The 72,089-nt window shown below is 36.4% G+C and overlaps 4 protein-coding genes across 8 annotated transcripts; 1 reads left to right on the forward strand and 3 right to left on the reverse strand.

Annotated features, from left to right (window-relative positions):
* Positions 1–20,508: 20,508 nt before the first annotated feature.
* Positions 20,509–24,188, reverse strand: LOC132630383 (uncharacterized). Of its 4 annotated transcripts, none has more exons than XR_009578577.1 (2): positions 24,067–24,188; positions 20,509–21,037 (listed from the first exon to the last, which is right to left on the reverse strand). XR_009578577.1 is itself a non-coding variant. In XM_060345963.1 (2 exons), exons 1-2 carry the CDS (start codon positions 21,909–21,911, stop codon positions 20,736–20,738), a joined length of 381 nt encoding a protein of 126 aa, XP_060201946.1. In that variant the 5' UTR covers positions 21,912–22,015; the 3' UTR covers positions 20,509–20,735. The 4 variants fall into 4 exon arrangements, 1 of the variants encoding a protein (XP_060201946.1); XR_009578576.1 differs by lacking the exon at positions 24,067–24,188 and adding an exon at positions 23,653–24,052; XR_009578578.1 differs by lacking the exon at positions 24,067–24,188 and adding an exon at positions 22,481–23,646.
* A 1,452-nt stretch (positions 24,189–25,640) lies between these two features.
* LOC132630310 (pathogenesis-related protein PR-1-like) lies at positions 25,641–26,932 on the forward strand (the record flags this gene model as incomplete). Its single annotated transcript, XM_060345900.1, has 2 exons — positions 25,641–25,807; positions 26,443–26,932. Coding segments are annotated over 2 exons (507 nt in total), but the record flags the coding sequence as incomplete, so codon positions are not given.
* Positions 26,933–32,889: 5,957 nt separating this feature from the next.
* On the reverse strand, positions 32,890–39,538 carry LOC132630384 (uncharacterized protein At5g02240). Of its 2 annotated transcripts, XM_060345964.1 has the most exons (7): positions 39,203–39,513; positions 37,121–37,392; positions 36,784–36,820; positions 36,604–36,701; positions 35,723–35,784; positions 33,500–33,623; positions 32,890–33,335 (listed from the first exon to the last, which is right to left on the reverse strand). In XM_060345964.1, exons 1-7 carry the CDS (start codon positions 39,414–39,416, stop codon positions 33,216–33,218), a joined length of 927 nt encoding a protein of 308 aa, XP_060201947.1. In that variant the 5' UTR covers positions 39,417–39,513; the 3' UTR covers positions 32,890–33,215. The 2 variants fall into 2 exon arrangements, with proteins under 2 accessions (XP_060201947.1, XP_060201948.1); XM_060345965.1 differs by lacking the exon at positions 36,784–36,820 and having other exon boundaries at positions 37,237–37,392; positions 39,203–39,538.
* Positions 39,539–53,907: 14,369 nt separating this feature from the next.
* LOC132630311 (uncharacterized) lies at positions 53,908–55,139 on the reverse strand. The gene is made up of 2 exons (XM_060345901.1): positions 54,763–55,139; positions 53,908–54,712 (listed from the first exon to the last, which is right to left on the reverse strand). The coding sequence occupies exons 1-2, from the start codon at positions 55,137–55,139 to the stop codon at positions 53,908–53,910; spliced, it is 1,182 nt and encodes a 393-aa protein (XP_060201884.1).
* Positions 55,140–72,089: the final 16,950 nt, after the last annotated feature.

The following is a 72,089-nucleotide window of genomic DNA, read 5'->3' on the forward strand; positions in this document are numbered from 1 at the left end:
TTGAGAGAAAAGTAAGATTTTTGGAGGAAAAGTGAAGGAAATGGGTTTTGAGCCGTTTTGCCTTCTTTTATCTGTTTAGTTACCTGGAATCGCGATGAATCGCGATCGCGTGGCCCTACGTCGCGATCGCGATGTGTAAGGTTCTTCTTTTTTTTGTTTTTTTTTTTTTTTTTACCGCGATCGCGTGACTTTGTGGCGCGATCGCCTAGAGTAAAATTCGGCAAACAACCAGCAGTTCAGAAAATAAGCAGAAACCAGCAACTACTGATTTGTGGCTATTCTGAAAACTCAACCTATTCAAAACAACTCCAAAAATTGTGAAATTTTGCAGATTAGTCACAAATCATAAACTAAACAATTTTAAAAAATCAAATTTCAAAAATGATAAAAAAAAAAAAAAAATTTAAAAACGATGGGTTGCCTCCCACCAAGCGCTTAAGTTAACGTCGCGGCACGACGGATACCAACTTTACCGCTTTTCTCGCCATTTGGAGCTTATGAATTGGGCACCTAACTTGGAATCAAGTTTGTGACCACGAGCAGCGGGGGGTGGTAAATTTCTGATCACGCCAAGTAAAATTTTGTTCATTCTATACTTCTTGGCCTTCAAGCGAGGAGTGTCATTTTGCCTTGTTGAATTTTCAAATTGCAGAATATAAGGCTCTTGAACTTTTTGAACTATGACATCCTCTTGTTCCCCCGGATTGGGGTCAACACCAACCATATTGTTTAGAACCATGGTTGACTCCCATTCATTTTTTTCTTTGGCATTCCCAATAAACTCATCTTCATGATTTACCCTTTTATCTTGAGCATTGGGTAGTTCATAATGATTTGCCCGCGGAGGATTTTCTTCGTCTTTCATCAAACCAAGTTGGAGACTAGTTTCCAAGTACTCTTCGAAGGCTTTTTGATTTTCATTACCCTCACCTAGCAAGCATTCCATCATGCGTTTGAACTCACCAATTTGGCCATGCTCACAATAAAAGTCATTACTAAACAAGTTTTCATGAAAAAATGCCATTTTTTTTTTAAAAAAATTTTTTTTTTTTTATATAAAAATAAAATCAAGCAAAGAAAACAACTACACTAATATTTACGAGTTTGGACCAAAGCAAGCAAGCTTAAATCCCAAACTAACCTCAATACGCCAAATTGTTCCCCGGCAGCGGCGCCATTTTTGATAACGTCCAAATACACTCCTCAAAGAGAAAGTGTACACGGTCGTATGCAATATATTTACCCAACTATGAGTCGGGGTCGATCCCACAGGGAACAATATGCTAGGCGATTAAGAAAGTAAGGAACTTTCACCAACTACGCTAAAGCCAAACGATGGATAATATTTAGGTTTTTGAGAAATATTATAACTAATGCGGAAATGTAAACTAACCTAGAAAGCGAGTAAAATGATCAATGGCCACAAGTTTGGGTACAAAGGAAATTACACTCAAGTAACGATCCAATGTATTTCACGATTTTACAACTAAGAACGGGTTTGTGTCAATAGATAATGATATCTAAAATCTCATTGAAAGTCTTCCAACCAAATCAATGAATTTCACTCTAAGCTTTTCCAAGCCTTAGAGTGTGATATTAGGCACAATCAATCTAACCTCAAGTAACTATCCTCTTCCGAGCTCAAGTTATTAGATGAGTTTAATGACCCAAATTCTTGTTAATTAATCTTTCCCAACCTAGATTTCCTTTTCCAAGCTCAATCTAAGTAAATGGGTGAGTCCTAGGGTTAGCTAATCCCTTTGGAAACATTCAAGAACGAGATTAATTAAATCAACAAAGACCCACTTCAATAGCAATAAGAACCATTCAATACATAAGCACAACAAGAGTTTCAAACCAAACTTTAATCAAGAATACTTACATAAACGAGATTCAAGTTATGGAATAGAAAGCTACACACTTAGATATACAATACAAAGCAAGGAATTGAAGAAATGAATTAAAGGCTTAAGAAATACTCAACCAAATCTTCAAATCTTCAACCCCAAAGTGTGGTGTAAATACTAGTCTCCAAACTTGATGAAAAACTGCCAAAGATGAACTGAAAATTTGCCCTAGTTTTCTATTTATATGAACTGGAATGGAAGAAATCGGCGAATCCCAGGTTCTGGTCGAAAACGCTCATAATTCCTTCAGTGCGATCGCGCCACGAGACAGCGCGATCGCGTTCATGACGTCAGCGTCCCCTGTCCCTCAATAGCGATCGCGGTTTGAGTCGACGCGATCGCGTGTCATTTAAATAGCGCGTGGGCGCGGTCGCGTGAAGTCTCGGCGCGGTCGCGTGGAATTAATTTCGTGCTATGGCGCGATCGCGTGAGTACACGGCGCGATCGCGCAGAGTAATTTTCCGCGAACTTTTCCAGAACTTCCAGTTATCCCTAGTTTTGCAACTTTTTTGCTTGTTTTCCACACTTAGGCTCTAGGGACCTCATATAACCTGAAACATGACAAAAACCACGTAAAATAACACAGACTTGCTCAAAAACAAGTAAAACTTATAGTTAAAAAGCATCGATTATGGTGTAAATTCACGCCACATCAGGACTCCTTCTTTTGGTAACAAGCTCTTTCATGAACTTCGCATAACCGGGCATTTGTTCAGGTGCCTCAACCAATGGGATATTTATTGAGAACCCCTTTAATCGATCGATAAACTTGAGGAATTTTCCATCTTCCGCTTGCTTTGCCAATCGTTGGGGAAAAGGAGGGGGAGGCCTCATAACGGGCGGTGAAGCCCTTGGTACCTCCTCCGCCGCTTCCTTGCTTTCCGAGGCATCATTTATTTCTAGAAGGTCCTCGTTAACGATGGGCTTTTCAATACCATCCCGCATATTCTTTGGGTTTGCTTCTTCTTCAATAATCATGGGTTCTTCAACCATTTTCTCTTCATCACCCAACACATTCTCTTTCATCAACGCCTTTTCCCCAATTGTTTTGCCACTCCTAGTAGTAATTGCATTGCATTTATGATCACCATCGTTCCTTGGATTTGCAACTGTGTCACTAGGGAGTGAGCCTTTCTGCCTTTAGTTTAGGATTGCCGAGATTTGGCCAAGTTGAGACTCCAATTGTTTAATGGAGGTGGAGTGTGAACTTACAACCCCATGGATTTGACCTCATCTCTAGTCTCCTTGCAAAAGGTGTCGGTGGACTCTACTTTCCTCAATACCCTTGACAACATATCTTCAATTTTTGAACTAGCGGGGTCGCTATTGGGTGGTTGACCAGAGCTTGGTTGATTTTCCTTTGGAGGGACATACGGATTTGTGCTCCGATGATTGTTGTAATTGCTATTGTAACCCCCTTGATTGTTGTCACGATTATCTCTCCAATTAGAGTGACCTTGTTCTTTGTTCCAACCTTGATTCCCTTGACCTTGCCGCCAAGATCCCTGACCCGGACCTTGGTAGTTCGGACGGGAACCCTCCCTTAGATTGTTGACACAACTCGCTTTCTCATCATACATTTGGAAACATTGCTCATCCGGAGGACCACCTTCACAGGATTCTACCGCATTCACCTTTTTGCTTCCGCCACCCATGACATGTTTTGTCAGAAGATCCATTTGGGTGACAAGTTTGGCATCATCTCTCTCTTGCTCCTTCTTGATCATCTCACGAGTGAGCACATATTTGGAGGAACTTCCTCCACCCACTTCCGAATCCCTAGTGTGCCATGCTTCATTAGTCTCGGTCAATATATCCAATAATTCACAAACGGTGGCATAAGAGTTATCCATAATAGACCCCTCTGCAATATTGTTCGCCACTGAATTGTTGACCGAATCTAGAGATCTATAAAATGTTTGTAGAAGCACACCATCAGGCAACCCATGCTTGGGATAGCTTCTGACTTTCTTTTTAAAACGAATCCAAGTTTCATGGAGAGCCTCATCAGGAAGTTGACGAAAGTTGTTGATTTCGTCACGGAGTTGTAACATCCGCGATGGAGGGAAGAACTTCTTGAGGAATGCTTCGGTCAATTCCTCCCAAGTAGTGATGGACCCGAAAGGAAGATCATCTAACCAAGCCGTGGCTTCCCCCGTTAGGGAGTACGGGAAGAGTCGTAGCCTGATTGCTTCAATTGAGATGCCCGGGTGCACATTGGTAGAACAGACCCCAAGAAAGTTCCTAAGGTGCCTATTCGGGTCATCTTTGGGTAGACCACCGAACAGGCCCTTAGTGTTGAGCAGGTGCAGCATTGTGTTGGTTATATGGAAACTCGAATTTCCAATTAAAGGCGGGGGCTGAATTGCAGCTGCATAGCCTGCCCCCACAGCTTCTTCACCAACCACTACTGGTGGATTTTGGACATGGATACCTTCCTCATCCATATTTCCTGCACAACACACAACAACAAAAAGGAAATAAGAGATGAAATAAAGACTAAAAGTAAAGTTTTACACTAGTTAGTAAATTTCTAGACCGTATTCCCCGGCAACGGCGCCAAAATTTGATACGCCCAAATTACACCTTTGATATCACGAGTAAGCGGTCGTTGTCAAATATAGAACCCAACAAGGTTGGGGTCGAATCCCACAGAGAATACATGAAGAAGTATACTTGACAAGTGTAACACCCGACTATTAGTCTATATTTCCAGGGAAGGGAAATATAATAAGAGTTTGATTGTTGTTTGTTCATTAAAAACTGAGAATGGTTATAAGATGTAAACAATTGGTAAATGGGACTAAGGTTGTGGTTCCAATGGAAAGTAATGCAATTGGGTATCAATTTAACTTATTTATATGCCTAAGTGCATTAAGCCAAGGGTCACGCGATTCTTGCCAAAAGTTTTCCAACCAAATCAGCAAATTTCATCCTAGGCTTTTCCAAGCCCTAGGATGTTTTATAAGAGAACACCCATGTAGCCTCAACTAGCTTTCCTATTCCTAGCTCAAGCTATTAGATGGATTTAATGACCCACATTTTTGCTATTAACTCTTTTCCTAACCTCTACTTTCTTTTCCAAGCAAAGTAATGGTATTAAGGCACAAGTAATGTTGTACACCATCACAAGACATTGATGCTTGAAGAGTTAATAGAAAACACCATTAGCATATAAATGTAGTATGAATATGAAACTCAATCACATAACTAACACATTGGATCCCACAACCTTAGCTGAAAGATTAGCTACTAATATTCATTAAAGGTAAATCAATCAAGTAAAATGTATTCATAAATCTTACAAAAGTGTTGGATGGAGAAGATGACAAAGCCAAAAGGAATCTCTTAAATGCTTCACCAACCAACAATAAATGAACTCCACAAAAGTCTATGCTAAAAAATGCAGAATAAATGAATCCAAAACCCTAGCAAATCTATTTATAGCATGTCCAAAATGGGAACAATTTCCAGACAAAAATGCCCCTGCGCATTGGGTGCGAATCGCACATAGTGTCGCATGTTCAACCTGCGAGTCGCAGGTTTCACCGTATCATCGCAGGTGTCGCATCTTCAATTATCTGTTGAGCAGCATCTGCGACACCAGCTGCGATTCGCATGTTCCACCTGCGACTCGCATGTGGTGTCGCATGTGGTATCACATGTGGTGTCTTCTTTGGCCATCTCTGTCAACAGATGTTGCATCACCTGTGACTCGCATGTAGTACCTGCGATTCGCAGGTGATGCCCTGGTTCAGTTCTGTTGGGTTTTTGCTTCATTTTGCTTCAAGCTGCTTCCGGCACATGTTATTCTACAAATTGACACAAAAACATGAGAAACAACATCAAAAGTACTTGGGGATTTACAAAAGACTAAGTAGTTGGCGTCGAACAAGCCGTAATTTCACGACTCATCAGTACATATAGAATGAATAATAACAAGAATCATGCCAAAGGAAGAAAGGTTTGCCTTAAATAACTTAAATTTACGCTTCAAGCTAATCCTCGAGTCCCCACCCGAGCTTAGTCAACTAGAACAAAATCAACAATATAGGGATTAAGACTATGCCAACAATATTATTCTAACTAATCATTTATTCTTTCGCCTAACGGGATTTGGACAGCATCTCCTCTATAATCCTACCAACCCAACAATTCCAAATTCAGTTAATATACCAATAATAACATCAGCAACAATAAACCCGACGTTATTCCATCAATAATATATCTAAATCCATCATAATATTCCATCCAAAACAAATCCTAAACCCCAACACCTTAATACAATTTATACGGGAATTAAAAAAATATTTTCAGCACTTTAATCCGTCAGATCAATCGAGAATCAAGTTAATAATGTGATAAACAACTGAAACATACCTTTAATGGTCAACAACCACGAAATCAACAACTTACAAGTACACCTTTTGGCTTAAAACGACGGCAACAACTCGTTATATACTTTACCCTTTACAAGCCTCGGGATTCGGGACCTCGAGTTGCTCGATTCTCCATTTTCTCTCTCTAACTCTCCTCTCTCTCTCTCTCTCTTCTCTCTCTCTCTCTCTCTCTCTCTCTCTCTCTCTCTCTATCTATAAAAGGATGTGGACTACTTGATGTGAAAATTAATGAATTTGTATGATTTTAGCCCTTATATATGGGTCTTAGGTCGGTTGCGACCTTGAGTCGGGTTGGGCTGATCCCACTACCCAGTTTGACCTTTTTGCCTTAAAATGCTTATATCTTTTTATCCCTATGTCGTATGAAGTCCCACAACCTATGGTGAGAAAGGTATTTCAATTATCTACAACTTTAATTTTTTGTGTTTTCCCAAATTCTAAACTTATAATGGCTTGTTGGCCTCATGAAGCTAGATCACCCGAAAACGTATCCTTAAATCATCCTTTTGGAGTGCTTATGCTCATATTTGGCTTAAGTGTCCTTCTTAAGACTTGATCAACTTCCCATGTACTATTCATATCATTTGTCATATGCACCTTTATAAAATCCTGACATGTGGGCCCCACCTTAACTTACGGTTACAAGGGCTATTTATCAAGTAACGTATTAACCAACTTACACCATATAGCCTCTAATGTCATCTATATGTTATTCTTATACATATATAACAGAATCTTCATCCCTAATCCTTATATATCTTTACTTTCCCCTGAGCTCATACAAAGTCGTCTGCAATCTTGATAACGTGAAATTTTCTGGGGTGTAATAGTTTTCACATTTATTTGATGAGTTTCAAGACCGTACACAACGGCTAATACTCCTAACACCCGAATAGATGTAGTCCTCATTACCAGTGACTATGTATCAAAGTATTCAAGACCTTCTCGTTGTCTAAACCTTTTAATAACAAGTCTTGCCTTATATTTATCAATAGTGCCATCAACTTTCATTTTCCTTTTGAAAATCCATTTGGAACCTAAAGGCTTGTTCCATGGAGGAAGATCAACCAATTCCCAAGTATGGTTGGTCAACACGGATTCTGTCTCACAATTAATTGCCTCTTTTCAAAATTGAGCTTCCGATGAAGACCTAACTTCGTTGAAAGTTCGAGACTCATTGTCAAAAAAAAAATGTTAAGAAAATCTATTCCAAAGGAAATAGATATCCTTTGACGTTTTCTACGACTTAAATTTTCCTCATCAGGAACATTTTTCTTGTTTCTACCCGAGGTCGTTTAGATCCTTCACTAGACGACTCACATTCCCTTTTACATGGATACATATTTTCAAAGAAGTCGACATTATTTGATTCAATTACCGTATTCACATGAATGTCAGGAAATTTGATTTGGGAATCAGAAATCGATATGTTTTACTATTTGTGGCATATCCTATGAGAATACAATCAATGGTTTTAGGTCCTACATTTATCCTTTTGGGATTAGCAGCTCACACTTTAGCTAATCGCCCCCATACTTTAAAATAATTCAAATAGAGTTTTCTTCTTTTCCATTCAAATATGGAATAGATTGTGCTTTTCTATAGGGTACTCGATTGAGTGTTCGGCTAGCCGAAAGGATAGTGTCCCCCCACAAATTCTAGGTAAATCAGAACTTATTTTAAAAATTTGATGTCTTATTTTTAGCAAACTAACGAGTGTATATCTTTATTGACCAAAGATAAAATATACATATTTGATGTTCTCAAAAATATTTCAAGTATCACAATAATTCAAATTCATATCTTACAACCTACCTTGAAATAATTTTTCCACATGCCACCATATTACATAATGACTAGTCGATTTCATGGTATGCAAATAAAATATATTTTGAGATCATCATGTAATGAACATCTACCCTATAACAATCATAGAAGTTATACTTCATAAGTCACAAAGGGTAGAAAAATATATATTAAATAATTATTACTACTATATATAAGGGAGAATTCCTATTTTTGGTAGTCCTCACATGAATTTTTTAAGAACTTTAGTAAATTTCTTATGACTTTATACATTGTCACATATTTTAGTAAATTTTAAGAACTTTTAAGGGCTTTTTTATGCCATTAAAAAAAACGATGTCATGGAAAATGTTATAGTGATCCCCACAAAGCATACCCATACATATTTGAGTTTTTTATGTAAAAATATTATTAAGCTTTTTTCAATATATCATTGTTAAATACTTTTAAAATTTATCAAAAATGTAACTAATAGCCTTTCTGTTTCAATTGAAAAATGAAATCCTAAGTATGGTAGTTGATTAATCAAATTTTACGTGCATGCACTTTTAACTTAAAATTATCTAATAAATTACTATAGTAAAAGAGGAACTATATTATTTTTATACATATTCTAAAAATGTTTGAAAAACATTGTATTTAAAGAAATATAATTTCAATACAGTAATAATACTAGACAATTGTAAAAAGTATATTTTTAAATTTTTTAATATTAAAATATTTTGTAAAAAACCGGATAATATATTTTCTATAATTTAGGAATAAGAATTTTTTTCATGTTAAAATTAACTATTTTGTCCTACATTATATAACATATTAATTATCCGGTATTTTGCAAAATATTTTTGGTAAAAAATAAGTTAGTCAATATGAGTTCAATTCAAAGAATTCAAATGAAATTAATTTAACATATGAAAAGCTCAATTTGGATCATCGGGGACTTAATCTCAAAAAATTAAATTAGAAGAGCTTTCAATTATTGATTTTTTTTTTTGTTAACATGAGTTTTTATACTTTAATATTTTAGAAGTGTTTCGAAAACGTCAAACTGATTTTACAAGAATAAAGAATCAAGAGCAGATTTTTTTTTAAAAATATCTACAAATTGAATTTTTAATGTCAGTTTGGGCCCAGACTTAGCACGGGCCAAGTGACACTAGTAAATAGAGAGAGAGTAAAACCCGTTTTGTTGTCTTTTAATCTCTCCAAATAATGGCGTGACACAGCAGAATTCCATAGTGAATATTCACCACTGATAATGCTTCGTACAACACCAATCGATTCCATCACACAATGTTAAACTTGCTTCACACATGTGATTAAACAGACCAGCGTAATGATAAAGAAAAGACGTGTCTATTTCAAGCAGTCAAAGCCTTTACTTAAACGGTGTCAATGACTACCGCTCTAACGGTTCATACAGTGACAGTTATTCTTCTTATTACTATCCACAAATTGTATGAAGACTCTCCATTCAAAGATAATTCATAAAAAGGAACTCAATACATAAAGAAAATAAATTCAATATGCGAACCTTCATTTACTCAAGACAAAACCGTCACTTATGGTGGCGAAACAGCCACTAAAAATAATCCAAGGTATCAACATATTTTAACGAATATTCCAACTTTATCAATAGGTAAGAAATATTCTCTTGACGGAAATGAAACAAGCACCAAGGAAGGTCCTTGATCAAACTGATCTGTTATGCATACAAATCCCTTCAAAAATTTCCTCTCTATCAGACATCGTTAGAAAATCTGTATTGTTTCAAAATTCATAAATCAGTGAAGTTTTTTTAATATCTTCAATCCAAATACATTTACTCTAGGAAGTTTTAATATCTTCAACCCGAATACATTTACTCGGTGAAATTTTTATATCTTCAAACCGGATAATTTCTGACAAAAACAGATTCGATAAATCAGTGAAGTTTTTATCTCTTCTAACCGAATTCAAACCAACGAACGTTACTAAATCGGTAAAAAAAAATTATATTCTTTAAATCGAATAGTAACTTGGAGTAGAAAATCATACAGATTCTAATCTTCAAACAACGGAGTATAAAACCACAGAGGTTTTAGTCTCCCAAAAAGAGTACTTTTTATTTTTCTGGAAAAAAGTTTTTATCTCCTTTATAAACAATTCTCTTCGTAAGAGAAAAGGAATAAAAATTACATGTGCAATCATCTTCTCAAACCCAACCAGCCCTACTTAATTATTGTTGCCAACCAAGCGTCTCCCACTCATAGTTTAAAATGAAAGCCTCAAACAGAACGATATATACATAAAACTGACTGCGCCAAAACCGTTCGGAAATAAATCGAACAGATTCCTTGTGATCAAATTAATTCTCTTTCCTTGATCACGTTTTAGAGAAATAAAGTAATTTTTTTTTCTTTTTGCAAAAAATACGCAGAAACTATTCACTAAAATAATTTATACATCTCTTGAGTATATCAATGCTTATAAGATTCATTCCTTACTGTAATGGTAGGGATTACTTAGTAATCTTGATCCCAATGTCAAAGGCGTCTTTTGAGATTTGGGTTCTTCTGCACGTAATCAAGTTTTCCCCATGATTTCTTACCAAGTCTTAACAGAGAATTAGCAGGAAATGAACAAAAACCTCCTTGGTTCAAGCTGAATCGTCTTTCCAGTTTTCAATTAGTCAAACTTAGTATTTTAAGAGGGGAAAAGCTGAAATTTTGTTTGTTAGAAGTGATAATCCCATTTTCTTGACCCATTTGACCATAAATAAGCATAACATATAGAATTACGCAAGAATTCTAGTATGTTCCTAAACATTTGAAGAGATCAAAAGTTGTACCAGTAAAATGCTTTTACTTTGCTACTGCACTACATTGTTGAACGCCTAGCGCAAACTTGCTTACATCTATTATTGTATAGAAGAATTTGTCATCAGTCAGGGTGTGAAAAGGACGAATGCACCTAGTCCTTGATCTCCCAGGCTGCGCTACTTCAAAAGCCCGCAAATTGCTTCATCGACGTTGGACAGTAAGAGCGCAACAAATCTCGCACAACACATACACAGATAGTTAAATTCCATAAGCCTGTTAGCATACTGTGTTCAGAAAAACCAGAAAATTAGAGAAAAACCAGGAACTGGAAAAACTCATAAAAAAAATACAGAAACTAGAAAATATCCGAGACCACTGAATTCACTGTGTGTCCTTAAGGAATTTAATCCCCTCACTATACTTGAGGTTATGGATTACTTCCTCCCAGGATAAAACAGATATATCTGTGCAGGAGTAGCGATACCTCAAACGCCTACGACTTCAACGAACTCAAATCAGGCAACAAACCACACAAGGACTCGATATTTTAATTGTAAGAAAATATTTTGAAGAAGTGTAGAATTTTCTATGTAGAAAACTGAGGCGAGTCCTCTAAATTTATAGCCAACAAAGGGTATAGTGTGAACGGGTGCAATTGTGCGTTATTGGAAAAGTCACAACCTATTAATGTGAAAGGGTGCTAGTCAAATTACATCCTTTCTCCTGGTGTCTTTTCAGAAAAGCACCTCTTCATTTTCCATTCACACACAAAAACCCAACAACTAATACATGTATAAGTTATATATATAATTAATTCCTCAATCACTAATATCTGCATAACTCTAACCAACAATCACACAGACCCCTTGTGGTACTTGATGCAACATTCGTCAAACTAACTCTATGTAAAGAGCATTTTAAGGGTAAATAATATTCATCTGATTTGGATCGGATATTTTTATCAAATTATGTAAATCTATTATAATTAAGTGATTTAACTGAGTTGAAAATGCATGTTAATCAATTACGTACGTTTAAGTGTTAAATATCAATATAAGTGTCAGGCATCTACTGATTTAGTGTAAACATGCATCGGATACGTGTAAGTTCTTACCAGTTACAGACCACTGGAGAAAAAAAAAAAAAAAAAAAAAAGGGAAATTCGGTGCAAAGGCTAAACTGCAAGTACTGGTATTAAAAAGTGAGGACATGTGACATGTCAATCAAATAGATGCCCCTTCATATATGTTTGGAACAAAATCGAACATGTTTCAATGTGTTTTTGGCCTATGTGCGACTTTCCTATAACTTAACATAACGCCTAAAACCCCAACCCAATTAAAAAAAAAAAAACTATTGAGAATGTTGTAGTCAAAAGAAATAACTATTGGATTCTCTAAATAGCAATAGCGTCATATCAGATTGGCTAGTGCCAATGTTTAAATGTTGTTTAACCACATTCTCTGATAATGCTACATATCTCTCCTAGAGAAATTACCCTCAAAATCTGCGTATATTTCAAATACAATGGCTTTTGTTTTTCAATTAAAAGGTAATGCAAACACAATTTGGAAGAAGGAAGGCCAGAATCATCCCAGTCGATAAAAGTACAAAGAAAAATACAGGAGATGTAATTTGGAGAAGCAGCAGCTTTCAGAAAAGAAGAATGTCCTTCAAAAAGTTCAATAGATGAGTTGGCATAATCCTGACAATGTGAGAAGCTCACACAATTGATTATGTTCTTCTAAACAAAACTGACACAATTTATTACTTAATCACCCACTTCAATGGACACTTGTAAAAAAAGTCGCCCACCTTAACAAATTTTGAAAAAGCACAATTTTTAGTGTTATGCTACTACTTACGTTTCAATATATGTCACGCAGTTTGAACGGACACGGTGTTTAAGAAATAAAGTAAAGACTTTTTTGGACTTAAAAAGATCAAGTTAGGCACACAAACAAGTTTGTGCTCTGTAACTAATACGTTATTGCCGATAAGTTGATTAAAATACCACCTAGACCTTCACATCAACATTTTAAAGATCACAAACTGGAAAAGCAATTCATTTTGGGCATTGCACAACCTCAAAGTATAAAACAAGTCAGGAAAGTGAAACTCAGGGGAATGGGATTTGACTTGTGTTGCATAGAAAAGTTGTACTGTTACTTGGCCCGCAGATGTTTCAATAAACTGAGAGTAAATACTGATAATGGTAAATTCTCTATGCTCACCTAGTCAATCTCCTTAAGAACTAAAAGTTTCTGAATCACAAATCCTTTGTTTTACGGTAGTCACAGTAAAGTAGAGAAAATTTACCCTAAAAGAAAAGCTAGTACTATGGAAGATCAAAAGACACAAACTTTGGCCTAGACATAACCCAAGAATTATGTCAATTCAGAAAGCGAATATAGCATCTTATGTTTTCCTGTTCTGTGGAAGGGCTTCTAAATCAATACAAACATTAGTTCTAACTATTGGGTGGAAACAGAAAACAAAAGTTAATCAGTTTCAGACCTGGTAGATTGTATTTAATGCAGTGCGTCGCATTATCGACTCTTGTAAAGCAATCATTACCCTGTGTGGTAGAGATGTAAGTAGGCAGTCTGTATAAGCTGCAACAGTTAGAAGAAGATTGCACTCAAGTTAGACTGTGACAGCATGTTTAATCACAATTACTATATCCGCCAAACATGTAATGAATGGTATTAGCAGCATAACTATGAGATACTGACCTAAATTACATTCCATCAGAATGGAAGGAGTTAAAGGCGAGTCCTCTTTCCTGCTATAAACCTTGTGACGGGAAACATGCAAGTCCTCGAGTTTTGGTTGGACAGAAGTTCTCTCCCAAGTGATTAACTCCTTAAGCTTTGGATCTGTCCAGTCATGCTTCAAAATTTCACCAATTAAATCTTCATCAGTTCCTAAAGCACCAATAGACAAACTGTACACACTGCATGGAAGTTCTTCCCAGAAGTCTGTTTTGGCTAGTTCGCCTCCATCCACAAATTCTGCAAGATCAAAGCCTAACATGCATTAAAAGATTGCACTCATTCACAGAGGAATAAGAGGAGGTATACACTATACTACCAACTGTTGCCATATGTCGCCTTCTTTTCTTTCTTTTTTTTTTTCATATCGGTAGGACACAATTCAAATAATTTTCACATTGACGTTTCTAATTTTAAACTATTGAACTATGAACAAACAAGCAATATTGACATTTATTTTAAGCTCCAACTGATTTGAATAGAATGGTACTTCATAAGGCTCAGGCTGAATTCAAGAGATACTTACACTTTGAAGAAGAATTCTGGAGACAGAAAGCTGGTTATAATTGGTTTGAGGAGGGGGAAAGAAATACTAGATTCTTTCATAATCTGGTAAATGGAAGAAGAAGGAGATTACATCTTAAAAAAATTCAAAATGAGCAAGGACATGTTTTTGAGGAGGAGGAAATAATTGCCAATGAAGCTATCAGGTGTTTCCAGAACCAATTTACTCAAGAAGGTGATAACACTGATTTCTCTTTGCTTCAACATATTCCTGAGTTGATTTTTGCAGAAGACAATTCTACCCTGTGTATATTTCCCAACCTTGAAGAGGTTAAGAAGGCAGTGTTTGAGTTGAATGGTGATAGTGCTAGTGGTCCTGATGGATTCACTGGATGTTTCTTTCAAACATGTTGGGAGATAGTGGGTTCTGATGTGCTGAATATTACACAGGCTTTCTTTTCTGGTCATACACTGCCAAAATCAATAACTCACACTAATCTAATCTTGCTACCAAAGAAGAATGAAGTGATCACTTTTTCTGACATGAGGCCCATAAGTTTGAGTAATTTCATTAACAAGGTGTTGTCAAGGGTAGTGCATGATAGATTGGAGAAAGTCCTGCCTTCTCTTATATCTGCTAATCAATCTGGTTTTGTTAAGGGGAGGAACATCATAGAGAATGTACTATTGACACAGGAGATAGTTACTGATATAAGAAAAAGGGGCAAGCCAGCAAATGTTATCATCAAACTTGACATGACAAAAGCCTATGATAGAGTATCATGGCTATTTCTTACAAGAGTCTTGGTGAAAATGGGATTTGCCAATGGTTTTGTGGATATGGTATGGAGTTTATTGGCTAACAACTGGTATTCTATTTTAATTAATGGGCAGGCCCATGGTTTTTTTCATTCTACCAGGGGTGTGAAGCAAGGAGATCCACTTTCTCCAGCTCTCTTTATATTATCAGCAGAGGTTTTAACAAGAGCCTTAAATGCTTTGTTTGATAATGATCTGTACAAAGGATTTGGGATGCCAAAATGGAGTGCAAACTTGAATCATCTTGCTTTTGCAGATGATACCATCATGTTTGCTTCTGCAGATAAAACATCTCTGGATATGATAATGCAGATTTTGCATGAATATGAGAATCAATCTGGCCAAAAGATCAATAAACAGAAGAGTGCATTTTATATGCATAGAAATGTGCCAGATGCTTTGGTGGATCAAGTACAACAGTGCACAGGCATGACTAGAGGACAATTCCCTTTTATATACCTAGGTTTCCCAATTACTCATGCTAGGAAGAGAAGGTTGTATTATGTTGATGTTATCAAAAAAGTGAAAGATAGACTACAAGCTTAGAAGGGCAGAATACTATCATATGGTGGGAAAGCAGTGTTAATAGCTAGTGTTCTTCAGAGCATCCCTATACATTTGTTGTCTGTAATTGTTCCTCCCAAATGTGTCATTCTTGAGATTCATAAGATGTTTGCAAAGTTCTTCTGGAGCAATAAGGAAGAAGGTAAAAGTAGACACTGGTCATCCTGGCCTAATGTTTGCTTACCAAAGGATGAAGGTGGTTTGGGCTTCAGGTCTATTTTTGATGTTTCAAAAGCTATGTTCGCTAAATTATGGTGGAAATTTAGGACAGGTAAATCTCTGTGGGTCAACTTCATGTGGAACAAATACTGTAAAAAACATATTCCCTCATTGGTTCAAGGGAAAGGAGGTTCCCAACTCTGGAAGATGATGTTGGAGAATAGAGAAGTGATTGAGAAACAGATGTGGTGGGAACCTAGAAATGGAGCAGCAAGTTTGTGGTATGATAATTGGAGTAGGTTAGTGCCACTGCACATGCAAGATGGTGTTCACATCAATAATCCTGATGCTGAAGTAAAAGACATATTAGAAAGAGGAAGATGGAATATTAACTTGATGCACTCTATGATACCTGGTTATGCAGTGGAACATGTAAAACAATACTTCTCCAATTATACAATCACTGATGAATGTGATCATCCATGGTGGTTGATGACAACTTCTGGAAAATTTTCAGTAAGTAGTGCATGGGAATTGTTGAGAAATAGACGAAATGCTGCATATCAGTTTAGAAATATATGGGGGAAAGGACTACCTTTTAAGATATCCTTTTTCCTATGGAGATTATGAAAAGCAAAACTGCCTATTGATGAAGTTCTAGCTAAAACTGGCATTTCTGTGGTCTCTAGATGTCTATGTTGCCCTTCTCCACAGCTAGAATCAATGGATCATCTATTTCTTACAGGTATATTTGCTACAAGGGTGTGGAAATACTATACTGATGCTGCAGGAATTCAAGGACCTTTCATTCAAGTTAAACAAGTTGTTCATAAATGGTGGGAGGTTCAGGGAAATGAGAAGATTAAAGCTATTTTTCAAGTTGTTCCTGCTGTCATTCTTTGGTATATTTGGAAAAGAAGGAATATTGTGCTCTATGGAGGCTCTTACTCATATAATAGGGTGTTACATGATATTGATAATACTCTACATATGTTGACTAGATATAGATACCCATGGTTACAGAATCTACCTGTATCATGGCCTTATTTGGTGCAGTGCCTAGAAGAATGCAGGCCATCTATAGGATTGAAACTGGTTCAGTGGAACAGGCCTAATTTTGGATGGTATAAATGTAATACAGATGGTGCATCTAGAGGAAATCCAGGTCCTAGTTCAGCTGCTTTTTGTGTCAGAAACCATGAAGGAGATTTGATATGTGCTAAAGGGAGAAGATTACCTGATTCTACAAATATAGTTGCTGAGGCTGTGGCCATTAAAGAGGGGCTAGAGTTTTGCATTAGCAGGCAGTTAACACCAGTAATTCTGGAGACTGATTCATTGACAATGAAGAATATGTTGGATGGTGGTTGGGAGGTGCCTTGGAGTGTGGCAATGGAGATCAAAGCAATCAATAGGATGAGACAAGGAGTGGAAGTGCAAATTACACATGTGCTCAGAGAAGGGAACACACTGGCAGACTTTTTTACTAACTTAGTTTTTGATGTTGCAGGTACTTTTCAGTTCAATACTTTTCAAGATATTCCATCTACCGGGAAAAGATTACTTAACCTGGATAAATATCATACTCCTAGAGTCAGAACAATGTCTATAACAAGAAAGAATCCCAGCTAGTGTTGCTTGCAGGTTATAGCAGTGATGTAGTGGAGTCAATTTGGCTTAGTGTTCATTGTTGGGGCAAATTGTACTATCTACAGAACTGACCTGAATGGTGGTATTAACATCTGTGATGTTCATTCCATTAGGTTGGAATTGTTGATGTACAAGTTGGCAATGCAGCGAACCAGTCTACTGATTCTTTTTTCTCTACTGCTCAAATATCAAAAGCTGAAGTTGAAACAGTGTAGAACAGTCTTGATAGCTTGAAGAGTATTCGTTTGGTTTTGATTCCATTGCACCTGGTGAGAGCTTTGAGGTGTTCAAGCATGGCATCAACCCAAGGCATCAAGTCTACTACGCAATTTTCTGCTACCGCTTCCATGTCTGTTGTTTTACTTCCTGTTATTTTTATCAGTTGACTATGTTAACTGTTGTTTTTGTTTTCTTCTTATGTTGGTTTTTTGATCAGCAAACTTTCTAGTTCCTTTATTCCTCCCCACTTGTAAAACTATTCTGTTGTTTTGTTCTAAGAAATAAGCCACTACTTTAGTGGCACTTTGGATAAAAAAAAAAAAAAAAAAAGCAATATTGACATTCTTCCAACGCCAACTATTCTATCCAACTAACAGACAGGTTGAAATCTCAAAAGGAACAAGTTTGGATTGAAAGAGCTGATTTTCATAATGTTTCTATGAAACAACAAACTTCACAAACAGAGGATGGCTAAATCGCCAAAATGCTTAGCTCAAAACAATATATTTGATCGTTAGATGTTCTTGGTTGTACATGCTCAATTATCGCTATGGATAATTTAATATAGTTACCATAAAAGATAATGACAACTAATTCACTTATGTTTTGCTTTAAAATAAGTTCATGTATCATTCCTCATTAAGCTACAAAGACAGCTCCTTGTCATTGCTGATTCTTTACTTAATTTAGGTGTTGTAGCAAAAGGGATTCATCTAATGATATTGAAAGGAGTTATAAAAAAGATAACAACTTTAGAAGCTTCACATTAGTTTCACCTCATTAAGGTGCAAAGGTAGCTTCTTCTTTTTTTTTTTTTAAAAAAAAAAAAATCTTTTATGAAAGCCTAACTTATTTTTTTTTGGCTTATAAACTGTTTTTTTTAAGCCCATCCAAACAGGCTCTAATTTACCTTCTTGTCCACATATCTAATCCCTAGTACATAGTTGCGCCTCAGCATTTGTGGGAAGAATAGAACTTCAAAACTTTCTCATGACACGACCTCCAAAAACACCTTTTTTGAAAAACACCCACCCAAGCCCCACCATTCTCACCACCACCCCCACCACCCACCACAAGCACCCCCTGTCCACCACCCACCCCACCCACTCCCCAACCAAATCTCACCTCCCACCCAACCACCACCCTCGAACGCACTTCATCTTCACCACCTTTACCCACACCACTGTTCCACCCACTCTCCTCACACATTTTATATTTCATATATTTTATTTTTACTTTTCCAAAAAATTATAAAAAATGAAAAAAAAAATTGTTAACCCCACCCCGCCCCATTGTCCCCTTCGCCCAACCACAACCCACCACCCCTCCCACGCCAAATTTAACCACGCAAATTCCCCTTTTTTTTTAATAAATTTTTTATAAAAGCAAAATAAAATATATAAAGTAGAAAATATTATTGGGGTGGGGGGGGGGGGGGGGGGGGGGACAGAAAACCAAAATATTTTTAAAGAAATTTAAATATTTGGAGGGGGTAGGGGGTCGCAAGGAGGTGAGAGGTGTAAAAAAAACGTTTAAAACTTTTTTTGGAGGGTGAAAATAAAAAAGAAAATATTAAAAACTTTAAACTTTTTTAGGAGGGGTTTGGCAGGGGGGGGGGATAAGTGGGGTGGTGGTGGAGATGGTGGGGTGGGTGGTGAAATGCCAAATGTGAAACTTATTTTCCCTAATTTCATTAGGCAAGTCATTTTCCTGATGTTTAGGGAACTTGTTTTTCTAAATAAAATATTTTTCAAAATTTTTTACCAAACGAACATGAGAAAATCGGCATACCGAACACACCCTATATGTTGTGGGTTTTATCTATTTACCCATATTTTAAGTGCATAATATGGGTTAACTCATATTGAACCCATTTTAAATGAGTTGGATATCCAACCAATTTTAAATGCGTTGGATTGAACAGATAACCATATTTTTTACCCATTTTACCACCCCATGCACCACTAACTTTTAAAGTACAAAGAGTGCTAGCAAATCTGAAGGATTTTCTACATGTTATTCAAATTTATTTTGCTTGAGAATATGTCATCTATGAATAGATACAAGGGAATATTAAATTAACTTATCAAATATAAAGGAGGCAACAAAATATAGATGTGTATGTGTAGGTATATCTGATTTACCATGCTTACCTTTGAGTTGGTGTTTCATATTGGGGTTTCTAGACTTGAACCATATCTTGAGACTCATCTTGCATATAAAAGGCACATTTCAGAGGAGTGGGATGTGTCCTAGTCGTGAACTCGTGATCTGAGATCTGCTCCGGAGCTAGTGGTACATGGACATCATGAATCCCCCGCAGGTCGTGACTATTGTACAAACAAGGTCTTTTGCATGTGTGTATGGTGGAGTTATTCATCACTTGTTTGCATTGCATATGATATCATCTTATTCCTATGATTTGATCTGTTTGGGTGTTGTTGTGCCTATCTGCCTATTTTGTTGATCTTATGAATGTATGCAGAACTAATCTTAATCGACATATGATATCTACCGGTACATATTGTTTGTACTGATACTATAGAATGAAAAGCTTTTCAACTGCTTATTGATTGTGGCAGTAGTAGTTTGAGTATGCTGACGCACATCTACTGATGTAAAATATTAGATCAACCTCAATTCAAAGTGTTTGATTAGACATGAAGTTTACCGAAAATAAATATTGTCTAAACACAAAACATGACCAAGTAGAAATGCATGCCTGCGGCCAACTGGCCATGACGTTCATGTCACCATGCTGCTTGGAGCAGCTAGATACAGCAACTCAGCAGAACAGCAGAAGCATACACCATACACATACAACAGCCATAATAACCTGCAGCGGCCGTTTAAGACAGATACATCATAGAGACACAAATGAGGCAGTAACGGCAGTGGCAAAGAATTCAGCAGCTGTGAACGCTTAAAACAACACTAATATGTCTTAAAATTGTCCAAATAGAAAACATTAGCAATCACAAACTAAGTCTTAAATCCATCATCAAACACAACACATCACAAATTAAGTCTAAAATTCATAACATAAGCTTAAAAACCATGGCGACACATATTTCAATATGCTTCTCCAAGGATGTGTATTTGTGCCAATATACGCAAAGTTCCTACCACATGTCATGCACTTTGCTCTACGCGGTTTTTCAAACACCTCTGACACTTCCTCTCTTTCTTTAGATGAAGCGCATGACATATCTTATTATGCTTCTCTAAAGCAAATGTATGCGTGCCAATATACGCAAAGTTCCTACCACATCTCATGCACTGCACTCTAAGCGGTTTTTCATACAGTTCTTCACACACTTCTTCATCATCTTCATCGTCTTTTTTTTCCTGATAACCCACTTCTTCATCTTCATTAACCATTTCAAAATGTTCCCAAATATATGACCGATCTTTAGGCATGGTTGAACTTGAACCTAATGAAAAGCAAGATAAAACCAAAAGTTAGAATATAACTTTCTAGATAAGAACAAAACCACAAAAGGATATCACCAAACAAATAGTTTCATTGTTAAGTAGATATACTTTGCACCTACAAAGAAAAATTATAATACAAAATATTTGTATTTATAGATCTATGATATTCTTCCATAAGCCATGTGGTGGGGGAACTCCCACACTGCTTGATGAAGTTGATCTGGTAGTGACGTTTGGCCAACTCTTTTAATGGATGTTTAATGCTTTTGGGCAACTCTTTTAAGGTATGTTTTTGGCCAAGAACTCTTTTGATTTCTTTCTAGATATTTGAAATTCTTCAACTACTTAATTATCAACTACCTATTGGGTTTGTACTTGTGCAGTTGAAATTGGCAAAACCCCGCCATAATAGGAGTTTGGTAAAACCAGCTAAGACAATCACAACGCCAGAAGACAAGATCAATGGATACGATTGCGGCCATTATGGAGGGAATCTGTAACTGGACATATCAAAGGTTCAGTGATGAATGGAAGTACACCAAGATTTTCCATCAGAAGTTGATTTTTGGAGACCTATGTTGCTCGGACTCTTCAAAAATGACGTAGGGTGCATGTTGGATTCATCAAAAAAGTAGTGCATTTTTGGAGGATCCGACACGGGTGCTGCAGTATTTTGGAGAGTTCGAGCAACATAGTTGGAGACGACTTCTGTGTGCAGTTGCTATTGCACAGTCCCTGGCAGAGGATTCTTGCTTGAAATGGGAACTTTGAATTGCACCAGAAAAATTGTGTACCTGATAGGGGGAACAATCTCTGCAACCCACTGTAGTGTAACTCTGTAGGTGGGTCAATACTTGTCTGCTTCAATTTCATAGCAAAAATCTCAAAAGCTAATTCATCTCTATATCCATTACAACATTTTGTGATCCAAACAAACAAAATTGACTACATTTTCCTAGAATAAAAGCTGTCTTACAAAAAGAATATGCTAGGTATGTCACACGTCTGTAAGAAGCTATTGACAGTTTGCTCTTGAGTTCCAAGAAATCCATCGTAATAATGGAGAAGAGCTACGAGTGTTTTATAATATGAAGCAGTGAGAAGGCATGCTCTTAAGAAAGATAAGTTTAAATAAGAAAACAGAAGGAAGCTTTCTGTAGCATGTAGATTTGGCATATATACAGGCAAGATTAATAAGTTTTCGCTATAATACTATGCCAAAAGGCTGAGGAAGATATTAGGAGAATGGTGTACTCCATGTGGAACCTATTAGAGCAGTTATTATGTTCTTGTTAAATGTAGAAATGCCTGTACATCGTGCAGTGTTGTAAGCAACTTGATGGTAGTCTCTCCATTTCGCATATTCTGGTTTTAATTGGATTATAATCATGGGAGACTAAATTTCTCTGTCAGTTAATTTAACAGGTTCTAAAATTGATTACCAGGTCATATGCCTTGCTTTACATGCTTAGAGAAACTGAATACTTTCTGAGAGATGAAACTTTTCAGCGTATCTTCAGATAAGTGTCATCTTAGCCACATGCTTATGTTAACATGAGAAATTTCACCATTTTCCTAAGAAGAGTGAATTGAGGATAGGTGAGTCTTCCACCTTCTTCACCTATGTCAAGTCAAGCTTGCCTAAAAGCAATGGCCAAAGCGCAAGAGTACTTCATTGGGTGGCCACGTACATATTGATACTAAAATACAAGTCACTGTAGATGTAGTAGAAAGTCATTTGCAAGGTGATGGCTATCCAAGCAGTAACAATATTCCAAAGTCATTTTCTATTTGAGGGGTCATGTACTCGTACTGTATCAAAGGAATTTCCACATTACAGGAACTCATTCTGTCAGATGCATATGCATCTCCAGCCAAAATGCATGATGTTTCCAGTTTTCATGCACAAACTCCTTATCCCTATTATATTCCAGGAGTAATGAATCATCAATCATGTCATGATTCCATCAACTCAAACTCATCAAAAGAGCATGCAACATCTCTATAATTATGCTAATTGAGATGTGTTATGCGAGAGGAAGGAAAAAGTAAAAGCCAAGGCCACTGAAAAGGAGGCCGAGGCTGCTTCCTAAATCAGTATTGTTTTAGCCAAAACCAATCCCAACTTTCACCCAACTAACAGAATAGGGTTCAACAGCTGCAACAAAGTATCCACCTCAATTGTCTGTCACCAAATTACATGCTTTTACTATTTGCTCTTCAGTTACAATGGAATTCACTGTGATTTCTGGGTGTTAGTGAAGTAATGGAGGATGAGGTTATACTTGGATATTTTTGGCCAAAAACTCATAAATATATTATGTCCAAGTGAGAAAAAGATCCACAATATAGCCCTCTTCTAAGAATTCTAGTAAAGTTGAAACAACATTGATACACTCGTAAAAGTTTCATTACTATTATTGTTTCTCTTCCACCTTCTATTTTCTAACTCAATCAAAGGACGAACATTCCCTAAACTGACAAAAACGGTACAACGCTTCATACCCTGATCCGTAATTGAAGAGTCAAATTGCCCCCAGCGAAATTAAATTTTACCAGAATCACCAAAAAAATTGAAAACCAAAAAATTAAAAGTAAGGATGAAATAACCGACCTGAATCTGCTCCTTTTTTTTTTTTTTTCTTCTTTTCCTAGAGGAATTGATATTGATATTAGATCTAGAGGAGGATGTGGGATACCCATGGAGAGAAGTACATATATATATATAGGGTTAGGGTATTATTACCCTTCTTGGCCCCAAATTAAAAAGAACATTGCAAATAACCCCCCACGAGTTCCAACCAACGCATGAAACGGACCCATAAAAACAGAAAAACAAAAGTAATATATACGTGTTGAATTAAGTAATTCACTTTGAAAATCTTGTTTTTTTTTTTTCTTCATTTGTTTAACAGGTTAATTATATGGAGCAATCTTGATACTACAGATAAGAACCACAGTTTTCAAGACAATGCACATGATCGCGACACAACATAGAATGATATAACATATTCAAAAGCAGGTATACCTCCTCGACCGCCTCAAAAATAAAAAAGAATCAACCAAAAGGCAAGAAAAATATTAATAGAAGGTCAGAAGCTTAGTATCATTCTGTTAGAATTGAACAAAGTGGTCCACCTAGAGCTATGTGCAATCTATATATATATATAGATTATGTGGCATGCTTAAAAAACCAGTAATCCTATTTATCTTTTTCCTCGTTTTTTTCATTTTTTGTCATTACTTACAAAAAAAAAAAATAGATTTAGAAAACCAAACAATCATTATTAATTGAGAAACACCGGTTCTAAAGAGTCCAAAAGTACCGTTATTAAAGAGTCCGCAAGTCTTGTCAGACCCCCAAAAGTATCTTATTCGTTTTACATTCCACGGTATCTTCCGTTTTTTTTTTTTTTTTTCCATCACCTTCTTCTGAGAGTTATATGAATGAATTTATTGGAAACACAAAAAATTTCAAGCCAAAGCCAAGCTCGGATAATATGCAGAGTGGTGTAGATATCCATAAAGGAATCGCCATCAGCGCACAATAACCTACCATTCTCCTTCTTCTTGCCAGGTTTGTATTGTATTTTTCCTTCTTTTTTTTTTTTTTTTTTTTTTTGCCTTCTTTAAGAGAATTGCGTTGAGAGTTGAGACAAATTTAACATTTAAATTTCAGAATACCCTGCCTGCAGCATCCATTTTTTACTTTATGATAGTAAAATAGTTATTGTTTTCCTCTAATACTCTGTTCTTCCTCTGATAAAAAGATATATGCGCACCTTCGTTTGACTCAAATCTTTTCACTCATTTATAATTCTAGGAGAAACACATATCTTTTTCTGGATACCGATTTCTTTCACTTGACGAGTCTCCATTTATTTGATTAGACGATAATGTGTTGGTTGTATTTTGACAAACACCAATATCAAATACTACCACAGCAGTTCTACTCTTACCGGGGATCAATTACAACATTTTACAAGACAGGACAAAAGATAAGAAAAAAGAATGACAAAATGAAAGCATATTCTACAAGATTCGAGAAAGGATAAGGAAAAAATAATGACGAAACAAAAGCTATCGTGACTTTTGAAACTCCCATGTCGTTTCTATTCCAACTGATCTCTTCCCCCCTTCTACACATGGACATGTGAGTTTGTTTTTTGATTTGAAATCTGGAAAATTTGACAATTCATAACTATAAAACGGTAACTAATCCTTAAACTCGATGTTGAACATATACATACTTATGCATCTTTTCCCTTACTATTCTAATTAGTAGCATAATGCATTATACTTTTTCTTCCATCATCGATTTTCAGTTTATATTATGTTTGGTTTGTGTTCGTTGTGTCAATACCCTTTACTTGACAAGTTACTTTTTTTTTTTTTTACTAATAAGTTGCTTGTGATTGGTTGATTAGGAACAGCGATGCATCTTTCAAAGGAAATAATAAATTCAGTTAAAAGATCTGAAGACTATTCTTTGATTGGTTTTCAGTATTCATATAAAATAATTTATGCTTGATTTGTTTAAAGTGGTGACTTGGTGATACTAGACCAATTCTGGTGTTCTTCATCTTATCAATCTTCATTATTTCCTCAGAAGCAACTCCACCAATCTTTGATTGGGTAGAAGAAGAATTCCTAAAGGCTCACAATAATCCAACAAAGAGTGTTGGTGTTCTTCCTTTGGAATGGAATGCAAAATTAGCCGCTTATGCATATGATTGGGCTACTCAGCGCAAGGAGGATTGTGATCACATGTAAGGATTGATGCCATGAAAATATGATCTGACCAACTTGTTAAGTTTACTGAACATATATTTGCATCATTGACAGCTCAGTTAAAGGCGTAATAATCCTAGTTAGCCTATCGAAAGACTTGGATCAATTTGGACATCATATGTAGCTAACCAAATAGGATCAATCTTCGGGTGCCGCCGTTTAAAGTTTTCCCTCGTTGGAAAATGGTGCAAGAATAAACATTTCGCCTGAATATGGTGCAAAATCCTGACGGGCCGCCAAAAATGATCAACTTCTAAATACAAAAGAGAAAGTTCTATGTTGGTTAATTAGATATAGTGATAAACATCAGAACAAAAAGCTTTTGTTAGTCCAATTTGGTAATCAAAAAATTATAAAAGAACAAATAAACAATTGCAAAATGATATTGAACTGAACGGATTGAATTATGACACATTGTTCAAATCATTGATCTAATTTTTTCTTAAAATGGTCAACTTCTAAACACAAGCCTAAAATTGGTTATTTTGTACAAATCAGCTCGTCTTGACCGAAACAAATTTTAGACTGACTATGACTCGACCTTTTATTGACTCAATCAAAATTTAGTCTAACTCGACCATTTGACACCCGTAAATTTTATTTATATTTACAGGCATCATTCTTCTGGCCCATATGGAGAGAACATCTTCAGGCAACAATACAAAGATTCAACTCCAGCTGCTGTTGTACAGAAATGGTATGATGAGAAGAAGAATTTCGATGAGCTGAACAATTTTTGCAAATGCCAGCCAAAAACAGCAGGATGTCAATATGGCCATTATTTAAATGTACTATGGAAGACTACAACAAAAGTTGGATGCAGTGGCACCAATTATTGCGATGACCAAAAGGGTGTTTATTATGTTTGCTCATATGATCCTATTGGTAATTATAAAGGTGTTCATCCTTTGAATCCTGGTGATAATTTAACAACTAATTCCATTAGCTCTTGAAGTAATTAGCGGACACTAGGTGCGCGTTAATCCTTCAATTTTATGTTTTAATTATTTTTTGTGTATGCTTGATAAATAAATAATGATGTTTGATTCTGTAATCACATTATTGTAAGGATTGTTTTTCTTCCCGTCTCACCTGATATTTTGTACTTGAATTCATTTAAATGGGAATAAATGCCATGATATGCATGTGAGGAAATTATAACAACAATATTGTTGATTAATTTTCTTACTATATAATCTCATATTGCGAGTTATCCGTGTCTTAAATGCTTCATCTGTGTATAAAATTGTTGGAAGTAGGTAAACAAGAATACAACTCTCACATGATGAAAAAAAAGCAAAAGGTCCCGCGACAAAAATGATCCAATTTGAAATCCTTGAAAATAGAGAATGGATAGAATATAATTGCTACATCAAACTTGGTGCAAAGAATAAATTAGAATACCCAGTGGATAAACTAGTAATATGTAAACATAAATAACAATTGAACTAGAAAATGCAAGGTCTCAATTGAACAGATCATCGAGCAAGCTCGAATTGAACAGCTGCATGCATATTATCTTTAGTTCATCCTCATGGTACTTACAAATCCTGTAAGCCGTCCACCTATATATATGAGTGAAACCATACGTTGTGTAAGCCGTAATGCACAAACTTAGTTACTTAGTCCTTTACCCAGACTTAGCTCCCGTTTGGACGTAAATTGTTTTTACTTTTTTTTCCAAAAAAAAATATATTGGTTGTTCATTAAATTTGATCAATTTTTAAAACATTTTTGAAGAAAATATTTCAAGTTTAAAAAATTAGTTTGGGCCTGTTTTTGGGTTAAAATCTTTTCTTCCACTCACAAAACTTTAACGTTTTTTCAAGTAAAAAGCATGACCAAACACAAATTCAGTTTCCAAAAAATACTTTTCAACACAACTTCAAAAACTCATTGTTTCACATTTTGACCAAATCTATGTCCAAACGCTAGCTTAATTTCACCGTTTTCCAACTCCTAATGTTAATCATGACAAAATTACTTCTAGCCACTACAAAAAAAAAAAAAAAAAAAAAAAAAATTGAAATTAGCTATAAATTTAGTCGTTAATCTATTACTAAATTGCTCGTAGCTAACAGAATTTTTTAAAATAATTTGTGGCTTATAATTTATCTGTTACTAAATAGAAATAGCAAAGAATTTTGCTCTTTAGCTACAAAATTTATATGTCGCTATTTCCCCTTTTTTAGCAATGAGTTAGCCAGGTTCCAAGATATGATCTTGAAATAAATACCAGTACTAGTGTTTAGGTCCATCATTAATGGAGTGATGAAGATACTACATGACAACTCTTGATATTTAGGAGTTTTGCTGCTTAGGTAACTTCCTTGCTCAGTAATGTAAATATGGCTATTAGAAATGATAATGGAAAGTTCCAGATTCATTTCAACTGTGTTTTAACTGTTGAAACTTGATTCTTTTGTTAAAAGCATATAAACACGACCTGTTGTGTGTATTTCTGATTCCTGAATTTGTAATAGAGTAGCTTTAAACTTGTTTTCTCAAAATTCTGAATGCAAGTGTATGCTGAAATGATTTTGACTGTTAAAAGGCTGGTTTTGCAAATCTGACTATTTTAGATCAGATTTGCAATTGCAGTTAACGGGACGAATGGTTATATTTACAGAAGTAACCAATTTTCGATATCTCTGCAAATATGGTTTAGTTGATGGCAAAAATGGCTACATTTACAGAAGTAACCTTTTTGGCTATTGCTACAAATGAGGTTTAGCTGGTAACAGTGGCTACAAACAAAAGGGCAGGATTTTTAAAAAAGTAAAATAAAGTATATGAAATAGAAAATGTGGGTGGTAGTGTGGTGAGTGGTGGGTGGGGTGGGGTTGGAGGCAGGGGCGGACCTAGCGTATTAGAAGAGGAGGCACCTGCCCCCCGTAATTTCGAAAAAAACTTTGTATATATATATATGTGTATATACCTTGAATATCCATCATATATTTAACAAGACCCCTCAAGCATATCTGCAGGAGTGGCTTATGTGGTCTGTGTGTCCTAAGGCCCTTGGTCTTGGCCGCGCAACCTGAGTCCGAACCTGGGTTGCAACATACATTTTTTTGCATTAATGTTTTTAGTTGCTGAAGGGGAGCCTTGGCGTAACTGGTAAAGTTGCTGCCATGTGACCAGGAGGCCACGGGTTCGAGCAGTGGAAACAGCCTCTTGCAGAAATGCAAGGTAAGGCTGCGTACAATAGACCCTTGTGGTCCGGCCCTTCTCCGGACCCCGCGCATAGCGGGAGCTTAGTGCACCGGGCTGCCCTTTAATGTTTTTAGTTGATAATTGAAAAAATGCATAAAAACAAGGCGTTGCTAGCAGGTTTCGAACAGGCAACCTATTGCATGTAAAAGGGTGCCCAAACAACCAGTCCGCGAAACAAATTTCATGCAAATAAACCATTTAATTTGTATTTATAAGCTAGGACATTGGTTCTATGGTATTTTAGTAAAATTTTAAGGCAGTGTTGTGTGACATCTCTTCGACTAACATACATCTGCCTTTGGTGGTGCCCCCATCGTCTTCAAATCTAGGGTCCGCCTCTGGTTCAAGGTGAGTTGGTGTGTTTAAGGATAGGGAAAATGTTTTCCCTCAAATTTTATGAAAAACATTTCGTCTATTTTGAGGAAAATGAATTGTTACTGGGTCTAGTGAATTCATATGTGAGTTTTCATATTTTTATGGGTTAAAAAGAGGGGAACTTACACAATTACTAGCAAATAAGTATTAAATTATGTAATCTACAACTATTTTCTAATACAGAATCTACCATATATACCCTATAGGTGAGTAAAGGAGAAAATCTTTAGATGTGATAATTTTCCTATAAATAAGGTAATTAAATTTGATAGGTTATATTTTTTTTTCCTAAATTTAAGTAATCTGTCCCTACAACTACCTATCAATATGGAAACATTATCGTCAAACCCTAGAAAAACTCCATTAATAGACGGTACAATTTGCTCATACGCTTCATCTTTTATAAGGAATTGTAATACTATGTACCACATGTATACTATATAGAAGGTATTACTATGTTATATATTGTATATAATATACAAACTTAAATATATTAATTCCTACTATTATACCCACAAATATTTTATTATTATCTTTTCAACTACACTTACCAATTTGAATAACCATATACATGGTATTATTATATTTTATACTATATATAACATAAAACTTCAATATACTGATTCTCATCTTTTCAACTACGCTTACCAATTTGAATATACCATATACATGGTATTATTATATTATACATTATATATAATATAAAACTTAAATATACTAATTCTTACTATTATACTACAAATATTTTATTATCATCTTTTCAATTATACTTACCAATTTGAATACACCATATACATTTTTAGTGTTTGCCCTTAGAAACAAAAATTGTGTGAAAAAGTGATAACACATGCTTAGAAATTAAAAAAATAATCTAAAAAGCTTAAGTAAAAAACTACAAATAGTGAAGATCAGAAGACTTTGAATATGTATATATAAACAAAGCTTGAAAATTTGTATTTCTAGGAGCTTGAGGAAATGAATATGAAAGGGAGAGGACATGAAATTGAAAACTAGAGCACCTTTTGATTGATAAGGTAAGTTTTTATCTTAGAGAATTACATTTTATTGTGTATTTAATTGGGAGAGATATTTTAGGGATATGAAAGATTGTATATAATATAATGAAAAGTTAAAAGATTAGAATAAATTGTATTAATGTAATTTTTTTAAAGTAGTTGTAACTTTTGAAAATTTCTTTTTTAACTCTTGTATTTGTGTGACTTTTCCAAGAAACTTGAAGCCCATATTTATCCATTTGAAATATGAGTGACCCAACTCATTAAAATAAGGGTGAAATGTGCTAATTTTCAAAATATGGACTGAAATTGCCACCTCTAAGTCAAGACGTGTCCTTTAATTTGCTCTCTAATAAGTTGTGCCAATTCTTGCATGATCTAGGAGAGCATCATTTTTTTGTCTAAAAAGTCATTAGCATTTAAGGATATGGTCTAGTGGTCAATAAAGTGAACATGACCCTTGGAGTTTAAGGTTCAAATTAATAGATTATTGATTAATAGAATTATCCAACGCCTATCTTAGTGGGAGGTAGCAAGTATATAGTCGAGGTACGGGAACTGGCCCGAGCCCCATTATAGTAACAATTAAGAAGGAGAAAAAAAAAAGTGCGCATTAGTCCTTGGTCTTCACTTTAAGCCTTCCACCAAGGCATGGTTTTGCTTTCCTAATATGGATTAGGTAGGTTATGTGATGATAGTCGATCCACATGTGGCAATATAATTTCATTCTTCCATATTTCCAAGATCTCTAGTCTATCTAATAGAGTTGAATATTTCAAGGTGTACTTGCTAGATCAATTATACTCAAGCACAGTTTAAGGAGCTAGCTCGTAGCTACCGCTATATTTGGCTAACATGAGATGAAAATATCACTATCTCATGCTTCTAGATTTTGGTGTGTTAATTATCTGCCATATATTTGACTTTTAGGGTGTGTTTGGTACAACGGAAAATATTTGCAAGAAAATATTTTTGAAAAAATAAGTGATTTTCCTACTCAATTTCTTGTGATTGGTAAGCAAGAATTGAAAAATATTTTTTAAGAGCATTAATTGTATATACACAAACCAAAACATTATGAGATTTTTGAATTTTGAGAAGGGGGGGGGGGGGGGGGGGTAGTAGGCGCACGGAGGTAGTGGGTAGGGGTGGGGTAGGTAGGAGGTGGATAGCCAGTGGGGGGTTGAGTTGGGGATGCCTTGGTGTGTTTTTATTAATTCGAAAATATTTTTCTTTAAATATTTAAGAAAAACATTAATTTTCTCTTATTTTGAAAAAAACATGATTTTCTAAGATATTTAGAGCCTATTTGGAAAGCCACCCATATAATTGGAATTGAATGTAATTGGGTGTAATTACACAGTTTAGCATCTTTGCAGACCAAGTAATTACATGTTCAGTATGTAATTGATTAGTTTGGAAAATGAATTTGTAGTTTCAATTATGCTATGCTTTTTCTATTGTAAGTTATTGTTAAAAAATTAGAACCGTGTCAATGATATTGTTCGAACAATTTTCACAAATCAAAACCAGATGGGGCGTTAGAAGTGAATTGTATTTTGTTGAATTCTTTGTCTTGAGCTTCAAGTTTTGTTTTTGTCACTTTCTATGGATGGTTAATTAGTCAGATTCTTGAAATAGTTGTGAAGTAGTAATATAGGAGTATAAGGTTTGTGTATTAACTACATTTGTGCTCTTCAATTGGTAACGTTAATATTGGCTATTCAGTAACCTGCGTCAATGAGAGAAATCTTAAAAAAGAAAGTCAATAACTCAAGGATTCAAGTTGCACAAAAATATAAATAAAAAAACATATGGTACATGGCTTCGTCAAACTTGAAGTCATCTTGTTTATTTTAGAAGTTAGTCAAGTTAGATGAGGAAAATTCATAACCACTAGTAAAAAAAGAACATAGTAGGGAAATGGGGGTCCGGGAAATGGTGAAGTTTGATTCTCATGGGAATTTACTCCCCAGAATGTTTTCCTTGAAAACCATTTACACATGAAGGTGGGTACGACGGAAAATATTTTTCAAGAAAATATTTTTTCGGAAAATAAGTTAATATCCTACTCATTTTCTTATGTTTGATGGCAAGTTGAAAAACGTTAAACACTATGAGATATTTAAGTTTGGAGTGCAACTTCTGGTGGTGGTAGTACGCGGGGTGGGAGGTGGGGTAGAAAGGGTGTGCGTAGGCTGGGGTGGTGTGGGAGTGGGAGTGGGTGGGACGGATTGGAGATGCATTGGTGTGTTTTTATTTGATTCGGAAATATTTTTCCTCAAAAAAATATTTTCTCCTATTTTGAGGAAAACATTTTCCGAGGTATTTAGTGTGCAACCAAACAAGGGAAAATAGAAAAACTATTTTCCATCATACCAAACATATCCGAACTTTAAAACCATGGCCCTGATCCATCACCTAAGGTTGATGATCATCAAGGAGGCATAAAATGAAAATCACAAAGTAGGAACATTATTTGATGAGCATTCAATGCAAGCGAAGTCATAATAACATAATTGTTGCCTCTTGCAGTACTTCAAAAATTCTTATTCTGTCTACTGCCTTTCAAGTGTCAAAGCCCATAAACTTCAAATCATGTATCATCGAAATGATAAAAATATGATGTTCCACAAGAACCTATTGGCAAGTCATCTCCAAGTGTGCCATGGGGTCGATCTTTTCAAAGATCTACTTCAAGTTTTTAGCCTCCATTTTGAACAAATGTCGGCAGACTAGACCGATGAAAATCTTGGACATAGTCCTAATGAGCAGTGCATCAGAAACGAGTAGTGATTTGTGCAAATAGAGCCTTGAAATCCTTAGTTGGAGTGCCAGTTCCCTCAGGTTTCGAGGCTAGATCAAATGCCTTAGATTTTGCTTCCTCATACTGCAGTGCCTATCAAAACCGAAATGCCTCAAAGACTTTAGTCTTAGAAGACGAGCCAAACAGAGAGCAAAGCTCCAAAAAACTATGTGATTAAAGCACGAAACTTGAAGCTGACCAAAGGAACAGTAAAGCATCTAGGTAGAATTCAGAAGGAGTCGAGGCCGTTAATATACCTGAATGCAGACTTCTGCAACATCAGCCCTAGCAATAGTTTTAGTTTCTGTCTCGAGAAGTTCATCGTCCTTTCCAACAAGTAGTTCCCTTATACCACCTTCTTTATCTTGTAATCCTCCAGCCCTGATCAAAGACAAGACATAACAATGATGATGAAACAGTAAATCTTGAGCAACAAAGTTTGGGATGATTGTAACATGGAGGTCATTTCACTGGAATAATTAAATAGTCAATGGAATAAGAATAAAAATGAGGGCATGAGTTTTAGTAAGATTAGTGTTGTTTAAGGATGTACATTTTTCTAATTTCACCTATTTGAGACATTATGAGGTATATAAAACTGTGCTCTCTCTAACAGCTTAAGCTTTTATATTAGTTGGTCACACAGTTCAACATGGTATCAAAACAGGCAAAGATCCTGAGTTTAAGTCTCACTTATATCAATTATCACAAAAATCTCCACTTGCGTAAACCATGAAAAAGAACCGGGTTCGCACATGAAGTGTGTTCTTTCTGACTGTCTAAGCTTTTAGATGAGTTCATCACAACGTTGTCAATTCAAATTACCAGTTATTTCCAGGTATAAATATTCTCCTTTTCTGTTTGAGCTCCATCACAAAGAGGAAATTACCTTTATCTACCAGTGACACAGGATACCTGGAAGCATGATTTAAATATCTTTCTCACTGGTGATTCTAGTGAAAGCTTTTTTATGGCTTTCTCCAATTCTTGGTGAGGTCTGCAGTTGTTCTATCTAATTAACTTCAACTTTCCAGTATTCTATACTACACATGATCATACTTTAGATTAGGTAAGACTTCAGTGAAGCATAGTAGATCGATTGACAATTTGTTTCCCTAATAATTGATACCCTAACAATGGTAATGTTTTTTTTTTTTTTTTTTCTGATAAAAAAATTAGAATTATTATTTGAAGAATTCCCTATCTTGTGCTTCAGTCAGTGTTTAGGATTGCGAAAGGCGAGGCGTGGTGACAAGGGCTCGCCTCACACCTCATGGCGAGGCGTGGCGTGGCGAGCGCCTTTTAGAAGCGAGGCAAGAAATAACACAAAAAATTAAAGTATTAAATATGCATATATAAATACCCAAAAACTCAAATACTCACAATATACTAGCAAATATTTCAATTGAAAAACTAAAAGTAGATAGTTGATAGTTGATGCTAAGGGCTAAAAGTCTCCAACTAGATAGTTAATAAGTCATAAGGTCCCTGAGTGTTAGCATTAACCAAATTATAACGAAGCAACATCTATTCTTCTTCAAGATCTCCAAATTCTTCAACCACAAGAGTGTTAGCATTATATTGTCTCTTTATTCTGTTCTGTTTTAAAAAAGTCAGACAACTTTTAAAAAAAAAAAAAAAATCAAAAGGCAACGCCTTAGTCGCCATGTCGCCATAGCCTCGCCTTTTAGGAAATGTCAGCCTTGGCTGTCCATGGCAAGGCAGGCTCGCCTTGCCACGCCTCACGCCAAAAGGCGTAAGGTGAGCGCCTTTCACAACACTGGCTTCAGTTATCGCATTATTTCGTTGTTGTTACTATTCATTTTTTCAACTGCTATGTACTGCTTTCTTCACATAATTGCGTTATTGTTACCGGCTTTCCACTTTCATTTCCGTATTCCCTTTTTCAAACTGGTGCAAAATGCTTTACTTGAGCCGAGGGTCTATCAGGAACAACCTCTCTATCTCTACGAGGTAAGATAAGGTCTGTGTACACTCTACCCTCTCCAGACTCCACTTGTGAGGAGGGTCTATCAGGAACAACCTCTCTATCTCTACGAGGTAAAATAAGGTCTGTGTACACTCTACCCTCTCCAGACTCCACTTGTGGGATTACATTGGGTATGTTGTTGTTGTTGTTGTATTATTGGAAGAATTGAATTACGTGCTCCATAGAGATCGAAGGATGACAACACTGGGAAATACAAACAAATTACTGCATAACAATCCATCTCTTCGGCCTGCCTTAAATATTTTGATCAGCATACCTAGAAATATTATTGTTGTTGCTGTATACCTTGAAATATTATTGGGTTCCTTCAGTAGGTTAGATACTCTGATCTTCCTAGTAAATGCTCAGGAATTTCATCCCGTATGCATTAGGATAGTGCTCGAAACTAAGGAGTGCGAAACACACTTTCTTGTTTATTTCACACATAATATGGCTTAATATCTATAACAGGTATGAGCATTGAACAAACCTTATAATCGTATAAGGAATTCCAGAGTCAGCCAAATATTGTTCAGCCTTTCTCTTCCAAACCTGCAACCTTCATAAAAGTTAGTCTACCAGAATTTATGGATGACAATAATTCCCAAAAAAGAAGAAATTAATCAAGCATCATTCAACTAAAAGACTTGTCACTAGTAATTCCCTTGAAGGTACATCCTTTTCCAAATACACATAACTGGAAAATAGTCATCCTCTCATAAGATGCAAGCATAGGACAACGCAACATCTATATAAGTTATAACATCTAATGTGTTCATGCGATGGCAGGATCATTGAGGAATGCACTTATCGCTATCGGAAAAAAAAAAATACATCTAAAATGACTTCGAGTAGCTTCTGATAGTCCACTATCAGAAAAAAAAACTTGTACAAAAAAGATGGAATAGCTAATAGTATGCACACAGCCTTAGGGGTCGTTTGGTTGTTGGTTAGAGTTATGCATGTATTAGTAATGAAGGGATTCGTTATGGAGGGATCAATTATTCAGCGTTTAGTTATTCATGTATTATTACTAATTCATATACTGTTATTCCATCTTCTACCCTGCACAAAATAAGACCTAAATTGACTCATAACTTATACTACATGTTTTAGTTAGCGGGATTGTGATGTACTTGGTGTGCTGAATTTTATACATAGCAACTAAATACTACCAAACATGGTATTAATTATGCTGATTTTAATACATAAATAATTCACTCCCTACTCAGCAACCAAACTACCCCTTAGTGTTGTTGCAGCTGGGGAAAGCAATGGTCGGGCTATGTGGCCGTCAAATTGGAAGAAGAAATAGAGGAATGAGAGTACTTTTGCAAGAAAAAGATAAAGGAAAAGAATCAAATTACTAACCAATATATTCCCATTCCCCAAACTGTTCAAGGGGTGGTTAGGATTTGTCCCTCCCATTGACCCAACTAGCACGATCTGCTTCACACCAGCTGCTTTAGCTGTAAAATGCATATTATATATCTTAGATAAGCAGATAGAAGTACATTTTAAATACCAAAATTGTCCAAGATTATTCCATACCAGCATCTATTTGGTTCTTTTGGCCAATCCAATCTACCTAAAAAACGAAGTCAATAAATTGTGTCAGATAACAACAACTAAAAAGAGATAAGGCACAGAAACCCACCTAAACTATGGTCAAATTGTCAATTACACACCTAAACCATATGGTCCTACGACGCCCTGAAGGCTTTTCATATTATACTAATTTCCTGATAACAAAATAAGTTAAAACACTGCATGTGCAAACACGCGCTTATTCAAGACTAAGAAAAAGGGGTCTTCATAGTTTAGGCATGTTTCTATGCTTTATCCCAACTAAAACCCTGAGGAAATGAGTGCCCTAAGCATGATGTACCTGTTCAGGATTTGCCCCATCCTCAAAATAGAATTCAGGTCTTCCACCTTTTGTTGGGTCAAACCCGGGTTTCATTTTTGGGACAGCACTTGTAAGAATAACGAGAGCATCGATACCTTGTATAGCAGGAACAAGACTCTCAGTATTCCTGATATCACCAATATAAACATCATCCGCACCACCGATTTTTTGTTTGCTTTCCTCAGTTCTAACCAATCCTCTAGCTGTATATTTCTCTGACCTCTCCTTCAACTTCTTGTAGACAATGGACCCTACAATTTAAAAAACTTGTCAATGGAAGATCGGCGGAATTGTAGATCGTCTTAGGAACAGGAATAGCTCAATTTACATCATAATCTAAGGGGTAGTTTGGTAGGGTGTATTAGGTAGAATAATGCTGGTACTAAACTTTAGTACAATGTTTGATCGCAAATTTAAGTCTGGTACAACTAATACCAGTATTACTTATGCACCCTATTCAGTACTATCCTTATACATAGTAAATCATGACATTAACAATACCAGTACTATTCCTATTCTAATGCTATCACAACTAATCCCGACATTACTAATACACCTCATTCAGTACTATTCTTATACATCCAACCAAGTGACACCTAAAGCTCATAGCCATTTGACATGATTAATCCTAGCATTAGTTATTTACCAAGAAGCCCAAGAACATAAAAGACAAAATTTCAAGAGAAGTCGTAGCTCCGGAATACTCGGGTAGAATATTCTTCAACTAGAACCATCTAAGTCATTGTGTGAAAGTTCTTAAACATTTTTAAGTTCAGTCATGTGTTTACTTAATAAACAGGCATTTGAAATGTAGTAATAAACAACCAATAGACCAACTAAATTTGGTTTTAGAGCATACAAGCTATGTGACGACCTTCACCATCGGAAACAACTTAATCGATGGGTGATCCTAACTCCTAAGAATTGATAAATAATAGTACAACAAACAGAAGAAAAGTACATTCTTCAAAGCTATCAAGAATACATTCTTCAAAGCTATCAAGAACCTCCTTGATAGATTTGAGAAGCAATGGTAACATGAAAACAATTTACATATTATTGTAATAGGACTTTAACCTGAAAATGAATCTCATCGCTTGGGTTCCTATTTTAGAGTATTCTCTTTGAAGGAGTGAAAAGAAAGAGAAAAGCAATATTTTCTAGCATAATATATGTACTAAAATAAATTTTCAGACTGTTCTATCGTGCTTTTTTAGTATATAGCTTATTCGCTTCTGTTATTTCTATTTTCATACTGCTTTGTATTGCTTTTCTTTGTGCGGCCAGGGGCGATTTTAGGTGCTAAAATTGGGGCACGTGAACACATGATTTCTCCGTAAAACTAGATATTTTATGTATATATTTTCTAAAATTAGTATAATACTATCCGCTAGAACCCATACTACAAGAAAGCTAAATGGTCCACTTGATTAAAGGTTGAGTTATTTACCTAGAGGTCTAGGATCAAGTCCCGCTTAATACATTTTTTCCTTTTTTGTTTTTTATTAGTGGTGAATCCATGTTCCAAAAATTCTAGATTTGCCTCTGCTTTGTGCCGACGGTCAAGCGGAAACATCTTCTCTAACTCTCATAAATTTTCTACCAAAAAAATACAATTGTGTAATCATCATATGCCTTAATCCCACATAACCGGTTAACATTACTTCCACAAAAAGCCAAAATTATAAACAAAACCCCAAGAATTAGCACCCCAAGAACTACATAAATAAATTTTGGAAAAAAACGACATCTTTGCTCCCTCCGTTTCATAATAAGTGATTTATTTGAGTTTGTGCACACCCCTTAAAAAATACTACTTAAAAATTAAGAGTATTTTACTAATTTACCCCTAATTAAATGCCTAAAAAAACTATTTTATGATTCTTGATTAGGTAAATAAAAGTAATTCTTAAAAAAATAAAATCAATTTCTTCTTGAAGCCACTTATTTTGGAACAAAATGAAAAGCTTAAAACACCAAACGATATGTGATATGACTACTTGTGAATGTGTATCAAAATCAAGAAAAAGAAAGCCCAAAAGGGGAAAAAGGAAACTTTACCAGTTCTACCACCAGCACCAGTAACAAGAACAGTGCTTGTGTTTGAATCAGCCATGGCCAAAACTGAAAATCTGCTAAATTTCTTGTTTTTCTTTGGAAATGAAACAAATGATGAGGTTGTTGTTGTTAGAAGTGAAGACAATTCTGGAAGTCTATGATTTACTAAACTTAATTTATGGCATTGGTAAGGAGATACACGTGTCAAAGCAGCCATTTTTATAGCACGAAAATTTTAGTCTATTCAAGAATAAAATATGGTGTGTGAACTTAGAAGTGATACTCAAAAGTCAATATTTTTATTTATTTTTCTGATTAATAATAGGTAGTTGGGATTTTTGTACATTTTCTTATCCATTTGTCAGATTTCTTTGTGACCAGTCACCTTATCAACTTGTCATTTTAGATCATATGGTCTACTTATTGGCCTTATAAAGTAAAAAAAACTGATGTGCTGGAGTCGCACACTACCGTTGGGTCTAAAACCTTAAAACACATGGCATACAACCTTGAAGAAATTGCAGAGATTTCCTTCAAATAGGCTGGTCTTTAATTTTTGCTCTTCAAAATTGAATTTATGCTTAGCGGGACATAAGTTCGTGCTGGGCATATCTTATAGAATATAATGATGTGAAAATATAAATTTATGTCCCGTGAAGAAGTTGTTTGTTATGAGGGCCAAAAATTAAAAGACCAGCACAAAATATAAGCGTCAATGACCCCGGATTTTTTATCTATATGGTCTACTTATTGGGCTTATAAGTAAACCTGATGGGCTGCAGCAGCACTCTATCATTGGGCCTAAAGACACATTGCATTGCAACCTGGGCAATTTGCAGGATTTTCCCTTTCCTCACTGGGGGTGGTCTTTAATTTTTGTCCCTCAAATCAGTGGTCTTTAATTTTTAACTTTCGCTAAAAGTCTCTTGACTTCGGGTTTGAAACAATTTTAAAAAAATTCGCAAGGCATAAGTTGGGATTCACAGACCACAACTTATGCCTTGAGGCCAAAAAATAAAAATTGCAAACATCTACCTTAAGGCCTAACTTTGGCTAAAAGTTTGCCTTGCCTTCTGCCTTAAGGCCAACTTATGCCTTGCGAATCCCAACTTATGCCCTGCGATTTTTTTATTTTTTTTACTGAGCCTAGGTTCGAACCCAGGACATCTAAGTGTTAAGTGAAAGGTAAATATTAAAGACCACCAATTTGAGGGACAAAAATTAAAAACTGCCCCAAAAGAAGGGAAATCTGCACAAAAAAATGTTACAAGGGCAACCTTTCTTCTCATACAACATTAGAAAAATTACCTGATATAGCGTCTCCATTGCTGCTTATAGTGATACTAGTGACAATAGCCCGGGCAAAGCCCGGTCCCAACATGAACAAAATTATATTATTTTATTATACACTATTTGAAACTTTCAATTAATCCTTTTTTGCCTACTGAAGAAAAATTTAAAGAGAAAGTAAAGATGTTAAAAAGGGTTCATGTACTATAATATGATCAATATTTACTGACCCTAAGCATAATTCGAAAATAGTTAGATGTAATAAAGTAACTTAATCTTATCATTTCTGGCTACAGTTGGTACAATTATGAGCATACTCAACCTTTTCTTAAGTTCTTTTCAATCTTATTTTAAATAATAAACCGACTCAAATCTTCAATTTTTTTAATGACAATTACTCAAACACTAAATTTATATGTTCAAAACATGGCTAATATAAAAGTAAGCATTTTGTTAAGATGGAGCCCGTGCAGAGCACAAGCCCAACATGGTACTACAATTCTTTTTTAAGGTACTTTTTCATGATTATCAAGTGTAACATAATATTTAAAGGATGTAAAATTAGGATGAAATTCAAAAGTCATGTTGTTAGAAAGATTTAAAAAAATAATAAAATATCTACATATTAATTATTAATAAATGAGTTTAAGACTAAATGATGAATAATTTGTGTGATAAATAATTAAATTTAACATTAAGTTATAAAAGTACTATCGCCTCTCGTTGGGTCAAGCTATTTAATTTCAAATGCCATAAATTTTCTGAAGAAAATTAATAAAATAAATTTAAAATTTATAATGAAATTCTTGTTAAAATCTCCTTATGGAAATTGTGCCATACAATGGGATAAATGTTGTTGACACCTAATTGTTTACCTCCCGTAATTTATTTTAATTACATAGGGCCCTTGGATGATAAACGGAGTGAACCATGCATCTTTAGAGGTCAAAATAATTTTATAAAATTATTTAGGTCAATATTCTACCATTCTTATATGGTAAAATATTTTCTATAATATTATAGATCATTTAGGAATTAATTGGCACATTTTACAACAAATATGAGTTATTTTCTAGATTTAACCAAAGAGAAAAGTAATTTTAAATAATTATTTATTTGATTGTTTAAATTCTCAAATTTCAAATTAGAAAATATTTTATTTCCTTTAATCCAAGGAATTTTATTAATTAAAAGAATTGACCATTTTATCCCTCAATCCTTAATTATGTATATTTAATATGCATTAGCATAATTTGTTAGAATTAATCATAATTATTTCTAGTTTTTAATTATGATAATTGGTTGATTAGTCAATTATGGCCATTAATACAAATTGACTTTTAATTGTTCCTGTTATGGCCACAATTAAAATAACCAATTCATGGTTTAAGGCTATTGGGGTCATTTTTGCAAAACTAACCTTTTGATGGTTTAATTGATTTGATTATGGCCTTAATTAAAATAACCAATTCATTGGCTTAACTTAATTAAGGTCATTATTAACTTTAATGACTTATTAGGCCAAATATGGCCATGATTGTAATAATCAATTAGATAAAAATCAATTAAGGTCATATTTGCAAAGCTAAGCCCATTAGCATAATTAGTCGCATTTTAAATTAGTGGGCAATTTGCAGGATTGCCCTTCGTTGGAGGTGGTCTTTAATTTTTACCCCTCAAAAAGGTGGTCTTTAAATTCTGCCCATTTCTGCCTGTGCCCAAGCAAGTTCTGCCTTAAGGCCCAAATAGGCAGAATTTTGCAAGATCTGCCTCGTGAAAATTCTGCCTTGAGATTTTATTTTATTTTTACTGAGCTGAGGTTCTAACCCACAACCTCAGGGTATTAGGCGAGGGGCAATACTTAAAGACCACCAATTAGAAGGGAAAAAATTAGAGACCACCCCAAATGAAAGGCAATCCGCGCAAAAAAAAAGTAAATTAATTAATAGGTTAATTATGTCCTAATTATAATACTGTGGTCAGCTTTACCCATTTATTTAATTTACTCATCTTACCCTTTATACGCGTGTATACACTGAATATATATATATATATATATATATATATATATATATATATATATATATATATATATATATGAGGCCCCTTTCTTCTTCTTTAAAATTTTGGACCGAGCCTGGTCCAATAAAGTGGACTGACCCGGCCCAACAAACACGGCTCAGCTTAAGGGGGAAAAACTCCTCCTTCTCTTTTCATTTTTACTCACACCAAACACACTCTCTGTTACACCTCTCATTTCATACGTTGAGTTTCGCCTAACGCTAATTGTCCTGGCCTTGGGAAGTAGGATAAATTTTTCGAGGTCATGGGAATAGATATGTCCACCTTGGGTGTATAATGGAGAAAAACCATGTTTAGTAAGCTTCGGGAAGGTTTAAGACTCGTCGGATCGTCGGAGTTAAGTTTCGGAGAGAGTTTGGCAAAAATATCGCATTCTGGCGCACTTTGCGGCGCAACCTGCGACCAGCAAACACGACATGCGGCCACGCAGTTGCGCAGCAAAGTGTGCCAGTGAAATTTTGAGGTTCTGTATGGTTTGTGACACAACATGCGTTTAGCAAAGCACGCTTTGCGTCTAGCAAAGTGTGCCGCATGTTATGTCGGTCCAGAATTTTCTGGACCACTTTAAATAGACCAAACTCGATCCACAACTCATATTTTCACCATTTTTGGTCAAGAAACTCTAGAATACTCTCTCTAACATTCATCCACAAGAAAAATCAAAAGAAAGCCAAGATCAACCACTTCAAATCCATGAAAACAAGTGTGTGAAACTTAGTAAAAGTTCATTTATCTCAAGAAAACCCAAAGGAAGTGAAATAAGGTTTTGGCGCTAAAAGAGTATTTCCAGTCAAGGCTTGTTTCTACGCTATCTAAGGTAAGTTTCATGACATTTTCATGATGTTTGAAGTATTGATAAGTTGAAACACTTGGATTGTAGAAGAGTATAGAAAATGGGTCATAAAGGAGTGAATAGTGTCATTGTTGAACAATAGTTGGATTGAATTACGAATATTGGTAAGTTGAGATTGTAAGCATGTTATGAATGACCTATAGAACATGGAATGAGTATTGTATATGAGAAAACGCGATAATGAGCTATAACCATAATTGTGGAGAAATTGAAAGGAAATGGTGAATTGTGGCAATTGTAGATGAATGATGATTGTTGTCTATTATATTTTGAATGTTGTTAGGAACGTTTGGGAGTTGATATAGAATATGAGGGAAGTAGTGTAAACAAAGGAAATGCTTTCCAATTTTCTTCAGCTTTAGTAAGCACGTCTAAGTAATCGATTGGCTAATGTTCATACGACTTCTCTTGAAGGTAGAAACGTGAGCATCAAGGGAGAATAAGCAAGCGATAGAATAGTTAAACGAAAAAGGTATGTAAGGCTACCCCCTTTCCTTCAAAGGCATGACTCTTGTTTCGTAATTTCTTCCCTATACTTCCATGACCTTCTTACCTCTCTAAAGATGAAAGTGGAAGTACTTCAAGAACTTCTTACAAGATACGCTCCATAACGATAAGGTTGACAATGATGGCTTCATGATGCAGATATTTTTATGCTTATGAATTCATTGATACCATTCTTCATTGTTGTCTCGCCTCATAATATTAGTTCCTTCAAGGTGAGACGTAGCGATCAGGATGATTCCATAATGTAATCGGAGGTTCACGACCTTACGTCACTCCGATAAGGTGCACTTTGTTTGGGATCTCATGCATGCTACGTATATTATATATGTATATGATATGTATATGTATATAGGGGATATGGGGAAAGGTGAGGCGCTATAGACGCATAGCCACCTGATCAGTTGGTATCAAAGCCGGTGGTGGGGCAAACCCAGTGGTGGGGAAAACCTCAGCAAGAACGCTGAGTCCCAAAGGGAGGTGAGTGTAAGGCTTGCCTTAGGCGAATCCCACATCGGTTAATATCATCCCGGACGTGGGATATATGGGTAATGGATCGGGCCGTACGTTCCGCGGCAATATATTGATATATGATGATATATGGATCGGGCTGCACGTTCCGCAGCAATATATGATATGATGATATTTTTACGAGCATGCACGCATGACTTCACCTTAAGAGGCAAGCAGTCACCAGTTATCTTCTCTCCTTTAATTTATCTTTCTGTTCCTTGTTATTTTATGATGCATGCCTTACATACTCAGTACATTGCTCGTACTGACGTCCCTTTTCTTCTTGGACGCTGTGTCCATGTCCACAGGTAGACAGGGAGACGACCCAGCTTCCTAGGAGCCACACCAGCTTGCACAGGAGCACTTCCATACTCCGGAGGTGCAGTTCTAATATATTCTTTTGTGTACATACTTGGATATGGCGGGGTCCTGTCCCGTCCTCATGACTTCAGTGTCTTAGCAAGAGGCTCGTAGATACTCATGTGTGGGTAGTAGATGTTCTGTAACCCTCATTGTACATTCTGCATATTATTATTTTGTCGCCGCGAGGGCTTATGTATATATATGTCTGTGTGTGCATGTTTTATGGAGTTTATATGCGTGCAGGTTAAGACGAGAGTAGTATGATGCGTGGTGCTCGGTAGTCAGCTCCGGGTGCCCGTCATGGCTCACTAGGCGGGTCGTGACACTCTCTATACTCTTTCGTGCAAACTTTAGCGCCTCCTCATCTCTCTCATGCCAAAAATGGCAACGCGCAGAGAGTACAGTCCCCTCTCAGCTTTTGTACATCCCTTTTGGGCAGCATTAATTGCTATCTCCATTTCACCAAACACAACCCTTCAAGCATCAGAAATGGTAACAAACACTCTTTTTTCGTATTTTGTATTAATATTAAAGTAAAACATTGCATATTTTTGTTGATGTTGTCCTATTTTGAATTTTAAAGACTGATTCTCATTGGTTCACAATGGTTTGGGTCGGATCGACCTAGAATAGGTCAAATCTGACCGTATGTGTGTGCTTTCTTTAAATCTCAGCCGTAGATTTCATGAATTAAGTGTTTTGCATCTGAAAAAAATACAAGTCCCACATCGTTGTTTTAGGGATTTTCAACAGTTCTGGGGTTTTATAAATAAGTTTCAGAATCCAAGCTTGAATCTTGAGTATTTAACTCGAAATTTAAGCTGTTAGTAAAATTTTAGACTTAGCTTTAAAAGTGAAGTCCTTTCTTAGTTCTAAAATTTATTTCTTTTCTGTTTGTGTGGCTGAGTTCTTGGATTGGAAGCACTAAGGCTCCAAATTCAATCTTGTTCGCGGCTGCACATAAAAAAGGTAACCATTTATCTTGTTTATAGTGTTCTTTGTTTAGTTTGAGTACTAGTGATCTGTTTAGTTTGGGAATATTGCTAATATGAGTTATGTCAGTTAAGGTTAGCTTGTTTTTCTTTGCTTAGTTTGACTGTTACTGATAATATGCTTAGTTTGGGAGTAGTACTGATATGAATTATGCTTAGTTGAGGTTATCTTGTGATTACTTTCTTGCAGTCTTCCTTGTTTAATTTGAGTGATGATTTGTTGGTTTTAAGAGTGTTATTGAGGTGAGTATGCTTAACTAAGGTGGAATCCTGATAATACTGTGTTAGCTTATGGTTATCTGTGATCATGATTAATCAGCAGTACCTTTATAAATTAAGTTAGAATGATTATACGGACTTGGCTTAGTGATGGCATTTGGGGAGGTTTAAGTGTGTATAAGTGAATTGTAAACCACTTGACATGAGGGATCCTTTTAAAGACACCTTAAAAAGAGGGTTAAGCGTATAACTTGGATCATAGCATTTCCTTCCAGATAAGGGGTGCCATGGTATGTCGTACATGCCTATGAGGTGTATGTTCACATTATCTAACTGCTATCAGTAAACCAAAAGGAGAAAGGGACCTAAAATGAATCTGTCAAGACAAGTTGTTAAAAATGAAGGAAGAGATTGCTCACTTCAGGCTACTGACTCTTAAAAAAAGGATTTGGTAAAAGCTTTGAGGTCTAAGTCCCTTTATGACACGAAATGCTGAAGCTGTTTGCATTCTTCGGCCTGTCTGGTCCAAATAGCCTTGTTTAAAATTAGTAGAGGGTTTATATATAAGTAGTTTGATTGAATTCTGAAAACAAAGAGTATAGGTTAAGCTGAGATACTGATAATCAGGTTGTGTTTGGAAGGGAACACTAAAACAACTAAAATCATTTAGTTTTATTGAGTCCTTTTGCCATTCTTTTTCTGTGAAGATCTTGTAGAAACATGGCTTTTATTTCCATATTACCTAAGTGGCAATTCATATGAATGATGTACACTCCTCTTTTACATGCTCTTGTTACTGTTAAAAAGACTGAAGTAAAGGGTCATCTATGGGTGACTTGTGGTCATTTGAACCTATTACAACCCTGTCCTTCTTGTGCCATTTCTGCTCACCTGAACTGATAGCATATCCTTGTATTCTTTTATTTTATTTTATAGATAATGTGAACTTTCTGTCACGACCCAGCCCCGTGGGCCGCGACTGGTGCCCTACTTGGGCACCCAAATGGACAAACATACCAAATCGTCATCTTATAGCTAGGTCAATTTTCAAATTCATCATTTTAAACGGATCTGAAAATCATTTTCTTAAGCGATCACACGTGTACAGAGATATCATATCAGAACAAAAAAGGGCGGCGGAATACACATCGCCGATCATATACACACATATACAAACATACAGGCCATTTAGGCCGCATCAAAATCTGATAGATTGGCGGAATGTACATCGCCAGACACAAATATCACACGCTGCCACAAATCGTATCAAACTGTCTCAAACACATTTCAAACACAACCATATATGTACATATATATCAGAAGCCGACTAGGCTATCAAATGGCACAACGACCCAAAACATATACAAATGCACGCCGACGAGGCTGCCATGGCGAGTGTGATCATACAAACACACCTGAACAGAAGTAGGCACAACCCACATATACGTCTACATACCTCTAAATAGACCAACCGAATCATATGGCGGGACAGGGCCCCGCCGTACCCCTGAACAAATACATACATATGTAGCGAACGAAGATATATACCAAAATGTAGGCTCCGGAATAAGAGGAGCACTCCAAATAGCAAAAGAGGGTGTCCTAAACTGGTGGATCACCAAACTGTGCGTTTGTACCTGCGGGCATGAAACGCAGCCCCCCCCAGGGGGTCAGTACGAAATATGTACTGAGTATGCAAAGCAGAAGATACAGAAAACAAACCTGAGGCATAAACGAAATAGAAGTACAGAACATAAGTGCAAACCCAAAATATCAAAATGTTTACTCTCAAAATATAAGTCATGCATAGGGCACAGAGAATATGGTCGCCCGCCCGTCGATGGCGCCATAACACAGCATAACACCAGAAGGTTTCAAATCTCCGTATCCCCGTCACACATCATCACAACATATCATAAGCCATATCACAGCATAACTCCATAAACGGAACCCGGCCCTATGGCGAGGTCTCGGGAACCGTAACACAGCATACTGCCGAATATATCATAGTGCGCACGATCACAAAACCGGCCCGGGAACCGGCGAACGATATCATAATAATGGGCTCGATCAGAGTAGTGCGGAAACTAATGCAATTTACATATCAAAACATTTATGAAACTGGACATAATCATATGACAACCCGTTAGGCAAACTAGTCCGGACAACTGATCAATACGGAGTTTATCTCACAAAAGTACTTCTGAAATCGTATTCATAGTTCAAAATGTAAATCAGAATATCATGGAGTAATCAAAACATTATTCTTTAATAGCTAAAGTCATAAGCAAAAGTCTCTTTTCGATATCGAACAAAGTTAAGTCAATTAGGGCAACGAAGGAGACTCGGGGCTAGAGGGCCCACCTTGGTCCAAGTTGAGGCGGCGTACAAATTTTACAGACATTTGACCTTATGAAATCAACCATGAAATCTTAGGGGTGATTCGATCATATTTACGAAAGTTACGAATGTTTGAACGTTTCTTTTCAACAAAGCATAAGTTTCTAATTCAATGTCACTGAATAGAATAGTGCTAAAAGTAAACTCGGATTTCTATGAGTAGAATGATCCCCGAGGTTCAAACTCAAACCTAGTACATCTAGGACATGCCAAAAGAAGAAAAGGGATAGCTTTACATACCTCACTTGCGCCTTACGCTCGACCAAACTCAATCCCCGTTTCGTCCAAAATCTACAATTGGTCATAGTTGCCAAATATAAGCTCCACGCTTTTAGAATTTCAAGTCTTAAATTCATATTATCTACCGAAATTTCGGCAGCATTCCCCCTATAAATTCAACGTCCCCGAGACTTAGCTCGGCCATAATATCAACAACAACAACCACAACAATAACAACAATCATCAAAATCACAACAAAACGCATTCTAACATAATTTTCCCTTCCTTTCCACATAATGTAACTCTTCCATTCTTACTTCACACTTCCAACCCAACATTTTCCATATCCATTAACCAATTCAAGATTATTCAAACATATTTCAATAACATTCCAATCAATACCCAAGGATATAAACAATTCCGCCAATTCCATATTCTATCCGAAACTTCAACGAATGCAACAACACCACCAACTCGCCTTGTTTTCTTTCAAATTCATGAACAACAACCATAATTCACATCTAGAATCTTACTTCCACAATTACATAAAAATCATATAAAAATCACATAATTTCCCATAATAATATACAACCATTTTCAATACCAACTTAGCTCGTTAAACCTTTATTTACGTCATAAATGCCATGACGACACAACTAACATATCAAACAAAGTTAATTCATTTCCATTTCAACTTCCATATACCACACGGCCAACATCTATATTTCCAACTTCAACCAAATTCATTCAACTTTTATTTCCAATATAAATTTCACCATAACCACAACTAGAATATAACATAAAATTCAACTCATCATATTCATACAACATCACACACACACGGCTACATGCCTACACACACACCCACTTTGCAAACTTCCATATTTCCATAATTTCTACTCATTTCCACATACTACAACACAAACAAACCTTCATAACATAAGAAAAAGGAATTGATTCTTACCTTTTCTCTTCAACTTCTTCACTTGACCAAAGAAACACTCTTTTGCTTCCAAATTGGTATCACATAGAAGAGGACCTTGAGCTTAGTATTAATTCAACAAGGAATGAATTTTGGACTAAGGATTTGAGCTCAAAATTCTTTTCTCTTTTTTTTTTTTTGTTTCTTGAACTTTCTAATGGGGAATGACTAATGGTCCCTTATATTTATTTGTCACATGATCATCATGTGACATGGGCTTGGGCCAAGGCTTGTTGGCCACCCCTATAAAAATTGGGCCTCATTTTCTCTTTTATTTAGAGCCCAATAATTCATGGATCTTTTTTTTTTTTGTAATTCCCGAAACTAATTTCCAAAATTTCAATTTTTTCCCTTGGCCTTCCTCCGTATTTCCGCAACTATATTTCTCATAAATATCACACACATATGTTAGATAAAACAAAAACATAGCCTTATTTCCTACAAGGCAAGATTATTCCAACTTTTCCAAATGCGCAAAAACGCGGGATATAACACTTTCCCTCCCCTATGGCCCTTTTGTTTGTGCTTGATGCATTGAGTGAATGCATTCTCTTTACTTGACCCTGCTCAGAATCATGAGCAGCAATATGTATAATTTTACTTCTCTATGTTTGCTCTACAAATTGCCAGAGGCTTGAGTTTTGTACTAAAATTTGTATGAATGACTCACCTAATGTTTAGCTTGATTAGTTGAACTTAAGTTTGCCTTAGTTTAGGATTGATATCCTTATTTAGAGATTGAAAGATGATTAGGAGGTTAATAACTAAGAGCAGATTTAAGACTTAATCTAAGTTCAAGAAGGAATATACATGGTGATATACATAGGCATGGATAAAAGGAACAATGACGATGAGAGTGTAGACACACTACTACAAAAGAGGCCTTTAGCGACAATTATTTAGCAGCAATATGTTAATTTCCGCTAACTTACTTAGCGAAGATGAAATATTAACGGCCAATAAGCATTGACCAAAACTAAGTGTCCTTTTAGTGGTAATTCAAAATAATTGCTTTAAAAACTTTAAAATTATTTTTCCTTTTCCCTCCAATTTCCTTAATTCTCTCTAAACCCTCTCCCGAGTCTCGCATAAAGAGATATACCATTGCCATTCTCCAAAGAAAACCTCTATCAGTTCGACACCAAGCCATCGAATTGCGCCTATTGCTCGAGTTTTCCATCATCAACTAAGCTGCCACAAGTCGCCATCACGGTCGGTAATTTTATCTCCCTCCATTGTCTATCTTTTAGGTTCAATTGGGCAACCAATTCTATTGGATGGGTCTAGGGCTTCATGAGAAATCGACCTTAAATTGAACCAGGTTCAATTCTTCGTGTTTTGAAGTCAAAGAGGATACCCCAAGGCACGTCGATGACCTTCTATTCCCACTTCGTCACCTCAATTTGATTGTGACCATATATTTGGAAATAATTTGCTTTAAAGTTGTGGATTTTTAAGGTTGATTTTGGGATGTTTGTAGTCTTCTATTTTCTTGTTGATATTTATATTTTCCTTATTCATATCTGTATGGGCTTTCTTCATGTTCTCATATTTGATTTTTGTTTTTCTCGACAAAGATGCACAGGTAATTTTGATTGCTAATTAGCTGGAAACAGTGCAGATGTGCCTGAAAATACTAGAAGGATAGTCAAACAGTTAATTTCTTCTCTTTTTCTTTGTAGTACAAATAAAAATCTTGATGTGAGTTGATTTTTGAGAAGTGGGTTGGGATTTATTCTGTTAGGTTGGTGTGCTTACTCGCTTCATAGCTTTATTATTATTTTTCTTATCGATGGAAGAAGCTAAGTGTAGAATGATGGTAAATTAAACAACACCATACTTTCAATTTAGGTGCTTCTGTTGCACCTCAGGATTGCAAGTGTTTTCATAGATTCTTGATTAGTGAAGCATGGGATCTAAAAGAATTATGAACAAGTTTAATCTTTCACTTTGAGTGTTTATTATTAGATAACCTGGACTTGTGTGGTTATAGAAATAATGCTGATCAGTGAAGATGCAAACTTATGTCCTCTTCCAAGTATATCATACATATTAGCCATTCTTGATCAAGTCCATGTTCAGGCGCTCACAGCATTACAAGCTCTGAAGGTATTAGATACTTACTTCATCAAGTTCAATCTTTCTTGGAAAGAGTTTGCTGGTTCATGGTATGTTTTATTGCTCTAGTTACTTAATTTGATATTTATTCACTTAAGTTGTAGGTTATTGAGTCTGATGTTAAACTGGAGATCTTTGCACTCGGCTTGAACATGCTCATTGGTTGGTCTCTGCTAGTAGTTCCATATCAAGCTATACCTGTCTCCAATCTTTTATGTTCTCAAACATAATTGGTAGTCTTCTTTTACATTAGAAACACTGAAAAGTCAAGGGACATAGCTATTGGGGAAGTGAGAGTGCTTTTGATAACCACAGAACCACTGTCTCAAAAGTCTACCCTGCTATGTATACCGAGAATGTTACTGATCTTGCCTTCGATGATATTATGCCTGATAATCCAGACTTCCCGTCTATACAAGGTAGAGCGTCGAATCACCAATTTTCTTTGTTAAGTTATGCTTTGAATTTGAATAATTGACTTTGGAGCTGCGGTCTTCTAAATGTATATATTTTTAGGTTTGGACGAAGCAGGGTTGCATTCTAGCAAAGCTCTCAAGGACGTGATATGTAGTCATCTTCGGATGATGACCAAAGTCCTGTATTCTTCTGCCCCGAAAGGTATAATACTGCTCACAAATGTAACGTTGGGCTTCTTTTAGGTGATAGCTTCTCCAGTGTCGATAATTCAACTGTACTTTAGAGGTGGAGACCGAGATGATGAGTCTTTCGAATTTCCACAGATAGATCCTGTGCATATACTAGTTCCCTTCCCCGATGACTACAAAAAGTTATCTCCTTATGGCTTTGTATGTTAGGGCGGTTATGGTTTCTTGTATTTTTATTAGATCTTATATTCATTTAAGTTGCTGATCAATGTTCTCCCAATGTACTTGCGATGAAAGAATGATATTATTCCTGGTCTTATTACGATTAGCTTCTCCCAATGTACTTACAACAACAACAACAACAACATACCCAGTTGGATCTCACAATGTGAGGTCTGGGGAGGGTAAAGTGTACGCAGACCTTACCCCCACCTTGGAAGGAAGGGAGGTTGTTTCCGAAAGACCCTCGGCTCAAAAGAAAACAAGGAAAACAAGGGAAAAGAGTCAGATACGGACAAGCAAATCAAAACCATGTGAAAATGAGAAATAACAAGAGCAATGAAGTCATGATAAAATAACAAAGATAGACAAGACCAAAACATAGAAGCAAGATAAAAATACTCCTAATACGAGAAAGGAAACCTCGCGGCCCCCCACTAGCCCTCTACCCTGATACTCGACCTCCACCCCCTCCTATCACCGGTCATGTCCCCGGTAAGCTGGAGTAACGCCATGTCCTGCCGAATCACCTCTCCCCAGACCTTCTTTGGCCTACCCCTCCTTCTCTTCAGGCCCACCACAACCATCCTCTCACACCTCCTCACTGGCGCATCAGCGCATCTCCGCTGCACGTGGCCGAACCACCTCAACATCCCTTCCTGCATCTTATCCACCACAGGGGCAACAACCACTTTATCCCGAATCACTTCATTCCGAATCCTATCTCTCCTGGTATGCCCGCACATCCATCTCAGCATCCGCATCTCAGCTACTTTCATCTTCTGAACATGCGCTTTCTTAACTGGCCAACATTCCGTCCCATACAACATAGCCGGTCTAACCACCACTTTGTAGAACTTTCCCTTTAGAATAGGCGGCACCTTCTTATCACACAACACCCCTGATGTGAGCTTTCATTTCATCCATCCCGCTCCAATACGATGTGTGACATCGTCGTCAATCTCGCCAGTCCCTTGGATGATCGACCCCAGGTACTTGAAACTTTCTTTATTCGGGATGACCTGAGTATCCAGCTGCACGTCCTCGTCCTCTACTTGACTCCTATAACTGAACTTGCACTCTAAGTACTCTGTCTTAGTCCTACTCAACTTGAAACCCTTCGACTCCAGAGTCTGTCGCTAAACCTCCAGTCTCACGTTAACACCGCTCCGCGACTCGCCAATAAGCACAATATCATCTGTAAACAACATGCACCACGGTACCTCTCCTTGAATGTGGCTTGTCAGAGCGTCCATTGCCACAGAAAACAGAAACGGGCTAAGCGCGGACCCCTGGTGCAGGCCCATCGTGACTGGAAAGTGTTCCGAGTCACCTCCAACCGTCCTCACTCAGGTTTTGGCTCCATCATACATGTCCTTAATCGCTCCAATGTATGCTACAGGAACACCTCTAGATTCCAAACATCTCCACAGCACCTCTCTTGGGAATTTGTCGTAAGCCTTCTCAAGGTCGACAAACACCATGTGCAAGTCAGTCTTCTTATCCCTATACTGCTCCACTAACCTCCTCACCAAGTGAATGGCTTCTGTAGTCGAATGCCCCGGTATGAATCCGAACTGGTTCTCTGAAATAGAAACTAACTTCCTCATCCTCGCTTCCACCACTCTCTCCCAAACTTTCATTGTATGGCTCAACAGCTTGATACCCCTATAGTTGTTGCAGTTCTGAATATCCCCCTTGTTTTTATACAACGGGATCATGGTGCTCCATCTCCACTCTTCAGGCATCTCCGTCGTCCTAAAAATAACATTCAACAACCGCGTAAGCCACTCCAAGCCTCCCCTACCCACATTCTTCCAAAATTCTGCCGGTATTACATCTGGCCCGGTCACCCTCCCCTTGCTCATCTTCCACATAACCCCCTCGACCACTTCAACCTTGACCCGCCTGCAGTATCCAAAATCGCGGCGGCTCTCAGAGAGCTCCAATTCACCTAAAACTATGTTCCGGTCCCCCTCTTCGTTCAGGAGTTTATGAAAGTAGGACTGCCATCTTCGTCTAATAAGGGCATCCTCTACCAAAACTTTCCCTCCATCGTCTTTGATACACTTCACTTGATCCAGGTCCCGAGCCTTCCTCTCCCTCACTCTGGCTAGCCTGTACAACTTCTTGTCCCCCCTTTTCCCCCCAAATCTTCATACAAGCATCCAAAACTAGCCGTCTTAACCGCCGTAACTGCTAACTTCGCCTCCTTCCTCGCTTTCTTATACAGCTCCCTGTTATTCCTCTTCTCGTCCTCATCTGTGCTCTCTACTAGCTTTAGATACACGATTTTCTTAGCTTCCACTTTACCTTGTACCTCTCCGTTCCACCACCAGTTCCCTTTGTGTCTGCCAGAGTAACCCTTTGAGACCCCTAGCACCTCTCTTGCCACTTCCCTGATGTTAGCAGCCGTCGTAGTCCATATACTACTCGCATCCCCGCTACTCCTCCAGGCTCCCATCGCCCTCAACCGCTCCCCCAACTCCTGGGTATTGTCCTTGTTCAAAGCGTCCCACCTAATCTTCGGCTGACCCGATACAACCCTCTTTCTCCTCTTCCTTTTTATCTCCAGGTCCATAACCAAGAGCCTATGTTGGGTCGTGAGGTTCTTGCTCGAGATAACCTTGCAGTCCGTGCATAAACGTCTATCGCACTTACGGGAGAGTAGGTAATCAATTTGGGTCTTGGCCCTCATACTTCGAAAGGTGACCAAGTGCTCTTCCCTCTTCTGAAAACTAGAGTTCGCTATCACCAAATCGAAAGCTCTCGCGAAATCCAACAGTGTCGTACCTCCCTCATTTCTATCCCCAAACCCGAAGCCTCCATGCACATCATCGTATCCCCTAGCCGACGACCCGATGTGGCCATTGAAATCACCACCAAGAAAAAGCTTCTCTGAGTGCGAAAAACCCCGCACAACCTCGTCCAAATCTTCCCAGAATCACCTTTTGATCTCCTCATCCTAGCCCACCTGCGGTGCGTAAGCACTAACCACGTTTAAAGTATGCCCTCCAACTACTATCTTAATAGTCATCAGCCTATCACTCACCCTCCTGACCCCTACCACCAGATCCTGAGAACCACAACTTAAACCCATCTACATCTCGGGCCCTATCTCCCACCCATCTAGACTCCTGGACACATGCTATGTTGATCTTCATCTTCTCAAGAATCTTCGCCAACTCTATAGACTTCCTTCTCCCAATGTACTTGTGGTGAAAAAATTCTCTTATGGACATTCTCATATACTTTCCATTTAATCCTGAAACTAGTTTTAAAATGTAGATTACTAGTGAAAGTTGTTATGCATTTTGACCTATTGATTTGCTATTCCACATCCCCTTTCCATGTAAGCCTGAACTAGTACATATTTAATTATTTAACCAATTGGTGTTTGCCTATTCGTAGTCTAAGAATGAGTCATCTTAGAGCTTAACTTATTATTCTTTTGCTTCTATCAATTCTAGGATTCCCTTTTGCTAGAAGTTCACTTTGAAAGAACACGGTGAAAGTGGAAATTGTATAGTACCTATTTTTTTTTATTTTTTTTATGCTTAATAAGTTTTAGTATGTCCAAAGATATACGTGTTTTTCCTACTAGTGTCTACATGCATCAAATGATTAGGAATTTTTTTCTGAACAGTTAGTTGCATTATGACTATTTTGTGTATGTAGAATATTCATTGTGGTTTATTGGCATCAAAGGATTAAGAATTCTAGCTGTGGTAGAATCTATATCTATAAATGTTATAGTTCATTTCTAGTCATAATCCATTCAGTTTGAATATAGTTTTCAACTTTTTGTATAATCTGTATCATATGACCCTTAATTTCATGGAACATACCTACTCACTTGAAGCATAACATGATTTAGGTGTTGCAACTGCTAAAAGTTCCATTGGTATCCAAGACACCTTTGGGAAATATGGTATTGAATAGCTAGGGAAATTGGGTGAAAGATACATCAGAGTTTGAAGATTACTATATGCGCGAAGTTAGACAAGGCCTTGTCTCAAAACTCAAATAGCATGAGCGTGAAGCTTACAGTTAGCAAAAGTAAAAAGAAGATTTTGTTGAGAAATTTGACATGTGGAAGACTTCAATGTGATCGAGAATGGAAGAAATTTATCGGCGCCATTTATTGTCGAATCTTAGAGTTATTTGATTTCACCAGTTATTAGGCGCACAATGACACCAGTTATTGGATCCAAATAGTTTTCTTTTCTTTATGTTGTTCATACATTTTATATTATGGATTATAAGATGTTTTTGGTTGTCTTGGATTTAATGAAATGTATTGTGCTTTTTAGATTGAATATTTTTTTTAATAAATAGGTATGACGTGCATTACTATTGTTGCCTCTCAATTTTATCCCACAATAAGAAATTGTCACGACCCAACCCCGTAGGCCATGACTAGTGCCCGACTAGGACACTCACATCCAGAATACCAAAACACTTGCCTTTTGAAACATAAATCATGCATGTCAATATCATATATCATACCCGACCCATTATGGGACTCGGTGACATAATCATATCATCATCATCATATATATATATATATATATAACGTGTCCCGGCCCTCTAGTGAGGGACTCGGTGAATAAAGTCATCCTTGGCGCCATAATCACATTACCATATCATCACATCATCATATCATCATCATCATCATCATATATATATATATATATATATATATATATATATATATATATAACGTGTCCCGGCCCTCTAGTGAGGGACTCGGTGAACAATGCAGTGAAACTGTGCACGAAAACGTGTCCTGGCCCGGGACTCAGTGAAAGATATATTGAGGCATGCACGAGCAGAGTAGTGAGAAACCATATGCAAGTTAAAACACATCTGAGACTCGATAGAATAATCAAAACGAGCTATCATTTGAAAATCAAGGCAATAGTCATATCAAGTACCTTTCGAATATCACTATGGATTATATCAAAATAGAACTTTTGGAATCATATACATGTATCAAGACATAATGAAATAGCTTCTGGGAGTCAAGAACATTAGCCATCGTAGTGGCTCTAAGAATAGGAGCTTCTTTGAAATCATACATATACGTCGTCTGCTTGTTTCATAAAGATCATGCCAACAGAAAGAAGGATTAACTTTACATACCTGCTGACGGTTATTCGTAATCTCGTTCGCTTCGTCGCCCCTTTAGCCTATTTAATATAGAAGTAACGCTATTGTTAGTAAACTATACTTCCTAGCTTATAAATCTGTAACCAATCATTTATAGGACTCATTCTTTAATTCATACTTTCTTGATTAGGGTTTTCATTAGTAAGAACTTAACGGAAATCGGGCAGCATTTCCCCTATATAACTCGCCTAACCCGAACTTCCAACTAACCTCCTGTTATCACAACAATACCAACAATGACAGTAGTAGAAATATTCATATAAATCCTTACAATCCGGCTCATAAACGTTTAAGATTATACTCCAAACAAACCAACACACGCTTTGTATACGATACGTTATACACTTCTTTCTTCTAAATTTAGAAGCCATATCAACGACAACATGACAACAACAAGAACAATAACCACACTTCTAGTCATTCGACTCAACAATTCCACACCCACCAATTCATACAAAGACCAAATCATTTCTAAAACATGTAGGGGAGTATTAAACCTTGATTTTTCTTGCAACACTTGAGATTGATCAAGGGTAGCCATGGCCGTGAGCTTGGCAGCCATGGCTGGTCATGTCTCCTTCTCCAATTCAATACAAGATAGCCATTTTAATGGCGGGAACAACAGCTGGCCGTGAACTATCCTATGCCATGGCCGTGACTTGCTTTCTCTCCCTAAAAGCTTAGGAGCTTCACTTTCCTTACTCAACTTGATGAATGAAAAATGGACTATGCATTGATGAATTAGTCATCACATAAAGTTATATAGGCTGCCCATGCAGTGGACACATGTCCCTCTATAATGACTCATCCCCCTCTTTTTAAAAAACAAATTAAATCGGTGGGGCCCACTCTAATTACCTAATTAGCTACTTAATTAATTACTAATCTCTACTTAATAATTTAATCATAATTAATTAGTCCCTAATCTCCAATAATATTTCTACACTAAATAAAATTTATAAACAATTTGTGTACTAACTAAAATTGAAAATTAAAGGTTCCTATTTCGCATCCGAAAATGATCCCGTCTTTAATTTAAGTCGATTAGCTTGCGAATAATTCGACGTATAAAAATGCGGGGCATAACATCCTTCCCCCCTTTAGAACATTCGTCCTCGAATGTTACACTGGTCCTGAACTCCCAATACTTTCTCAAGTGTCCTCTCATTTAATTATGCCCTTCACATACCTCTTCCATTGGTCGATTCGTTATAATTCATTATAACGCATTCCAGGCCTCTACATAGTCATTCCTGTAATATTTCCTCCTTCTCTTGCTTCTCAAGGTAATTATTCCACGTCATTACCTTTACTCTTCTCTTTACTTCGCAGTCGGTTGTCAATTGTATGGCGGGCTCTTCCGCTGAAATCTTACTCTCTCGCTTGTGCGCTTAGTCCTAACTCGACTCCTTATTTTTCTATAGTTACTCCCTTAAGATATCGTTCCCTTCATCTTACCTCTTAATCTTTAAATAAGATTTTTGTAACGCGCAGACATCCCTCATCGGTCTATTAGATTTTGCAATTCTTAGAGTATTTCATACCTCCGGTATTTGTAGACCCCTTATAGACTCTACGGGTAAACTAAAATTTCCCAGAGGGTAACATCCTTGTACTCCAATATCCTTGCTTTACTCTGCTGTGACTGTCCGTATTCTGAAATCCTCAGCATCATGTGTCACTTTCTGACTTTCTTTTAAAGGTCTTTAACTATCGCTTGGTTTTATTTCTTGATCTCGATCTTTAGGGTTGGATATCAAATAGCGCTAGGGTCCCCTCATATTATAACTCTACTGTCATCCAGTAACAAGTAACCCGTTTGTTCTGATCGTCTCGGTTAAACCATTTCACAACTTCCCTTATTCCACTTGTAATATTTTAGGCACATTATCTCGTGTCGTTTCTCTATTTTTGACTCAAACTCTTCGATTGCCCCTTTATTCAAATTTTCTCTTAGTTCTCCTATCACACATCCTATTGCAATCTTTACTCGAGTATGTGAAGGTGCTCAAATCAGCCCGAGAAATACCTTAACATCGTCTCACTAGTCTTCATAATTTACCTTGCATTCTCCTCTTGTATCTTACAGTTGGGATCGGGGTAAATCTTTGGCTCAACCATGGTCATGTCCTATTTGCCCTCAGAACTAATTCTATCTCAGTAATTTGGCTCGAACCACCTTACGACTTTCCTTCATGTATCCAAACTATCATAATCACGTTGTTAGTACTGAATCCTTATTCTTCTTATCAAGTAATCGCTTGGTCTCATTCTTAGCACACAAATATTCGTAGGTTGCATAACTATTCTTGTACAACTTGTATAAAGTGTATCTACTCTTAGTCAGAGTCTTCTCTTTTTCTGGTTCACTCTGCTTTACATATCCATACTAAAACTCGTTTGTAGCCTTTCCTGTCATACTCCTTTCCTTTCCCTTCTCCTTTGCTACTTATGTGTCACAATGTCATTAGCCAATAACTCCGTTGCCAATATCTTAACCTCTAATCCAGTATAGCATTGCTATCCTTCATAACATCTCTTGAGTTATTCGTTACCATTCTCTTGTCGTATTCTCCCTTTTTATAAGCATCCACCTTCTGATGTCATATTATCCAAGATCTTTTCCAATAATTCTCAGCACCGTCTCAAATACCATCTTGGCTTCTATCCGTTTATCACTGGCTTTCAGATCTTACCAACTTGTTTCAACATGGGATCTCACTTGAAGTTTAAGTTTTCACATTAAATGTATTGCAGTGTCAGTTGTTTTGATCTTACACTTACATCTCTCTCATCCGCTTCCCCCCTTTTGGGTGTACCTACATCATTATCTATTTATATTCTACTCTATATCCCCATTTCAAATTTTCAAATTCATATGATTCTTTCCCAATACATTTGGTATACTGCACCATATCCATGTCTTACTTTATATCATCTATAACTTAGATTACCCATGTATGAAACCCCAACACAATCACGAGGCGATGAGAACTCTCAATATATAGTACAAAATCTTATCTGATAGTTGGTGCTCGAGTAATGTAATTAATGTAGCAATTTATCCAAAGCCACATTCCACTTATTCCGATTCATGATTAGCTAGTGCTTATAGTCGTTTCAAACGCTTAATTAGTTAGCACTTATATTCCGATGATAAGTGTCCACAGTTCTCTTGTAGTATTATCTTTATCCCAACAGATACCATCTGTTTCTTCTAATAAATTCACAATACATCAATTGTTTTGCAAATCCGCAATCCTTGTCCTTTAATGATTTCACTATTTCCGAGGTGAAGTCACATACACGCAGTACTCCTTTATGCCTCATGCTCTTTCACCCTTGTTGTATACCCAACGATAACTTCTAATCTTACTCAAAATCATATCAAACTCGTTTTAATAATGGTCTTATCCTACCACCTTGTCGTCGCACTGCACCCTTAAGTTCATAGCCATATATTTCCCTTTCTATTTTACACTCGTACTCAATTGATTACGTCTATCTTGGGTGCTTTCTTTAGTGTTCCTTTCATTTCTCCAGTCTATGTCCATCTCTTATTCTATGCACGAGAAATCTCTTGCTACTCCTGTATCCTTCGGAACACACTACTTCTGCATAATCCCTCTTCCATTTTCAAACATATTCTGTTTATCCCTATTTGTTCTTGCCATACTAGTTATTTTCTAGCACTCATTCTACCTCGTTGCTCATTTTTTTTCTGTAGTTCGGTCTTTCACAATTCTGTCGCTTATCTTACTCGTTTTCCTAGCTATACACGTCATAACGCATCGCTACACTGTAATCCCACTCGCTTTCTTCTTATTTTCTTCTTTCAATTAACTTCTTCTCTTCCTGTGCACGCTTTTACTTTCGTTACCACTTGACTCATATTCTGAACTTTCCCTATAGGACCGGTAGGTCTTTCTTATTCGTTCTACATCTGTTTTTTCCGTTTCACACTAATCCCATCATATCCTTTAGTTACTTCCTTGCTAGGCTTTACTCATTTCTATAACAATCTTTATGGTATTCACATTACATCCTGTTCGTAATCCATCCTATAACGTAACACTCCTTAACCTTATTCACGATTCATACTATGTTTTAATTACACTCTGTGGACTAGGCGTACTTAACCCTTCACCCTTTCTGATCAATCTTATCCTTAATATCTCACAAACTGTCTTATCAATACCTTCATAATTTGTCATAACTCTTCTTCCTCCGTACTTTTATCTCGATCATACTACTACTCCTTTTAACTGTAAACTCGTCGTAATTTATCCCTACTTATCGGTTCACTCGATACCTCAATAAAATGCTTTGTTAAGAGTTTCCACCTTTTTCTAAATCATCCCTTAGTATCACAAGCCCTTCCGAATCATCCTAGCATTTCATCAATAACACGTAGAACACATGATCCATGACAGCTCACAAGTTTGAGTTTTCCTTCCACGAATTCCATCTCCAATTAGTTGATTAAAACTAATAAACTCAAAGAATACAAGAACACTCCCACTCCAAGGTTACGTCACCATGAAGCGTCCTTCGAAACCACACAAGAAGAACTAGAATTCGACGAGCACCACGAGACTTCCATCGCTTAACTCACATAGTTTACCCTCAGAATTTTCTTTTTTGGGTCATGAACGAACTATTTAGTTCACAAACTACTTGTTGTATGTTTTGTACTCTTCCAATAAAAATGAAACTTAATCGTGGACGTTTTTACTCTTCAACATGAGCTTCTTCTAAGGTAAAATATGACTGGAAAGTATTCTGGTCCATTCAAATGAATTTCAAACTTTACTGCTCATATATGCTTCTTCGAAATAAAATTTACCAAATAAGGATGATGCTTCTTACGAATGACATGGAGGGTACCTCTTAAGCTTTAATCCCACATGATAAATTTACCATATCGATACCGACCTCATAATTACTATTACTATCAATTCAACGGTTAACTTATTCCTCGAAGTCAGCTGTACTCACCACTTAGTCAAATCCTATCATTACTATCGACACGACCTTTCAAGAATATTACGAACTTATATCTCATTCCCTTTTTATTTCTAGGAAAATTTTGGCAGAGTTTCCTCTGTATTTCTTACTATCTCAAAACCTGCACGCAGGAAATACCAACAATGCCTCACAGGGCCAACATATATATGTATATATCATATCGCATCATAGCCACACAGGGCTCCCAATTTCTAGTAGAAAGTATAAAGGTGTCGGAACTTACCTCACATATCGCACCTCGAGACGTACCTGATCTTTTAATGATCTGTCCTGTTATACCTTCCTATCTACCTTCTCTTTCATCCTTCAACTTTACATTTCAATCATATTTCAATATTCTTACCTTATCCGACATGCCTCTTTCGCACCATTGCTTACCTGTGTACTGTGTAGCTCTCAATATCATCAGTCACTTTCTTCTGTCGATGTCGTTCCTCAGCTGAAATCAAAGGTTAGTATAAGGAATTGCATTTCCTATGGCTGGGCTCTATCGCACGATCTTAGATATGAAAGAAAGGTAACATCCTAAATGTCCTGTAGCTTCCTGTTTATAGATGTGGTGCACAACACACCGATAAACAAGACTCTACTAGACACGGTCTGTAGACACTACGAGGACGAACTGCTCTGATACCACTTTTGTCACGTCCCAACCCCGTAGGCCATGACTAGTGCCCGACTAGGACACTCGTATACATACCTGTTGGATATAGTCAAACTGAATCTAAGAACAATATGGAAACTTGCAAAAGAACTCCAAGGTTTATAATGTCATCACACACACACACACACACACACACATATATATATATATATATATATCCAGATAGACTGTCTCCCGAGGAGTCACAACTAATCAAATCATAAAAATGATACGCAAGCCGACAAGGCTGCCACTATATATCAATATCATACGCAAGCCGACAAGGCTGCCGCTACAGACGAACATCATATCATAACACATCGTATATACACAGCTGAACAGAACTTATACACAACCCACCCATATGTCTACAGACCTCTAAGAGTATGGATAGAGAAATATGATGGGACAGGGCCCCGCCGTACCCTTGAGTAAACATATACATATACATCATAAGATCTGAACCAAAAGTCTAGACTCCGGAACAACGGAGCTCTCCAAGACAGCTGAGTAGAAGTCCTATGCTGAAGGGTCACCAAACCGACTATCTGTACCTGCGGGCATGAAACGCAGCCCCCCGGAGAAAGGGGGTCAGTACGAGATATGTACTGAGTATGTAAAGCATGAAATACAGTAAAGAGGATCATAACTGAAATAGGGAGTACAGGAGACAAGGATAACATCCAGAATACCAAAACACTTGCCTTTTGAAACATAAATCATGCATGTCAATATCATATATCATACCCGACCCATTATGGGACTCGGTGACATAATCATATCATCATCATATATATATATAACGTGTCCCGGCCCTCTAGTGAGGGACTCGGCGAATAAAGTCATCCTTGGCGCCATAATCACATTACCATATCATCATATCATATATATATATATATATATATATATATATATATATATATATATATATATATATATATATATATATATATATATATATATATATAACGTGTCCCGACCCTCTAGTGAGGGACTCGGTGAACAATGCAGTGAAATTGTGCACGAAAACGTGTCCTGGCCCGGGACTCAGTGAAAGATATATTGAGGCATGCACGAGCAGAGTAGTGAGAAACCATATGCAAGTTAAAACACATCTGAGACTCGATAGAATAATCAAAACGAGCTATCATTTGAAAATCAAGACAATAGTCATATCAAGTACCTTTCGAATATCACTATGGATTATATCAAAATAGAACTTTTGGAATCATATACACGTATCAAGACATAATGAAATAGCTTCTGGGAGTCAAGAACATTAGCCATCGTAGTGGCTCTAAGAATAGGAGCTTCTTTGAAATCATACATATACGTCGTCTGTTTGTTTCATAAAGATCATGCCAAAAGAAAGAAGGATTAACTTTACATACCTGCTGACGGTTATTCGTAATCTCGTTCGCTTCGTCGCCCCTTTAGCCTATTTAATATAGAAGTAACGCTATTGTTAGTAAACTATACTTCCTAGCTTATAAATCTGTAACCAATCATTTATAGGACTCATTCTTTAATTCATACTTTCTTGATTAGGGTTTTCATTAGTAAGAACTTAACGGAAATCGGGCAGCATTTCCCCTATATAACTCGCCTAACCCGAACTTCCAACTAACCTCCTGTTATCACAGCAATACCAACAATGACAGTAGTAGAAATATTCATATAAATCCTTACAATCCGGCTCATAAACGTTTAAGATTATACTCCAAACAAACCAACACACGCTTTGTATACGATACGTTATACACTTCTTTCTTCTAAATTTAGAAGCCATATCAACGACAACATGACAACAACAAGAACAATAACCACACTTCTAGTCATTCGACTCAACAATTCCACACCCACCAATTCATACAAAGACCAAATCATTTCTAAAACATGTAGGAGAGTATTAAACCTTACCTTAGGGACTTGATTTTTCTTGCAACACTTGAGATTGATCAAGGGTAGCCATGGCCGTGAGCTTGGCAGCTATGGCTGGTCATGTCTCCTTCTCCAATTCAATACAAGATAGCCATTTTAATGGCGGGAACAGCAGCTGGCCGTGAACTATCCTATGCCATGGCCGTGACTTGCTTTCTCTCCCTAAAAGCTTAGGAGCTTCACTTTCCTTACTCAACTTGATGAATGAAAAATGAACTATGCATTGATGAATTAGTCATCACATAAAGTTATATAGGCTGCCCATGGAGTGGACACATGTCCCTCTATAATGACTCATCCCCCTCTTTTTAAAAAAAAAAAAAAATCGGTGGGGCCCACTCTAATTACCTAATTAGCTACTTAATTAATTACTAATCTCTACTTAATAATTTAATCATAATTAATTAGTCCCTAATCTCCAATAATATTTCTACACTAAATAAAATTTATAAACAATTTGTGTACTAACTAAAATTGAAAATTAAAGGTTCCTATTTCGTATCCGAAAATGATCCCGTCTTTAACTTAAGTCGATTAGCTTGCGAATAATTCGACTTATAAAAATGCGGGGCATAACAGAAATGTTGTGAAAGATTTTGTTGCCTGTTTCTTAATTTTTGCCGGAAACAAGAAATGTCGTGCAAGGTTCTCCTTTACCGGCCATTCTAATAACCACTAGAAAGTCATCTTTTACTGGCAATATGATCGATCTTTACGGCCATAACAAAAGCTGTTAAATGTATGATCTAGGAATTTTTGGAAGAGTTCTAGTGGCCATTTCAATTGCCGCAAAACTCGTGGACCTTTAGCGGCAATAATAGTGTTCTTTAACAGCATTTGCTATAATGGCCGCTAAAGCCTTTGCCGACGCTGGATACACCAGCCAATGTCTAATTGCCGGTAAAGGCTGTAGCGTCAATAAGAATTGCCACTAAAGAGTATATTTATTGCCGCTTAAGGCCTTTTTTGTGGTAGTGACACCTTTATGGTATATCATCTGGTATATTGTGTATATGTATGTGTATATAGGGGCCGCAGGAAGTGTATATCAAATGGAAAAGGGAGTAGACAACCCATTTAAGCTTCAATACTTAGACAAAATCTTGATTAAGTAGGTGATTGGGCCTGGCCCATTCTAAGTTTAATAGCTGGCCATGTTAACACTTAGCTAAAAACAGAGAGGGGATCATTTGCCGAATAGGGTCCTTTCTTTAAAAATCGAACTTAGGCTTCTGGGCCCTATAAACCCCCATAGTTATGTATGCGTATATGTTCATCATTTTACGTATTGTGTATGCGTATATTTTTGGTAAGATCAGTAATATTTTTTTAACCGAGTTCCTTTTCTCTTTCCTTTTCTTCACCGCATGGCCACCTGGGCCGAGTCCAAAGCCAACCTGTTAGGCCAAGGCCCAACAGGCAATTCTTTCACACAAAGGGTCCAAGACGAAGAAAGGAAGCTAATATTATAAATATACGCAGAAGGCCCAGCCATGGGTGAAAATGGCCAACTAAGGGGCTTGGTACGCCCCTAACCTGCCTTCGCTCTTTTATTATTTTTTCTCATTTTTAAAAAATGTTATATTTGTATTTGTAATGCTTGAAAAAACTCATATATATTATTGGAATCTTTATGGTTTGAACTAGACTTCTTAGGACAACAGTGCTTATGTCGTTTAGTTGACCTTAAGTCCCCAAACGATTTTCAAAAAATCGGATTTAGCATAACAATTTCTCAAGTTAATGGATAACTAATACAAGTTAAAATAGAAGGACAAAGGGATTTTTACGACTACAAATCTTATGACATTTCTCTTTAAATCGGTTCATGTTTTAAATCAAGGAATACATTTGTACAATTTTCTGGACCAAAAGCGAATTCAAGTCAAATGATTTGGGCCGAGCCCAGTAGTAAAAACAGAGGTTTTTGGGGGCTGTAGCCCCCCAGGAACCAATAAATAATTTTGGGGCCAAGTCCAACATAAAACAAAGATTTTTGGGACTGAACCTTATTTGATTTTTTAGAAAAGGAAACAAAAAAAATGCAAATAAGAATTTGGGCCAGGCCCAAACGGAAAATGCAACCCTTTCAATAAAAGTGTCATATTTTAGGCTTTAAACCCAAACTCAGAAAATCAATTTTGTATTTACACATTTGTCCACAAATTCATAATACTAAAACAAACCATTTTCATAAGTTAAGCTTGTTCAAAATAAGTACAAATGTTCGTAAATACGAAGTTTTAGGATAAGACATTCTAACGCATTATACGGGTTGACCCGAAGTTAAGTGTGGGATTTAGCATGAATAGAAAAAGGATATATACTTACTTATGTATATTATAAAACCAAAACATTTTGTACCTTTTGTAAACAAATATACTATCCTCGTACATAAAAGCAGAGGCAGATCCAAGATTTACACTCTATGGGTTCAATCCTGAGATTCTTAGAATTAAACCATTATATTTTTAAAGTTATGGGTTCATATCTACTATTTATTACAATTTTAGTAAATTTTTACACATAAATTTATGCTCCACATCGAAGGTTAGGGGTTCAATTGAACCCCCATCTAACATGCAAGATACGCCTCTGCATAAAAGGAAATTATTCTTATCCGGATATTATAAATCCGAACCTAAGTACCCATATGTAAGGGGATTATATTCAATTCTCTTTCCAAAAACCAAATGATATGCAATAATGACAGTCTTTTAAAATGCGGAAATAAACACAAAATAAACAGTTCATGCAAATAATCATACACTGGAATTCGAAGGTCAACCATATAGTACGGATCCTTAATACTAGGGTGTCTAACACCTTCGCTGGGGGATCACAAGAACCCTTACCTAGAACTTTGGGTTACAAAGTTTTTTTCACGGTATTTGAATAAATCCTTCACCACTGGTTTTCCTAATTTCCTAAAAATTAAGTGGCGACAAAGTCCGAAAGAGCACCAACAAGTTCGAAGTAGCTTTCCGAGCGCTAACACTGTACCGTAACAAATGTAATATAAAATAATCGTTCTATCCCTAATTTATATTTCACTATCACAATTTTAATTAAAAAATTAATGTATCAGTATCTGTGAAACTTTAAAAATGATCTAAGTATTTTTAGTAGAATATTAGAAATTAGAATTTGTTAAAGTCTAAGATAAAACAAATATTCAGTAAACACGGAAGAAAGCAAAATGAATTGTGAGGCAACAAAAAAATAAATAATAATAATAAAAAAATGGTCCACAAGTGTTCAAAAAAATCCAAACAAGTGCATGGAAAAGAAAATAGGGCCCATAGTTAATATGGAAAATATCATTGAGAGCGAGGGCTTTTCCGTCAATTCACGTTGAATCTGTGCGTGAAAATACCAAAATGTACATTTACAATAGAGTAGCTCTTTAAAAATGATCAAAATAGCGATATTATACAGTTTTTATACACATACACGTATCTACGTATCTAAAAATTCCAGTTGCCACTGTCCACCACAACCTCACATGTTCTCCGTCGTCGGAGTTCGTTAGCGGTTTAGTTGCAGTGGTGTATAGAAGGAGATCCCAAGAGTCATATATGTACTGTGCAATTCGGAATTTGTGCCGATATGATATGTATCCATCTGTGTATCCATGAAATCCTCTATGTATTTTGTTCTATCAATGCTTAATTTCCCCTTGTGCCTCGTCTCCTGTATTTGTTCTCCTTGGTGTAATTTTTTGTTTTTGGCACAACTCATCGGTGTATTCTCTCCTTGTGAATACAAATACACATTAAATACCCTTAATAAACAGTTGGCCTCCCACGCAGCGAGCCAATGCTGTGCACATACTGTTTGAAAACACATACCTTGGATCCAGTTGGTCACACTACATTTGATGTCTTCATATACATACACATACATCTAGCCAATGTTGTGCACATACATACATACATATACAGTTGGCCACATATACATACACATACAGTTACGATCAAATACTGTATCCGTTCGATTTCAGTGAGGATGAGATATTGTATGCCCACAGATACAGTGTATTCCGATGTGTTTTGAAATCAAGGTGTTTCTATGTTTCATAATATAGCAAAATCTCGCTATATTTTGCAAAATGGGCGTTGCTATGCTACTTATGAGCACATTAATGTACATATTTGTTCTCCTTGGTGTATTTTTTTTTTTTTTGGTACAACTCATCGATGTATTCTCTCCTTGTGAATACAAATACACATTAAATACCCTTAATAAACTGTTGGCCTCCCACATAGCCAATGCTGCGCACACACTGTTTGAAAACACATACCTCGGATCCAGTTGGTCACACTACATTTGATGTCTTCATATACATACACATACGTCTAGCCAATGTTGTGCACATACATACATATACAGTTGGCCACATATACATACACATACAGTTACGATCAAATACTGTATCCGTTCGATTTCAGTGAGGATGAGATATTGTATGCCCACAGATACAGTGTATTCCGATGTGTTTTGAAATCAAGGTGTTTCTATGTTTCATAATATAGCAAAATCTCGCTATATTTTGCAAAAATGGCTACTTATGAGCACATTAATGTACATATATAAACATAATGTTATATTTAATGATATACTGATGATATATACTAGCAAAAGTTATGGTATAATGGTGATATATTTGGGTTAATATATCAGATAAATAGTTTATATACAACTATATACGGATGGTATATAATTACTGTTTTATGTTCATTAACTCTTAAACAAAAACTTATCCAGCCCATGGCACAGCGCAAACAACCTTCCTTCTGTTAAGGCAATAGCATATTCTTTGATGATGATATTGCTCAAGCATCATCCATGTCAATTTTCCCAATCATTTTATCTTGCTTTAGGGCCATCAAGGGATTTTGACTTCTTAGTTGACTTCAATTAGTTTGAGATTTAAGGAATAGTTGATTGATGGCATGTACAAGTCTAGTAAAAATGATGGGCGAAAGGAGGAGAAGAATGATATCATCGGCCTTTATCTTTAATCATTTATCTTGATATATGACTAGTTTTTATTTATATGGATTTTTAGGAATGTTAATAGAAATATTTTGGAGGATAAGGTTCTTAAGGACATTGTAAAGAATTCGGTTGATTTTTAGTTTTTACAAAGCTAAAAAAGGAGTGAAGCGTAAATTAAAATAACATAACGAATATATTTATTTAGAAGAGATGGCATCCGATTAATATCTCAAGTGATATCACTTTCAGCTAGTACGTTAATAATGTCACACTATTCTTAACCTACTAGTTGAGAGTGAAGGTTTTTTACTACCATTGCCGGAGCCACCTTAGGCCACCGCTTAATTGGAAATGTTTACGACATATAAATAAATAAAACGTAAGAGTAAAATGTTTTTCATATAAAAATTCTTTTAGATAAATGTGGAAGAAGAACCTTTCTTCCACGAATTTGCAAAGTCCCAATCCATCTACAGGCCTCGGACCACCTATGTTAAATCCAACTTAGTGGTTAATCATATCATTTGGCGTTATATGGAAATGGCAGGCACTAATGACATCATCCATTCCCATCAAACCTATAATTGCACAAGATGTCATATAGTCGCAATCTTGAAAACTAAAATTCCCAGGCCATTATTGTGCTGATGCCAGATTGATTACACATCTTAATTTATAATCTGTTATATTTGTAAACAACGTATTAACATCAATATCATATCATTGCCATGTGAATCATGTTTGATGCGTTACGCTATCTTGTTGCGATATACAATCAAACTTCTTTGTAAGAGTCTTGTTTGTCCGAATGTTTTTTGACTGCAATATTGAAACATAATATGAAAAATCAATCCCAATAGAAACTTGGTCGCTATGGTAAAATGTTATTACAGAAGATGACTACTATAAAGAGATCCGACTGTATACTGATCTTTAAACCAATCTTCTCGAGTCATTTGAATAATAATACAGCTCGGGCAATTTGCACAATTTCCCTTCAAAGGAGCTGATCTTTAATTTTTGCTCTTCGCTTAAAAAGGTGGCCGAAAATACCCCGAGGTTCTGAGTCCGATCGAACCCTCGTTCGGTCAAAAAAAAAAAATCGCAAGGCATAAGTTCATATGAAACTATGCTATTCGCTTCGTAATTACATAGAAACTATGTTGGACACGGTAAAGGCTTCTATGAAACTACATAGGACCTATGTCTATAGGCATAGTTGCGAAATCATTTCCACGAACCTTTACCGGACAAGACATAGGTTCTATGTAATTTCTCCCTAATAAGCTTAGGTTCATAGAAACCTATACCTTGTGAAATTATTATTACTCTTTTCGACTCTGCTGAGAATCGAACTCAGAATTTTTGGTGCGAAAAGGATACTTTAACCCACAAATTTTCAATAAATGAAAAATAGGGGCAAAATTAAACACCAGCGAATTGAGGGGCAAAAATTAAAGACCACTGCCTTTGAAGGACATTCCCCACAAAAAAATGTCTGTCAACCCCTTATAAAATACGTGGGCTATTGTTTATAGCCCCACCAATCATAATAAGCTAGAAAAGATGCAAACTTTATAACAAGTGGAATGCGTTACACAATCTTATTGGGATATATTGTCAAACTTCTTAATAACAACGTCATTTATCCGAATACTTGTTGGCTATTATAATGAAATGATGTTATAGAGAACACATAATATAACATACCATGAAAATTGGTTTCAAAAAAAAAAAAAAAACTTG

Source organism: Lycium barbarum, chromosome 3 (genome assembly GCF_019175385.1).
Source record: "Lycium barbarum isolate Lr01 chromosome 3, ASM1917538v2, whole genome shotgun sequence".
NCBI classification, from domain to species: Eukaryota; Viridiplantae; Streptophyta; class Magnoliopsida; order Solanales; family Solanaceae; genus Lycium; species Lycium barbarum.

Excerpts from the sequence above, each read along its gene's own strand:
- LOC132630383 (XM_060345963.1), bottom strand. The coding sequence starts at position 21,911 with ATGAAATTGAAGCAGACAAGTATTGACCCACCTACAGAGTTACACTAC. Across the intron at positions 21,038-21,832 it reads GAGATTGTTCCCCCTATCAG|GTTCAAGTTCAACCATGCCT; the intron begins GTACACAATTTT and ends GCTTTTCATTAG.
- LOC132630384 (XM_060345964.1), bottom strand. The coding sequence starts at position 39,416 with ATGGCTGCTTTGACACGTGTATCTCCTTACCAATGCCATAAATTAAGT. Across the intron at positions 37,393-39,202 it reads TGGTGCTGGTGGTAGAACTG|GGTCCATTGTCTACAAGAAG; the intron begins GTAAAGTTTCCT and ends TTTAAATTGTAG. Across the intron at positions 33,624-35,722 it reads ATTCCTTATACGATTATAAG|GGCTGGAGGATTACAAGATA; the intron begins GTTTGTTCAATG and ends GTCTTTGATCAG.
- LOC132630311 (XM_060345901.1), bottom strand. The coding sequence starts at position 55,139 with ATGGACCTGGAGATAAAAAGGAAGAGGAGAAAGAGGGTTGTATCGGGT. Across the intron at positions 54,713-54,762 it reads AAAGCGAGGAAGGAGGCGAA|ATTTGGGGGGAAAAGGGGGG; the intron begins GTTAGCAGTTAC and ends GCTTGTATGAAG.